The sequence below is a fragment of the Vanellus vanellus genome, assembly GCF_965231255.1.
Source record: "Vanellus vanellus genome assembly, chromosome: 1".
In the NCBI taxonomy this organism is placed as follows: Eukaryota; Metazoa; Chordata; class Aves; order Charadriiformes; family Charadriidae; genus Vanellus; species Vanellus vanellus.
Genome location: NC_138905.1, coordinates 83,194,600 through 83,266,527, shown reverse-complemented (window position 1 = coordinate 83,266,527; position 71,928 = coordinate 83,194,600). Strand labels below are relative to the sequence as shown.

The 71,928-nt window shown below is 45.1% G+C and overlaps 2 protein-coding genes across 2 annotated transcripts in view; both read right to left on the bottom strand.

Annotated features, from left to right (window-relative positions):
- LOC309670925 (uncharacterized protein) overlaps positions 1-14,587 on the bottom strand; it is a gene marked incomplete at its 5' end in the record, with an annotated part of 17,977 nt that extends 3,390 nt beyond the window's left edge. Inside the window, 11 exons of the mRNA XM_082482064.1 lie at positions 76-165; positions 2,034-2,108; positions 3,087-3,216; positions 4,595-4,747; positions 5,676-5,836; positions 6,770-7,032; positions 7,351-7,415; positions 7,774-7,855; positions 9,700-13,267; positions 13,774-13,829; positions 14,521-14,587. Coding sequence (XP_082338190.1) covers positions 76-165; positions 2,034-2,108; positions 3,087-3,216; positions 4,595-4,747; positions 5,676-5,836; positions 6,770-7,032; positions 7,351-7,415; positions 7,774-7,855; positions 9,700-13,267; positions 13,774-13,829; positions 14,521-14,587 — 4,710 coding nt within the window. The remainder of the gene's footprint in view (positions 1-75; positions 166-2,033; positions 2,109-3,086; positions 3,217-4,594; positions 4,748-5,675; positions 5,837-6,769; positions 7,033-7,350; positions 7,416-7,773; positions 7,856-9,699; positions 13,268-13,773; positions 13,830-14,520) is intronic.
- A 47,747-nt stretch (positions 14,588-62,334) lies between these two features.
- Positions 62,335-67,166, bottom strand: LOC309670842 (uncharacterized protein; the record flags this gene model as incomplete). Its single annotated transcript, XM_082481953.1, has 3 exons — positions 62,335-62,391; positions 66,192-66,932; positions 67,022-67,166. The coding sequence occupies 3 exons, from the start codon at positions 67,164-67,166 to the stop codon at positions 62,381-62,383; spliced, it is 897 nt and encodes a 298-aa protein (XP_082338079.1). The 3' UTR covers positions 62,335-62,380.
- Positions 67,167-71,928: the final 4,762 nt, after the last annotated feature.

Sequence of the window (71,928 nt, the reverse complement as noted above, 5' to 3'; positions counted from 1 at the left end):
AGCACAAGTGACTTTGTGAGGAAAAAGAGAAAATAGATTAGGCTATAGGAAGGCCCAGGGAACGGACGAGCTCACCTTGCACTCAAATTCAATCTTCTGGCTGAGGTAGATCAGCTCTTCAGTGCTCTTCATGCGCTGGACATTTTCATTGCAATCCTTGATGAGCTACAGAGGAAAACAGATGATCAATGAGGCAGGAGTAGAACTGCCTGGTGGGATCAGTACTAGTCCAAGGAGCCCCTCAAGAGTCAGTGTAAGTGACAGTTCCTTAGGCATCCTCCTGCAAAAAAAGTATTTTTCCAGGCAGGCATACTAAACTTCTCCATACCTTCTTTCTTAAGGAAGGTACTATTTAAATGAAGTCTCTGTGTATTGTTTTACCTTTGGGATACTGGGGGGAGGGGAGGATACTAGAGACATCTCTCTCCTTTCAGGTTGAATTGTTGGTCATTTGGAAGTAGCTCTTATTAGATGCTCCACTGTAAACACAGGAGGCTGATTAGATAGACATCAGCCCCAATTTTTCCACAAACCAGAGCTTGTTGCTAGCAACTGCGAGGACAGGACACAATGAAACAGAATTTCTTCAGCCTGTAAGCAGCCTACATAGCTGCCTGAGGTAATACAGGGCAGCTGGATAAGATGTCACAGAGATAATGCTGGCTTGAGCACAGCTGGAGACTAAGGATTTCAGTGTATGACATCTTGCCCACTCACCTCAGACTGCAGTGTTTTGGGAGCTGTGCAGCAGGCAGGTGCAACCCTAAAAGTTTTAAGCAGGTATGCATCATGTTGAACTGGTCTTTAGGTAGAGAATAGGGGAGGGATTGTAAGAAAGAGAGTGACAATCCCAAGAAGTTCAAATCATCACTACACAGAGCAGGAGCTAGCTAGGACAAGTCTAGCTTATGCCACTGTACAAATTCCAGATAACAGGTTGTCCCAGAAGACAAATCTTGCATCTGTAATAAATAGGATAGAGGAAGGGATGTGATAATGTCTTGCCAATATTTTTAGGAATATTTTCTTGTGGGGGCTAGGGTAGTAGTTGATCAATAATTAGAGACAAAGGTAAGGAACACAAAGGGGGAATGGTGGTTAGGAGACTGGAAAAAGTGAGTCCTGAAAAAAGTAGTTTGACATCATTGGTGCAGGTTCAGTCACATCCCAGCTGGCTCCTGCTTCAGTGCTTTCTGCTCACAGCTACCACTGCACATGCAGGAGAGTCATGTGAACACATGAATTTGTTACTGGTGAGGATCAATGACAAAAGCCCTCAACAATGGTGAGAATCAATAAAAAGGACAGGGCCACTTAGGTGCCCTGGCAGCTGTGTGATGCAGCATGGCTGTGGAGAATCACAGAATATCCTGAGTTGGAGAGGACCCACAAGGATCATTGAGTCCAACTCCTGACTCCACACAGGGAAACCTAAAAGTTAAACCAGATATCTAAGAGCGTTGTCCAAACACTTCTTGAACACCATCGGGCTTGGGGCCATGACTACTTTCCTGGGGAGCTTGTTCCAGTGCTTGACCACACTCCCAGTGAATAACTTTTTCCTAATATCCAATCTGAGCTTCCCCTGATGCAGCTTTAAACCATTCCCTCGCATCTTATCACTGGGCACCAGAAAGAAGAGCACCAGAAGAAGCTCTCTGCTTCTCTTCATGAGGAAGTTGTAAACAACAATGAGGTCCCCCATCAGTCTCCTTTAAGATAAACAAACCTATTATCCTTAGCTGCCCCTCATAAATCACACCCTGTAGTCCTTTCACCATCTTTGTTGCCATCTTTTGGACATATTCTCATATTTTTACATTCTCCTTATACTGTGGAGCCCAAAACTGCATGCAGTACTCAAGCTGAGTATAGTGGGACAATTGCTTCTTTCAACCAGTTAGCTATGCACTCCAGCATACAGTCATCCCCTTTGGCTGCCAGGGCACATTATTGACTCATATTGAGTGTACCATCAACCAAAACCCCCTGATCCCTTTCTGCAGGGCTGCAGAACACACTGACAGCCTTACCTTTTCAAGTGCATCGTAGGCCTGTGTTGCCTGCACTTCCTCCTCAGACCCCGGCCGAGTTCTCTTTAGGATATTCTGTATGAGAGAAGATGTTTTTCATAATGCAGACAGGGAAAGCTGGACATATGTCTCTGGGAGGGGTAGGAGACACTAAGATGCCAGCTTCACTCTGGGAGGGGTAGGAGACACTAAGATGCCAGCTTCACTCTGGGAGGGGTAGGAGACACTAAGATGCCAGCTTCAAAGAAGACTAGAGCAGTAGTAGGTGATGAGATGTGGAGATAACAAGGCCAGAAATTTGAGATGCAGTATGTCACTGATAGGCTGCCTTGAACAGGCCATCCCTGAAAACCTCATTGCATCAACTACCATGTACAAGTTACATTGTGCTTGGATTAATGGTTGCCTCCTACATCAACAGCCTTGCATATATAATTGTTCTTTGCCTAATACTCTTTCTCCAGTTCAAAAAAAGCTCAAATAATCAAAAAGAATAATTTCATAGAAAGAGGTCAAATTTCATTCATTAGGGTCTTGCTGGTTCCCTGTCTGGAAGGTTCCTATTGGTCAATGTTGCAGGCAAAGAGTAAAGACAGATTGTCTTCCAGCGGGCAGTCAAGGAACCCTTGCTTTGTTTTCCTAGCAAGAAGCCAAAAAAGTTCAAAAAAATGTAAATCAACATGTTCTGATATGACTACATAATTTTTTTCTTAGAATACAACTGAAGTAAGTGTTGCAACAGTCCTAACCACTACGCAAACTGCACTGCCTCACAGAGGCTATCATATCCAGTTTATGATGCTGGTCTAATACACAGAAGGCATTTTGAACGATAACAAACAGGTTTGTTTTTGCAAAGGTATATTCACAATATATGCAACAGAGTGGCTTTAGAGCATTTTGCCAAACTTGTCACAGATGCAACACGAAGGGCTGTATGCAGTCCTTCCACCCACTGCTTGGAGCTATTTATTGGTCATATTCATATGACTTTCGGACTGAAAGGGTCAGCTTGAGAGAAACTGTATGAAAGCAGAGAATCAACACAGTTACCTGTAGGAGGAGTTTGAGTCGAGTGATACGCTGGAAAGGGAGTATGAGGAAGGATTTAAGTGAAAGGCGCTGGCATACTGGATCACTTTCCAGTCTCTCCAGGACTTGCTGGAACCCTGCATTTCCATTTCTGTGGGAATGGCAAAGAAAGAAGACATCCAGGCATCAGAGCAAATATACAGTCTTCCTAATATCAGATTTTTTGTGAGTGTTGGAGTACTCCCAACAGTCAGGTTTTGTCCCTGGGGCAAGAGATGTCAAGAAACCGTGCCACTGCTGAGGAAGAGCAAGTATGGGTTTCTAACAGCTATAAAAGGACAGAAGTACAACTGTTATTGTATCTTTCGTCTTTGTGCCTCAGCCCTCCGGAATAAAAGCCAGAAGCAAGATCTACGTTTCGATTCCCCCCATCAGTAAGACACCTTTCACAGAGACAGTCATGATTTGTATTCTTTCCTTACTCAGCAGCTCCAGGGGCTGCGTCCAGGGTCTGGAAACAGCTGCCTCCTCTCTCTTGCTACTCTTGAGGGGACCTGCGTTCCCCTGCTAACATCTCTCACCCTCTTAGACATAGCCACTGCCATCCAGCTTTCCATGTTGGGCAGTAGCAGATAAAAGGCTAATGGTATGAGAGTAGCATCAGCCACTAGAGTAGCCAATACCATATCCTTGAAGAGATAGGGAAGAAAGTTGTAGGCCCAGTAGATGGTGCCCTAGACAATATTCTGGAGGTCCTTTCTGTGTGAAACTGAGACTTCCCCGAAGGGAATCAATTGCAAGACTAGATCTCTCCCAGTCTGCAGCACCCAGAGACGGTGCCTTCATAGCCTGTTGGGAACAGAGTCTTCTCCTGGAACCACTGTAGCTTCACTAGAATTGGGTTATTATGAAGGGAAGCAGTGCAGAAATGGCAAGGAAACCTTGCTTAGGACTGGGTCCATGCCTAAGCAATGCTTGGTTGTGCCACTGGGTACAGAAAAGGAGGACAAGATGTTCCACTCTACCTCCCAGAGCGAGAGACTGACGGTGTTCTCTGGCCCCATGATTTTCAATCCATTTTAAGGGCTCCTGGATAGCCAGTTAAGGCTTACTGACAGCAGCCATATTTTTCTTGATTGCACAATCACAGAATGATTGAGGTTGAGTTTCACTTGAAATTATCACTTTCCAGTTCTTAGTCTGAAAACCACAGACTAAAAACTGCTATTCAGGACAGTCTTTTTTTCTCTCTTCAGTAGAGAGTAGACAGAGAAAATAGGTTGCAATAGAAGTGACTATTAATTATCCTTTCCCTTTCCAATGCTATGGAAGACGAGCCTGCAGTAGCTCTGTCCTACTGTCCCAAATGCCAACGAATTGAAGAAGGTTCCTGCCTGTTCTTCTGGGGGTGTAGTGTGAGCACTGGCCAAAAGCCTATAGCTGCTGCATTCCCCACCATTTCAAAGAAGGAACAGTCGAGGTGCAGCAAGGAAGTAAGGGGGAAGGGTGCAATAAATGAAAAAACTTACAGTAACCGCTGGAAGGTTTGCTCCTGATATGTCTGGTTTGTTACATATGGTAGATACACCCTGCGGAACTCAGGGGCATGTTTCAGAGCCACATCACACACGTGGAAGGTGAATATGTCCTCCTCAAATTTCTCCTCCAAGTCAAAGAGAAAACTGCAGCACATGGTTGTGGTGCCATAAAAGGAGAGGGAAATACCAGTGTCATTTAGTAAAGCAGAAATGTCTTCAGTCCTCTAAAATCCTGACAGCCCACATATAAGCACAGGACAGCTCTCTACTTCTAAGGAGAGCATAATGCCTGTACAATGACAATTTAGGGCTAGATATCAGGTAAGAAGAAAAAGAGGCAAAAGACCTCTCTTCTTGAGAGGGCATACTTCTGAAGGCGTGGTCAGGAAACAACTGAGAATTAAGACATCACCAGAATAATCCCACTAGTAGAAATGGAAGAGATAGCAGCAAACTTTACTACCTTAGTGATATATGTAGCCAAGCCTTGCAGGAGAAAAGCAGAACAGAATCCTACAACATACAGGATTCTTTACATATGGGGTTACGTCTACATTTTATGACTTATGCTCAATTGATTCACATTAGGTTCTGTCAAGTGATGGCTGTAACTTACTTCCCCTCCCTCCCCCTCTTTTTTCTTTTTTTTTTTCCCCTTTGGTTTTTTGGTTGTTTTTTGTTTGTTTGTTTGTTTGTTTTATTCAGGGCTCGTGCAGCTGCTTCTTGTCTTCTATTTGGCAGGAGCTGCGTTTGGTTTGGGCTGAGGTCTAGTCAAGTTTAGTTGTAGCTGAAGCCAACAGGGCATGGCTACAGTAGCATTTTGAACATTTTGATCTTCTGCAATGAGCTCTGGGACTTAACACCAAGATTTATATTCCCTTGTCACCTAAAAAGATGAATGTTCCTTTCAGGGCAGCGTTGGTATGCAATCACAAAGTGCTATGTGTATGTGTGTATCTACCTTGAAGGTCAGCGAACACGTGGAACAGGAGTGAGAGATGTTACTGATGGAAATGACTGGCTGTGTCTATGCTTCATGGAGGGTGTTAGACATGGAAGGGCTATATCTCACCTGGCGCTGACATCGCGTACATCATGAAGGCGGGAGAAAAGCCACTGACGCTCTTGATTGGTGAGCATTGCCTGGAGCTCTGCTGATCGCTGGAAGTGATCCACTGCCACATTTAAACTGCGCAGGTATGATGCCTCAGATATTATCAACTCAAACTTGGCCTTGAGAGATGAAAGAAGGGAGCACAGCATCAGTAGACTAGGCAAGTTTGTGAGGAGTCTTACAGAGAACAGACAGGAGCAAAGCAAGAAAGCCTCCTAGCACATAATGTAAGTAGCACATAAATACAAAAGAGAAGCCTTAGGAATGAAGGACAAGCATGCCATTATATATAGCCTGTCTTTCTAAAGACAGACAGGCTTGTGGTATGACTTAAAAGAAAAATAGCTACCTGCTCTCATTTTACTTTTTATTCCCCCCCAACTCCACTTTCACTAGGTTCCTTGTTTTACATGCTGTCACAAATTTCCCAGCATGTGCATCACCCATGTTTTTCTCCTTCATCGTGTTTCCCGTGCTGTTGTTTTCACCTGTTTCTCTGGGTCTTCCCACACGCTTTTCAGTTCCTCTTATTTTCCTTTCCCAGTTTCTCTATGTGCCATTTTGCTGAACCCATACTTCTTCCTGTTTCCTCTCAGCCCTGCAACTTACACAGGTCTATTTGGTAAACTCGCACTCTATCACAGGAACTACAATTCACTGTGGTTTTATTAGCATCTCTCATAAGCTTGTGTGTGAGAATACTGGAAGTCTTCTACTTTAATATTCTCTTTTGCATTGAACATGCTCAAAATTCCTTGTTTTATCTCGTTCTAATTTCCCATGTCTGTTTTCATGAAGTTACTGATATAGTCTAGAGTCTGTCCTTCAGTGCTTCTTTTCTTTACAATTCTGAACTTCAGCACTGTACTACTTCACAAGCACTGGTACCACACCCCCATACTGCTATACATGGGTAGAGGTGACCACTGTATTCAAGCACCTGCATTCCCACATCAGACATTTTTGCTCTCCACTTTAACAAGTGCCCCCCTTCTGGGGACACTTTTCTTGACTACAGACCACCCATCTACGTTGTTACATCTCTCCATTACCTCCTGCAGCTTCTGCTCGTCACGGGACATATTGAGTAGTATTCTGCTGCCCCGTATCATGGGGATGTCCTGCCAGAGGGACGCATTAGATGAGACTGACAGACGTTGAAAATATGAGTCCTGGGGAGACAGCACTTTCCTCCGTAGCCTTGGGGAGCTTGGGAAACTTGACTCTATATCCTCTGCGAAAGAATCCACTCTCTTCTGGCTTTGAATGGCCTTGTTGAGAACCACATCACTGTACTCCTGATACAGCAATCTTGCTGTGAAGAGAGGCATATACATTTATGCTTTCTACAGCAGCTATTTGTCATCTGCTTCAGTCTGGAGAAAACTCTGTTACTGTCTCAGATTAGGATAACTGAATACATTAGACCACATGCACCCGCTATAAGCAAAGCTCACCATCTGCCTGAGTGTACTGCAGGACTCTGCTTTCACTGTCTCCACCTGAACACCATTCTCTAATGCCCCCTCCTTGCTGCCATGTGGCAGGAGACCCTCTCCTTTGTACTCACTGCAAGGGTGAGAGGTGATGGAGGAGAGAGGTCTGCCCCGCACTTCAGACAGAAGGTACTTACAGGAGTTGATCAGTTTGGAGTGCCGACGTTTGAAGTTCTCCATTGCATCTGCAGGTTTCTTCTCTCTGTCAAGGAATAAAGATTTGGAAACAAAGAGCAAATGAAGAACACAGTGCCAGAGATGGCTTATCCAAATGTTAGTAACAGATCTGGCATCTCTTTCCAAAAAGTTCAAGCTCCACATGCTTTACTTAACGAAGAATAAAGTTTGGCTCGATGGAAACACTGTCCTAAAGGGACAGAAATACTTCTGCTGCAATGTGGTCCTCTCACAGAGCATAGACTGAAACACAGGCCTAAGTCATTTTATTACAGTTTTCTACTCCTTATCATCATCTTTGATATCTCTAGGAACAATGAAGAACATCAGGTGTCTGTTCAACAGGATGGGGGCAAATTCTAAGGGGCCTTTGAGAGACTTACCGCAACGTAACTGTTTGTGAACTAACTAGTGGTTCCTTGTGTGCCTTGTGAGCTTCTTCCTCTGAAGGGACAGAAGGGATTTCTACATGTAAGACAATTAAAAAGTAAACACAAGTTAGACTTCAGAGTTGAAATACAATCCTAATGATACACAAATACCACTTACCTATACCCCACCTAAGTGGTGTGGTGGTCTCAGGTCGGAACACAGGTGCCCTCCTGATCTTTATTTCTGGGTCAGAAACTTTCTGGTTTTAATAATCCTTGACACGACTTCCATTTTACAACTATTACTTAGTTACATTTGCTTTTCATACCAAGAATAAGGCTGACACTTTCAGAGATGACAGTAACTCTAAAGCTTCCATCTTCAGTTGCCCAAACAAATACACTGCCAGTAGGCTCTATTTGGTGATGTCTTTCCCCTTTCTGCAACTCGGGCCATGCATCAGAGTATCAATGGACCTGAAGTCACTAGTCATGTCTGAAAGTCTTGTGTAGATGCCAAGCCCCAAAAACTCTCAGCGACTTCTGGGGCAGAAATGCTGGACATCTAACAAAGTCACTCCTACGAAGAGTCTTAGAAGAGCTGCAGCCTGAGAATAAATGCTGTAATCCAATTCTCACATTTATGTGCTATGTGAGCATTCACAAAATTCTGTTTGACTCAGCTTCTGTTTATGTAAAACGGAGGAAGCACGTATTTTTCTTTTGTTTTATGAGGGGTTTAATTAAATAGGGTGTTTATATAAAACCGGTGTGTGTATATATGTATACGGTGCATATATAAAATTCATTGGAAACAGGAGGAGTAAGCAAGCCCAAAGACCGAGCTGCAAGTATGGGTCAGGGTAAAGACAATGCCATTGGCCTTGAATGTTTTAAAATTTGGAACCAAGAATTTACAGAATTTACATGAACAAATCTTGACTTAAGTGCTGCCAAATAATTTACAGCCTTCAGAACTCCCCCCCTTTTCCTCTGTGCCAAAAATCTATCATGTTGTGGAGCTTGGAAAATAAACTAAGTAAGAGCTGAGAAGCAGCAAGTACGTTTAAAGTTCATGCAAGATATAATAAAGAACAGACATGCATCTTGACAATAAGTACTGTCTGAATGCCCTGCTTTACAGAAGATGCATGTTTTCCATTCATGACATCAGTGATTCGGCTTCTATGCAAGTTGGGACCTTAGACTTGACAAATTTGCTTTCTTATCTGTAATCTCAAATCCTACATTCTTAGGAAGATCATCTCTTTCAGAAGGTCAAATTGGAACCTAAAGGTGTCAGCTGCAAAATAAAGAGAGTTAACAAATAAACAAGGAACTAAACCATGCCGTAACAGATATGGGCTACTAAGGATGTGTGCATGCATTTCCCTTACTGCTTGGAAATGGATTGCTACAAGTGCAGCAAAATGCAACGGCCATGTGATGGCAGCAGAGATGACGAGCAGGAGCTCTGAACTGAGCCCCACCAAGAAACTCATTCCTGCGGGTAGGCCAAAATAGCCCATGTTACTGAATAAGGGCAACAGATCATTAAACACGGAGAAAGGACAAGAAGAGAAACTGAATGCGAAGTTGAGAAGTGAGGGATCTGTGAAGTGAGCTAAGCTCTCTGTTGCAGGTGTTAGTGTGAAATGAGAGGACTGAGCCCCAGAGCGCAGCACTAGTCAGAGAACAAGCAGGATGCACTGGTTACAGGACAGCAGAAAGGAGCTAGGGGAGAGCTGGGAGGGGGGAGCTTGGGGCAGCACAGGAATGGGACTACAGGGCTGGAGTGAGGAGTATTACCAGAAAGCCACAAGAGCAATGCCAAGCTCTCAGCAATCATGCCTCTCTTATCAGACTGCGATTTAATTTAGTCCTACAGTTTTGGTATCTGCAGTATATTTGTTGGGGGAAGTGGAGGAGAGAACTCACCCTGCAAGATGTCTGGTGGTACTGATGACCTCTTCAGGCCCTGCCGGTGCCAGTCCTTGCTTTTTACTCGGCGTTTAATTGTGTTTTCTTGATTGACTGCTGGCTCCTGTGCAATGACCGTTTTTTTGTCTGGCCAACTTGATGATTTTTCCAAGGGTGAATGTCTGGGTATTTCCTCCTTTGGCTGAGCTACCCAGTGGTGTTCTCCTCTTTCTCCTTTCAGCTTTTGCTTGACCCTCCTTTCATCTTCTGTTTTTTCTGTGATAGCCAACGGAGCTTGGATGTTCTTCGTGTCCACACCAAAGATGCCTGTTTGTTGCTCCCATTGCAGCTCTCCTGAGATCTCCTCTTCTTGGCAGGTCGTTCTGGTGGTTGGTGGTGATGGATGGCTGAGCCGGAGAAAGTGGATTGGATTGGTGAATGCTAGCATTGGAAGTTGCTGTGCAGAGTCTCTGCTCTTGGAGTCTGTGGATGTTATCAGGCCTTCCAGCGAGGGCCAAGAAGGGTGATCAGGTGAGGATTTTCCACACTGTATATCCATGTGCTGATCCGTTGTTTCAGGGCTGGTGTCACAGCCGCTGGCCAATGCCTCATCTCCAACAGCAGAAAAGCTTTTGGCCAACAAACTGACCCCTGAGTCATCAGAAGTCTCTGTATTGTGGGTACCTGAGTCACCGAGATCGCACTCTCTAGTTACTGGAACAAGGGCACCTTTCTCTGCTACATCTTCTCCATCAGAAGCAGAGGCCACAGTGTTAGAATCGGAGACGGCAGTCCGGAGAGGATGGCTTATAGTAGGGTGAATGCCTAGTAACTTATTATTGTCCATACTACAGTTGAGATGTGGCCTGGAGTGGGGCACAGGAGCCAGAGGCTGGTAACTTTCAAGGGCTGGAGGTTGGGCAAGGTGATTTGCACTTAGTGCAGAGGCCTGAGCCTGACTGGGGCTTTGGACATGGGAAAGGGGATGAGGAAGCTGTTTGGCATCAGGCTCAGACACCAGAGGTAGGCTTGAGTGGGACACAGGGGACAGGGGTTGTTCTTGCTGTGAACCAGCAAGGACCATATCTTCTTCAGAAGGCCAAATTAGGGTGCTCAGGACACTGGAGATCCTGGATCCAGGATCTTTTTGGTTTAAACTGCAGTCAGACTGATCAAGTAAAGGCATTTGTTGTGCTTCATGATCTACATTTGCTCCCATTGCTTTTCCTTGAATAATGGCACTTTTTTCTGGGGGTTTTTGCTGAATTGTCTCTGGCTGGTTCAGGGGAGTAGAAGTTCTGCCTGGTGTTTGGGGTGCTTCCAGAGGCCGTGCAATGATAGCCATAGTCCTCCTGTCCTCAGGAAGGCTCCCCTCTAGAGGAAGACAGCTCGTGTGTATTACAGAGAAAGAAGATGGGCCACTAAATTCTTCATGGAAGCCTTCCTCAGAAGTTAGGAGTTCACAGGAAGTGTTGCCCCTCCCTGCATCAGTACTTACAATAGCAGTTTCCCCTGATGTTGCATCCTGCACTTGCACAGAAGCAGCTTGGTTGGCTGGCTTCTCTACAGAGTCTAGCAGTTTGTTCAGGCTGGCACCAGGACAGTCTTTAGGGGTCATAAAAGCTGTTACATTAGCACCCTCTTGCTGTGGGCCAGATGCTGAAGCCACAGAGGTGAGCTCTGAGGGTAAAGCTGGAATGAAGTCCTGAAGCCCAGCTTTTACCAAATTTTCTGTAATGAGATGAGGATCTATAGGCTCAGGTGGCTCCAAGTTTTTGGTACCAGAGGAAGGGTGTGCTGGAAGAGTCTCTGCACTAGAAGGTGCTGCCACTTCTCCATGGAATGGAGCATCTCTTTTATAAAACCTCTGGACAGCCTTTCCATACCTGTCATTACGCTCATCCTCCTTGCCCAGTCTTGTCCTGTCATCCCAGTCAGCTTCTCCCACATCCTGACCACTGATGGAAAAGCGGCCAGAGTCTTCTAGGTCTTCTGCCTGGTCAGAGATACAGCACGTCTGTGGAGGTGCCACTGATGCTTCACCCACTGGATTCAGATTATTTGAGGACAGAGGGCTGACAGCAGGTGGCTGACATCCAGAACTTGCTTCTGTGACATGAGCTTTCAGCAGTACATCCTCACCAGGATGCTGACCCACAGAGACAGGCTCCCCAGGAGGAAATGCTGAACCTGTTTGCTCAGTCAAAAACACATTCTCCAAACCACACAAATCCACATTATGCCTGAGAACAGAAGATATCTCTAACGTGAAAGCTGATGATAGTGCCTCCAGTTTGAGCTCTTCTCTCTGCAGTTGTTGTTCCTGCTCACTTTGTTCCTTGTTTTTCTGATCTTTGCACTCCAAAGATTTTCCGCCTTCTGGCAGATTCTGATCTTTGCACTCTTTCTTCTTCTCTTCCTGCTGAAGTTCAGACACTGTCTCCTCCTGTGCTGGTTCCTTATGCTGTGAAGTATTCAATTCCTCAATTTTTTTAGCAGTACCCTTTACTTGGAAGGCACGCGCTGCTGGAGATGCAGGTCTGTCCTCTGTTTTTCTGTGATCATCTTCAAGATGAAGGCATTTGGAAGTGGATGAGTTTTCTTTAGGAACTATTACTGTTCCCTGGTCTTTGACCATGCTGCTATTCTTTGTTTCACCAGCTGAGATCTTTCCTTCTACTTGTAGCGAACTTATTTGGCTGTCATCTGTTAAAGTGGAAAGCAGTTGAGGGGAAGAGGAAGACTCTGTATTCTCTTCCAAACCCTGGAGTGCTCTTATGCTTTCCTTAACATCTTCAGAAGAGTAATGTTTACCCATGTCCTCTACTGCTTCCTCTGAGGTAGGCTGCTCATTAGTTGCCGATGCCACTATGTTGCTGCTTTGCTCCTGCTCTGCATCAGCATCAACCTCCTGCAAAGAATCTGTGGAGATCTTATCCAGAAGCGGTTCAGCCTTATAATGCCCCTCTGAAACAGTTTTACACACCAAGAAGCACTTAGGTGTCTCCCTCTGAGAGGAAATGGCATCCACCAAAGCAGATTTCAGATGCTGGGCCTGAGGGTCTGAGCCATGAAAAGCCTGTTCTGCCTGGCACTGAGGAAACTCAGTGCTGAGGCCCACAGCCTGCAGGATGCTGTTGCCAGGGGCTGGCACATCCTGGAGAGTACTGGGAGAGGAAGAGTCCTGGTTGCCTTCCAGGTCAGCCAGCTCTACTTGCTTAAGTTTCAGACAACAATCCAGTCCACCCTCCTCTAAAAGCACTTCTTCCAATTCTAAGAGTCCCTTTTGAGGCTCTGCATCACCTTGCTTTTGTTTCAGTCCTACTGGCACTTTTTGTAGAGGGTTAGAGGGTCTGCCCAACATCTCTGCTGCTTCCCCTGGAGCAGAATGGCAGTCCTTGGGAGTGTTAAGCTCTGCTCCCTTTGCAGAGTCAGATGGGCTGGTGCTCATTTCAGCTGATGTGCGAGGAGCATGATGCTCTCTTTCGATTGCTGCAGAATCCCAGGCTTCCCCAGTGGTGCTGCTGGCTTCTGGAGGAGTGGTACCTCCCTCACTGGTTTCTTCAGACTCCATCAGTGATACATTCTGTTAAAGAAAAATGCATTTTTCTGTTACTAGTACAGAATGATACAGTGGATCTAACTGGCTTAAGAGACTTTTAAAAGCAGGCACTAATGCAGCTGAGAAAAAAAAACAAAAATTCATACTAGTGGGTGATAAGAGTTGGGAAATAAATACTAAGACTGAGGCTAGGCAAACACCTGATGTAAGCCTGCAGTACGGGAGTAATGCCAAAATAAAACTACTAGTGTCTTTTTAGTTTTACATACAAATCCAGAAAGTGCCTTTGGTCAAAGAGCAGAGATGCTGATCTCTCTGTAACAGCTGCAGTGCAACTTATGAAAAGTGTTGGCCATGGCTAGCTATCTCAGACCCCAAAGGGGATATCAGAAGGCATTCAGGGAACAAGAAAATCACCAAAATCTCCATTATTTTTTGTGGGGCATGGTGGACAAATACTCATGACCTTTTCTAGTGCCTAGCTGAGTCTTAGAGACCTCTTTGATTTCAACAGGGAAAAAGGCCTGTACTTCGGAGCTGATGGCTCTCTTTACAGATCTCTGTGTATGTATGTGCAACACAGGGCCTAATTGCAAATGATCAAAAGAATTGATTAGCAAGAAGTAGGAATGTAAGAATTTGATTAACACATAACTAGGACACGACACAAGACGAGATATTTGAAGGCTCTAAACCACATGGGTTAAGACAACCACCTCTAGTGTGTGTGGACATACCTACAGACTAAAGAGAAAATAGATGATCATTTAGATTACCTTTTTAGTTAAAAAAAAAAAAAAAAATCATGTCAGGATCGTTGGACAGTTTCCCAAAGGATTTAGTGGAATTTCCCATCCTTTACTGAAGCTGAAGTTCAGACATGACAAAGCACTAGGGAATGTACATTTGGGAAACGTCTGTGAAAAGGATGGTAGAATCTGATTCACTGCTTTTATCTTTCTGGCTTCTACCCATCCCATGACCCACAATCCCTACCTGAAAAGACATGAGAAAGAAACAAACCTTATGGCTCTCCTCCCTATTCTTCTGCTTTTGGGACACTTTCTCTAGCATTCCAGCATTCTCTATTCTTTATCCCCTGCTTATCAGAAATGGCTTATAAATTGCTGCTTCGGGCTGCTTCACATACACTGGGTACCCTTGCATTCATACCAGAGTTTGTCATTTAGCCCTGAAGGATCTGCTGCAATGTGCAGACACAGTCAGACTTCTCCCTGAACAAAACTTCAGTGTTCTACTCCTTCATCCTATCTTACCGCTGTCAAAGTTTCCGGACATGAATTCATAGTCCTGCATCTTTTGGTCAGAGAAACCATTCCACATTTCTTCAGGTAAAAGCCTGCAATCTATCTAGCAGCACAAAAGCCCCAAGGCTTTTGAACTCTGGAGAGTTCACAGATCTTGTGCGGAAAGAAATTATTTTTCTTGCTCTAAACAGACAACTAAATCTATAAACTTTTTCTTTCCCTGGCATTCCTAACTTCCCTACAATTTTAAGAATACCATTTTTTCCAGAGTGTCAACTGCTGTTGGGGGTGTGTGCATGTGTGACAATTTCAACTGGAGAGGCTCACAAGCAGAGAAAGGAAAGCCTCTCCATGGAAGGAGAAATCTCTGAGTGGCAGTTTCCTTGTGCTAGAGTAGCTCTATAATCACAAGTAATTTTTTCTGAGCCCACACAGACAGGAAAAAGTAATAAGGGCATGACTACATCTGGACTAATTGTCTCAGTTAACTCCGTGGCCAGGGCATGCCTGACCTTAAAGCTGGTTTAGCGTATATTTTCCCTTATATCAAGAGAAACAGAGCACTTGCTCTGAAAGCAATGAACCTGTGCTCTGCAGTTAGAACTGAAGTGTGATATACACCTTAATCAAGGGTATTTTCATCATCTTATAGCTTTAAAAAAAAAGGGGGAGGGAAATGTTAACTTTGTTCCTGAATTATTTTTTTTCTCATTGAATCTTTAATTATTTTTTTTTCATATTGAAAAGATACTCTTTCTTACAAAACCAGGATTACTCAGCAATTTGGATTTTTTCCTGCAAGTAGTTGTAAATAGTTATAATTTCAACAAACAGTATGTTTCAAAGAGATATGTGCATTCAGAAAGTTCCCACAGGGCCTCTGCCGCATCTTACTTCTGCCAGTTAATAGCCAACTACTTTGGTGCTGCTAAACCATCTTTTGAAATGGTTGCACATGGGAAGGTACAGGACTGTCAGGAAGAAGTTGCAGCACAGAAACAAGAGTTTGGCAGAGCACAAAAAGTAGCAGAGCCATAAACTTATAAGCAGCCACCTTGTCCAAGACAGGATCAACTTTACCTGCGTTGTCCCCAACAGGTATTCCTACCCCTCCTTTAACAAAGGTTCCATGATCACATCAGATCACTCTTGTGCTGCACTGCTCTTACCTCTTCCTGCTACCCAACTTGAGTTTCCCCTGCTACATGACTTAAGTACTGCTTATCGCACCTAATACAGACAGTTTTCAAAAACAGGCTCCCCAGGAACAGAGGGACTGTTTAGGGAGATGAGTGGTCTTGGACACAACCTGATGGCAAAGGCAGGCTTACTACTAATAAAGACAGGGTGGCCTCTAAAGGTCTGAATAGCAAGATCCTAAAACTCAAACCCATGCTCTGCGAGGGGAAGAAGACCTCTTGCTCACTGTGCTGTTACAGATGTACACAACACTGAATTTCCTCTTATTAAGCTCAAAGACCTAGTTTCCACTTCCCTGGCTCTGTTGCAGGGAGTTTGGACAGGTGAAAGGACAAGTTTAAAGCTGTATTTGGAGTAGTTCCATGATGATATTGGGAGACAAGGTAGAGGGAGGTGCACAGCAGATCAACACTGGAAGCTGCCAAGTGAGATTTGTCTCATCATATTACTGCCAGGTGTTTGCACACCTCAAGGAAAGCAAGCAAGAAGCTTTGAGAATTGACGCAGAAGGGACAAACTTCTGCAGAGATAGTGGAGGAGGATTTACACATCTAGTCAGAGAAACAGTTAAGCTCCTGCTTGAAGGCTGGTTCACTGTAGTGAGACACAGATGTCTCTGCAATAAGGATTTAATGGAGATGGGAGGGAAAATAATAAAACAAGACAGACTACACCTGTAGCCTTCACATGTGGAGGAGCTACATACAAAAGCCCAGTAGTTACTGGAAGAGAGTGCCTGTGGAGCACTGCTGTGTTATGCTCCCAGTACAGTTCAGCTTGGCCCTCCACCAGAAGAGAGCCCAGGAGACCCCCAGGAGCTGAGCGAGCCAATGCAAACTTTCAATTAGTATTTGTAGTCAGGACAATAACATGACAGATGAGCATACAAGAGCCTATCTGGCAATGGCCAGCTTCTAGCAGGCTACACAAACTCTCCCAGAAACCTCACCATTACTGCTGTTGGGGATTACTGGTCTTTCACATCTCTCTGGATCAGATGTAGAGCATGCCATCTCTCCCTCTGCTCTAACAGCACTTCTCAAGTGAGGTGGTCTGATGGCCCCTGTTTAGATAAAGCTAGCCATACTCTTCTCCCAAGAGGGCCTGGAAATCCAGGACTTCAGCTTACAGACAGAGCAGTGTGAAGCAGCTACTGCCTAACTCATAGGTAATTCTGGGTGCAAAAACTCACTGCAAGCTGGAACCGTGACAGGGTGCAGCTGGCCACATGTCAGCATGAAAACAAAGGGGTAATGCTTGGTTGTACTGCAGTAGGGAGCAGAAAATTTGAGAGAGGAAGGGTGAGGAGGGTGGCCAGCTAAGCAAAACGGGACAGCAGTGAAAGCACTAGTGGACAAAGCAATTCCTGTGATGATGCACTCATCCATCCACAGCTTTCCCAGATTACAAAAGGAAGTACGACATTCACATTGCCTTCCAGTGTGGGTTAATGTATGTGGATGGAGATGACAAACACTTCTGGTTTTAAACAGAAAGTACCTCACCTTCCCTTCCCCCCTCCTCCACCAAACAAGAAAGAAGAAATAACAAGTGCTATCAAGCACAGACAAGCCCTTCACCTAGCCAGGAAACAAGGCAACACAGAATTAAGAGGAGCCCTGAGCTCCTCCTCCTCCAAAACCAGGGAGAAACCTAGCTTTTTGGTGTGTCTCCTTCACCCTCCCCACACAGTGCAGGCCGCAGCCCCCACAGCGAGGCTGGCCACGCTCCCCATCCCGCTCCCCCTGCCTTGAGTGCCAGGGTGGCTCACACACCCAGGCTGCTGCAAACACACTCCCGGCAGAGAAAGCCCTGCCCTGCAATGATGGGCTGGGCCCAGCCACCCTGCCAGAACTGCACCAGCAGCCACAAACACTTCACAGCCCACTAGGCTGCTGGTTGGTGCACATGGGGCTCCTTTCCTCAGCTCTCTTCCTTTTCTCTGATGGAGCAGCGAGATGTTCTGGCTGTGAAAGGAGAAAGTCGTTCTTAACAACCTTTGAGCAGTGTGGACAAGGACACCAATTTTCTTATTAAAACAAAGGCTTTCCCAAGCAATCCGTTGCTTGGGCATATCCTTGGTGTAGAAATGCCAAAGCCAGCTTCAAGTGCTGCAGCTCAGGCAGGAATGAGTTCCGTGTAGGCTGTAACATGCACCCAAGCGGCAACAAGGCTGCCCCAAGCCCATTCCTGCTATTTCAGCTCAACTTAATCATCTCCGTCACACAGTTCAGATGCACTTTAAAAGGAGTTGGGCCGGTATAGGCTAGCTCAGAGCCTGCCTTTCTCCATACAAAATCCAGAGCTAACCACGCAGGAGAATTGCCACCAGAGTTACCGCCTCTCCCGGGAGGCCATGCTTTCTTTCAGTTCAGTGAGACACTTTGGAAAGGGGTTATTGCAACTGCTCTAACACAAAGCCTGCCCTACCGCAAGTCTCAATTTTTATTTTGATACAGCTACTCATGCCATGCTTAGGCCTGCTTTTTCAGCTGGATCCCTCCATGATAGAGATGCCCAGTGCATGTATTCCTCTGCAAAGAAACGGTTTCTGATCTTCATGCACCACCCTGGGTTGCTCTATCACTGTACAGCCTATTGAGAGCCGTGAAGGAGTGAGATCAAAACTCTTGAGCTCAGGAGGAGATTGCACAGGGCACTAGAGATAAGAATGAAGGAGGGAAATAACATTACGTGGAGACAGCTTTGAGGGTATCAAGCACAGATGGAGCTTGCTGAAGGAAAGAATAGATAGAATAAGAGAAGCAATCTAAAAAGTTATATGCCAAAATAACACAGAGTCTACTGCTGTGCTGAACAGTCTACGTGCTGTTAGTATTCTGGGAACTAGGAGTCGCCTCAAGTGTTTTGGGCCAGGGGAAAATAAACCCAAACCTATTGATAGTACCTGATCTCTTGGAAGTTGCATCTGAAGCTCAGGAAAAGTGAATGAGACCTGCCAGTCACACTGGTACAGACAGTTTACCTGAATAACACTCCCAGTAGCACCTCGCTAGCTTTCACTTCTGGTAGGCACACTCAAGATATACCAAACCTATAAATTATCTAATGAATCACTAACTGAGAAAAAAAAATAAGGATACCTTTCCTACATTTGTTTCCATTTAAGTGTGTTATAATACTTAATGCTAACTTTAAAAAAAAAAAAAAAAGCCAAAGAAATACCTTGGGTAGAACATAATTTTATCTTGGAAGTTGCTACTGAACATTTACCAAACAGCAAGTGTAGACCATGGCTTGGATTGCACATTGTACTTCCCAGAGATGCTATAAAAATCATTCAGTCTTAAGATAAAATGGGGCCACCTGTATATCAAGAAAACTGGTTCACTTTAAGCAGAGCTTAAGTTTTATATTCATAAAAGCACTGGATAAGCCTTGATATTCTGCAGTCTTCTAGTACAGGAATGAAGAAGAATGGTGTGTAGTTCTCACTGCTGTAGCTTAGTAGAAACACTATTGACACTACTGGGTGGACAGAGGAAGAATTCCTGCAGTGAAAGCAACATACAGAGTCACTGCAAGTTGCTCTATGCATGTCTCTCTACAACCTTTGGGGATGGAGAGACAACTAACAGAAACATCCGTGGCACAAAAGGAGGTGAAGACTTCTGAGACGTAAGCTATGATGTGCCACCTTCACCAGTAGCAGCATGATAAACGCTCCTAGGCAGTACGTTTGCTATAAACCAGGAGTTCTACGTTTCTCTTTAGACAGAATGATTCAGGACCTAAATGGGAGAGATTCCCCAGTTAGCAGCAGAAATTTCATAGTCTCTTACTATGCTACAGAAGCACGAGCCAGAATCCCACGCTGCTGTTTTTGAGTCTCAGATTAAAGAATGCTAATGTTTGCACCAAACCATTTTGACAGATGCAAATGCCATTAAAACATCAAAGGGCTTGGAAACACACTTGAAAGCTTGGCCTTGCCGAGACTGCACAGTGGAACCATTGCTGAGCACAGTTCTTGTCACGTTACCTGTACCAGTCCTGAGTACAGTTAAGCTACGGACAGATAAGGATGAACAATATTCAGCAAAATGAACTGGGACAAACTGTCCTCCCCTGCAGAAAGGTCCTCTGAAGTTATCCTCTCTGATGCTCTTGGCAAACACGTTATATAACCTTTTTCACAGCCAGATCAAGTTCTACTTTGAAAATGGTAAGACTTCTTGCCACTACAGATAGCTGTCAAGAGCCCTACAGAACAGAAGATACAAAGTTGAAACATTTTAGCAATACAGGACAACTGATAAGCTATACAGCAAAATACACACAGCCATGAACACACTGGTAAAATGCCACTTTTGTATCAATAGGTAAAGCATATCCTATGCAACTAATGCAATTCCTAAAATACCAACAAAACTGCACTTTTATGTCATACCATGCTCACAACTTCTACCAGCACAACTTCATCAGCCATAACAGGTATACCCTACAGCAGAAACCTGTACCTTGTATCTGGTACCATCAACTGGAAAATAAGAATAAAAAATTGTTGGTATCCAAATAGCACCAATAACAGAAAAATAAGAAATCTTAAACTTATTTGTCCTCATTTTGTGCTTTTAGAATGCATGTTTTCAGCCTTAGCTCCCCACAGCATTTTCATTACATTATGACTCCAGTAATGAGATTTATACAAAAAAAAAAAGTGAAAGAAACATTAAAAGACTTGTATCATAATCAGAAATACTTGGCAATACGGTAACAGTTGCGTAGCTTTGTACTGAAAACTGCAGCTAAAGGAAAAAAAAAAAATCCATCCAAAAGGGATGTGTGGGGGTAAAAACAGGTTTTGGTAGAAACTCCCAGCTTTTCAGGGAACGAACCGTTCTTTCTTGGAAATTTAATTGGTGTACTTAGATTGAAGAAGCTAACAAGCACAATGACACATGTTTGCTATTGGGAGCAAAAAGTATTAGATATAAGTAAAATGTTATAAGAAATGTAAATGTGGGAAAGCACCAGCGAGGACCCCTTCCCTCTCCCCGTGGAAAAATAGCTTCACACACCCAAAGCCACAGGAATTGTGTGGGTGCTGAATAGGAAGGTACTAATGCAAACACATGGAAAACTTGTTGTTACTCACAGTGTAATGCCTGCATGGCCAACTGGCACAGGTTTATTGTGCACATCACAGTATTTTCTGTTTTCCATATAGTCCCACTTCCTAGAACCATGTGGTTACAAGAGAATTTTGGCTTACAATTAAGAAAAATGCATGTCTGGCCTTTAAGGGGTGTGGAACAGGCCTGAAAAATAAAGTAGGGCTCAAAAATTAGATTTTGCTGTCTGGGTTTATCTTAATTTTTTAAGCCAAAATGTTAAGCCTTAACTTGTGACTAACAAGCAAGGGCAACTCCCCCTTGAACCTGTTTTTTCAGCAATTGGGACTGATAACACTGAACTTGTTTGCAGAGTATTTAGACCTGATCCAGTGAGATACATGAGACACCAGTAACTAAAAGACTGGCAGAGAAATATCCTGTGGTATAACTGGGTTAACAAAGATGAATAATCAAACTCATCAGGCCCAAGTTAGGTATTCCGAGAAGTTCATCTGTTTATGGTCCAGTCCTAAAAACACAAAGAGCTCCTTCAATTCCTTCTGCTGCTGCTGCTGACTGTACAGACCGCCCAACACCACCCACAATCAGGTCCTAACGAATTTTGATTAAGACTTGACACGGCGCCCTGAAATCCAGAACAGATTAAGGTAATACACATCCAGATTGCTGCCATCTTCTCCAATGTGCCAGTGCGCACGTGACTGTATGTGAGCTAGCTCGGGGAGTTACCTAGACAAAAAAACAATCCAGAAGCAGAATGATGTGAGCAGCCATAAAGGTGTGACACAGCAGAAGAAAATAAATAAATAAAAGTAAAAATTACAGCTCCCTGCAGTAGCTGTGCGTGCAGATGTACAAGCTGTAGCAGCAACTCCAAGGAGCAGAGAGCAACAAGAGGCTGGGCAACGTGCCGGCAAGCGGGAAAGCAGAAACCTGGACTTAGACCTAAATTATGGCAAAACCACACCCAGGCTCTACAAGCAAGTCCCTGGTGCTCCAGCGTAGGTGTCTTGCCGCATGTGACTGCCAAGTGCTTCAAACGCCGAAACAGGTGCACCCTCACCAGCCCACGCAAAACAGAAGCAGCAGCAGAGCAGGGAAATTTTAGATTTTCAGTACTGGCCCTCTGCTAGTAACATGTTTGTTATTCCAGGTTAGAAGCAGGCACTATGGGAAGCAGGATATTCTAATCAGATTTACAACTATTTCCAAAGGAGACACTAGAGTTTAACATTTCCTTGACGCTTTATTGCCACAGACTCTACCGTTCCCATGAACCCAAACGCAGCTTTCTCTCCTCAGGAAAGGATCTGGTATAAAAGGATACTGCATGGCAGTCATATCAATTCGAAGGAGCCAGCCTCCTATCAGCAACTCTGAAAACAAGTAACAACAAGGAGATGGTAGGAAAAGCCCTGGAAACCTCCTCAAACTCTCTGCAAAGTCTAGTGTGGAAATACTCCAAATGGAAGTGGAGGGGAAGGAATTTTTGTGACCTTGTCTTTCAGAACAAGCGGTGAAAAGTTGTATAAATCAGGGTTTTAAATGGAATAACTGATACACATCAATCTTATGAAATGCTTTTTATAACTATCTTCACCAATTACCACTACCTTATTTCAAAGTTTATAGTAGTAATTACAACTTGTAGATGTTGCAGTTAAGATTTAGCATTAGTTCCTAATACTTAATTAGCACAGCATATTATAAAAATTAAAAAAAAAAGTAGAGCCCTACAGGTGCAACCTTAAAAAAATAATTAAGAAATAGCACAGCCTGGTCAACAATACTGATATTCCCTACTTATTTCCCCTTAGTTGTCAATGGGCAAGAATTATGCCCACGTACTTTCACATGCAGTACAGCTCCAAGTCTGTCTTACTTTAAAGCATGGGTTTTATACCAGCTCAGAAATATCACTAGCATTTCGATGATGTACTAATTACAATATTTTTCTCCTTTTAATAATTACATGAGTTTCGATGAATAAGGAACAATTACAGATATTTTAATCCTTCCTCCCTCCCTTTTCATTTTTCTGCATACAAATGAGGGGGCAGAGTCTGCTTCCCACCACCACCCTTCATGATTTCCTAAAATAGTACTCTCTAATGGCTCCACGGCTCTTCACATATTAGCTGAGCAATTAAAATCCTGAGATTGCCCTTTGGCAGCCTTTGAAGAAATCAACTCCGAGTCTTGACTGGCCTATGGCTTCCTTTTTCTCAAACCTCTGGCATGTAAAACTACCTCTCTCTTTCCCCTCCCAGGTCCCACCCTATCAGATGGCAATGCAGAGGAGTAAAATAAGGTCTGTGTGCCTTAAATTCATCCCAAGCTTATGACTTCGGTGTGTTAGTGAGAAATTAGAACATGAGGCAATTTAACTCCTAACAGTCACCGTGACTAATAGTGTAATATGGACCCAATACAATTTCCTTTACCTCTTTTATGACACGATCACAAAATAATGCCAGCTCCAGCTGAAGAATGCAAAGTACACTCACATCCACCAGCCTACGCAGGAGTGCATGCTATATTCTAATTGAAGTTGTGCATACTTTAGCATGAATGAGAAACTTCCCCTGGGAAGCTACAGGCACCAGTTAAATGAAAGCTAAGACCCGGCTATCTCTCTTTCCCATTACCTGCAATGTGCTTTGATCAGTGGGGCATGCATAAACACATAAACATCCCATTTCTCCCAAGTTCAATGAGATACAGCAGAGCTCCTCCAGTTCAGCCTCATAGGTGGCTCTCGATTGTACCTTCCAACACTGCCCATCAAACTCACCTAAACAAGTTTATTGGACTTAGGACACAGCAAGATGTTTCGCTGTGCTTAAAAGAAAAAAAAAATCACTACAGGCAACAGCAAAGAGTACAATCTGGTATGATCACTGTAGCTCAGGAGAGCTAAGAACAACAGAAGCGCTTGAAGGGGGAAGGATTGGGAGGGTACTAGGAAAGGGGGTGAGGGTGTCAGAGGACCATGCTCAAAAGGGAGGGAAGAGTCAGAGCCTTCCTTAGAGTCTCCTTCCCAAAGACCCTCCTATACAGAAGATGGGTCTTCAGTCTTACTTCTGCCAGACTAAAGCACTTGAGGAACCCAGCTTTCAGCACAAATGTTTTCTGACTGTTACTGAATCCAGCACCTCGCCTCTGCCATGTGTGACAGGGCTGGTCGGCACATTAGCCAACAGGTGGAGGGGCACAAAGTGAGAGACTTTTTCAAGTGCCTGGTTCAACAGGACAGAAGAGCTGCAAGTGAAGCACAGAGCTGAGGACAAGACAAGTGAGGTCCTACCCTCACAGCAGGCTGAGCCAGAGGCTGAGGCAGTGGTCCTTGCCTAGGAGGAGCAGCAAAGCAGGAAGGTTTAACAACCCGAGTCCAGCTACTGTTTTATGAGCAACAGCTCTGCCTTTGCTCGGTGACAGATCCTGCAGCGCTGACAGCTGTATCTGGCTACGACTCACTGCCATGAGGCTGAAGTGAAGAACAGCAACACACGTCTTGATGTGACAAATCTACTCTGTCAGCCTTGGCAGCACTTTACACAGAAGGTATGACAGATCATGGTAGATTGGCTCCCAAGAAGAAATCACATTAAAGAAGGTGCAATTACAGCTATTCCCACAGCAGGAGATATCAGCATTACTGCTTTTGTCGCACACATGAGAAACACCCTGCACTCCAAACTTTTGGCTATTCCTGCTCTACTAGCATTTACCCTAACAGAGGTGATAAAGGTGCACCCATAGGACTGATGTTTCAAGTCTTGCCTCTACTAACAGCTACAGCTTACGAAGAGTTAAACACAGTTGTGGCCACCTAGAAATGTCCAGTTAGTGGGTCCACAAAGGACAACTATGATGATCAGTGACATAACAGAGGCTCAAACGGGAACATGCAAATCAGGATAGTAGGAGCTCTCCCTCTTTCAATTCCCCACTACGGTCATTCATTAAAGGAAGGATCTACAAAAAGCTTAGATTATAAGCAGGTTTTGTTTCCCCACCCCAAGGCAACCAAGAACTGTGCCTTTATCCCCAGACCTCATCCAGCAGAACCATCAGTTTCTAATTCTGTCGGTTTCCATCAGTTTCTGCCTGACTGTGGGTCTTCTGTGCAACTGAGGTAATACTAACCCCTCCTACCTCACAAGACACATTCTGAGGATTAGTCAGGGAGTGGTGACTCAATGGACTGAATATGCAAAGCCCTGTTATAAACTCTGTATCTGATCGCAACCATAAGCAAAGTCTTATTTAAGCAATCCTTTCACCAACAAAAATATATTGACTGCCCATTCTGTTCCTTCAGTGCCTTTTGTCTCCAAGCTCTTCAAGATACAAAACATGTTACTAAGATATTTTCCTGTTGCGCTGCAGAGGCGCTTAGTACAAACAATAGATATGTTTTTTTTTTCCTCACAAAGTCGTGTCCATAATTACTTGTTTCAGGTCATTTTGGATATGTATTACTCTGGTATCATACTCGTTGCACTGTAGGGATCTCACTGCCCCGTCAATGAAAGCCCCTGCCCCATAACCTCAGATATCTCAGATATTCACAGTTGACTGTTTCTCACTGTGTCCAAATTCAGGTGAGACCCTTTTTGCAATTCCATCAATTTTATTAGCTTAGGATATACAGCATCGGATATTTCTTGCTACCTCTAAGCACAACACTATCTCTCTAACAAACCATTCTTTAAAACCAAGTTGGTGTTTTCGCCCGTGTTTACCTCAACACATCTGCATTTGGCTCCCGCATCTATTAGTGCACGATGTTTTTTTTTCTTTAAATGCACTTTGTTCACTCTTTTCCACTGACAAAACCAAACTTTGTACAATGCAGTCTTTCAAATTAACTTATCAAAGGAAACACACTAGTAAAACATAATACATTTCAGGGCAGATTTGCTTTCATATTGCCTTGCTAAACTTGAGATTTCTATTCATGACAGTTTCCATTGAACACACAATCCAGCAGATCTCATCTTTTCTTGTTCTGTTCTTTTTTTAAAGTCGTTTTGCTATGAGTATGAGAGTTAATCTGTTTTTCCCCTTTTACACTCGGATTCCTGTTTTCATGCCTTTGATAACACTATTATTACACACTTAGCAGCTGAATAGATAAAAATGATGCTGTGTACAGAACGAAGGAAAAACGGCTGTGGTATGTCTGATAACACCCACTCGGCAACTCAGCTGCCGTGATTTTTCTACACACTCAGCCACAATTTTATACGGCTTTTTATGGCCCTGACCCTCCCTTGGGACTGGTCAGAGCACACACAACAATGACATAACTGGCATGCCTGGCCTTGCTCTTCCAGGATAATGCACATTTCATTGCTCCAGCATACGTCCAAATTGCTCATCTTCTTTTCTCTGCACCTCTCTGAAATGAAACAGCTCATTTTACTCATTGTGCAGGGAGAAGAAGATAAGGTGGACTGCACGAGCAATATCAGAGGAAGACTACCTTCCTAAATGGCACAGGACTCAGACTGAAATGAGCAGCGTTGACCTTGTGCCTACAGAAAGGCATTATAGCTTAGTGCACATGGTGAGGTTTGAAAGGGAAGCAAACATTCCCTCTTCCCAGTGGTGCCCAGGGATGAGGAAGACACTGACAGTGCAGTAAGGTATTTCCCATCATTCAACACAGCACCAGATGGTTTTAAGAAGTTATTAGGTGGCTTTGAGGGGTAAACCCATCTCTCAATCCCTCACACATTTAGGAACACACACCATGACCCATAATTTGCTATAAAAATAGGGGTACTCCCACTTCTCCTCCCACTCTCCCCACAGCATCCCCTCTGTGCTCCAAGGTTTGTCACAGCATAGAGTCTTGACAAGGTAGTATGCTGTATTGTAGCCTTCTCAGTGCTACCCCACTATCCATCCTGAGCCTCTTCTTGCCTATACCTGAAACATGCCTTTCCAGGAGAAAACACATTTTCTGGGGAGGGGTAGAGAAGGGAGAGAGAAGCATGTCATTCTAAAAACACGCATAAGATCCATCAGCTATATTGTACTCAGACTCAAGCCTGAAATATCTCCGTGCACAAAGTGAAAAAGAGAGATGCAGAGAAGCAACAAACAATGGCAAGAGTTATTTGAGCCATTTGCAACACCAACAATCAGGACTGAATCCTCACCATTCTAAATACTGCACAGTGAGACACCACCCCTGTCCTGCAGGGCCAGTGGTATACTCAAAATATCTCTTCTATAAACCCAGCAACAGAGGGGAAATAGATACACACCGCACCTTCTCAACTTGATTGCTATGCAACCTGACAGTCCTCACCTGTAAAAACAGATAGCGATCTCCGAGTACTTCAGAAAGGAGATTGACTCAAATGTTGCAGCTAGATTACATTTCATAGGTCTAGAGTTACCCTTGGACACCTGAATTATGGAATACCTACAGTAAAATTTCTCTGTCTAAACAGAAGCTCAGGCTTAATCCATGCCAAGAAGATTTTGTTTAGAGACCAGACCCACTGAAGACATAACTAGGGCATGAGAGCTTTTCTAGGCACCAGTATGGCTATGGCATCCTTCCTTCTCCTATGAAATGAAGTATACCAGCAAAGCTATACTCTTACTGGTGTACTCTTACAGCGCCCCCTCACAGGACAGGAATCTAATAAAAATGCAAGGGCCCTGTTAAGACTTTAAGACTTATCCTAGTCAAAGAGCATTCGCAGGCACTTTTGATAGTTACAACTGTAAATTTTTGTGAATATAAAACGTACATACCATAAAGCTTATGTATACTTATTTTTTGTAGCTGCCCAACAAAACTCTAGGCAAAGCATCTTCTTGCCGCCACTCCTCCTCCCACTAGTGATGTATATGCCAGGTTAACACTGATTTGGGCATGTATTTCTATTCTTGAGTGAATATGCAAGTGCAGCCATTGCAGCCACCTTGTGGCAGCTGTGAACAACGACCACGTCCAACAGGTTACAGGTCTGCTTGTAACCCAGACTCAGGCCTTGGGCCACATGTCCCCTGATTATCTCAGGGCTTCTGTGATCTGAATGAATCGTGCCCCGACATGACCAGGATCCTAATCCCCTCCCTTCTAGAGGTGTGCACTTTGGATCCTCAAACTCTGCTGTTTGATTTGTCGATGAAGCAGCAGCCGTTCCTCACCTCTCCTCCTCCAGTCACAGCCTGTGCAAGACTGGGTCTGCTCACCAGTGTATGACTCTGCTCTGCCCACGGGTGTGACATGCAGGGGACCACCAAGCTTGTGGATCCCACTGGGCACCACCTCAGCCTGACCCAGGTATGGATTTGGGAAGTTTTGTGTATGATCAGTGGCAGGAACTCCGGTGCCAAATGCACTCACAGCATCAGCAAGGCCAGGGACAGTGGACCTCACACACTGAGCACCTGCATGCAGCTAGATGTTCAATTTGAGACTACAAAGAGATAGTTTGTCTGAATGTCACAGACTTCTGCGTGACTTACAGCAAATAGGATACATTCACAGGAAGCTAATTTATGGCCCGCTCTGCTTTAATGCAGTATTCTCTGAGCAGCAGGTTCACACATGTCCTCCCTCTTCAGTTCACTTCCCGTATACTATCCAATTACAGTTTCTATAGCCACTCCTCAACCTCTTCTAGCATCAGAACACCCTCTATTTTGAATACATTTACATATGCATGTCTATTTCCATACACACATTTGTACACGTCATGGTAATCACCTTCCCCCCTTCTAAATTTTTCCCACTAATCAAAACCAGTCGCCTTCCCCCTGACCTTGCACTGAACTTGTACTAAAGTCATGGGAATTTCTTCTTTGACTTCATCTAGCTGTAATCCAGCCCCCAGACCATAAGCTCAAAACTAGTCTCCACCACAGGCTCAGTTCCACATCCCCTGCAGTCTTCAGCACTGCACTTGAAGGAAAAGCATTTAAAACCATAGATGGAAAGAAAGCTGGAATCACTTGTTAATGGAGAAGACAAGATTAATGAAGGTCTCCCAAAAGGGTACCCCAGCTCACTCAGGCACTGAAAACCACTGAGAACCTCACACCAAGAACACACAAATACATTAGCTTGCAATTTTTCTGCACTGATGAACCTTTCATAGGTATCAGTACGTCACAGCCAAAGCACAAACCTTTGTACAATAAATGTTCTTTCCCACACAAAGTCTAACTCCAATGCACACTTCTTGACCAAAGACATAAATGCAGCTGACCTAAGCCCAGTCTTGGCTAAACCAAATTCTCTCAAGTCATGCAACAGAGTTAACCTGGGCTACTGAGCAAATCAGGGCAGCTATTCTCACACATCTGCTGCAAAGGAAAGGCAAAAAAATACATTAGCTTCCGTTAAGATTTAAGGTAACATATGCTTGTGACAATTCCTGTATCTCAAGCCTTAGTTTCACAAACTCTTCAGCTTGCCAAAAGGAATCACGTCCTCTGCCCTCCTTATTGCCACTGCCACACTGCCCTTTCTCTTCTGGTGGTATAGGTACATGTGTGGTCTCACAACGAACCAGACCAAGGAATTGATGTGGATGACAACAGGTAGGCATGACAGCTTCTTTCAACAGCAGTGCCAGCTGAGAGGATTTGTGCAACCATAGCCTGTTTATCTGAGTGCACAAATGTAGGAACTAAATGTATAATTCCCTCTTGCATCTAATCCAGCACAGGCATGGGGCTGCTGTTGAAGGAGGTAGTCCCTCTCCATGTTTCTCATGCCCAGTGGCACTCTATCCTTCTGCATCAGACCTAGCACCATCTGGCCACAGAGCAGGCTGATCCAACTTCCAGATCCAAGCCGTATTTTTTGTTTAGGGAAGGGGGTTGATTTTCAGTTGGAGCAGTGATTGAACTGATTTGAGGCCACTCGGTCACCAGAACCAATCCAAGGGAAGCAACAGGAGCTTGCAGTCAGGACTGGATGAGAATGGATTGTTCCTTCAGCAGCAGCCTGTAGTTACGCTGGATTAACCATCACATGAAGCTGTACTCCAAGCAACACAAGTTATTCAATGACATTTCTCTGAAAGCCCTACCTGTGCGCAGACACCACAGCCAGGTGCACTGCTTTAAATACCAGTCACCCTATGACAACAGGTCCACAATTGCCTCTTCCCAAATGCAAGAGGTTAGCACGAGTAAAAGCTGTAAGCTTGCGGTACAATAGGCCATCTTTTTGCTGGAATGTGCCATCCTGGCAGCAACAAACTCTGTAATCTGGCATGAAAATCTGTCGCAAGACTTTGTGGTTAGGAACCAGGCTGGACAGATTGAGATAAGAAATTTGCGAGGGTAATCAGCTATTGGAATAATTTACCTGGGGAACCAATGCAGTCTATCACTTGATATCTTGAAATCAAGACTGGGTACTTTTCCAATAGAATTTTGGACTCGATGCAGTGATAACCAGCTGGGAGTATAAATACCTGCTAGGGGTCAAAATAAGGCACCTGCCCTCAAATTGCTGATACTATGAACATCAACTGTGTGATCACCTCATAGAAGAGGGAAACAATTTCTCTCTGTACAGCCCAAGTACCAGAACAATAGAGCACAACTACACTTGCACTGAATTCACTTGCAAGTACTGCATTAAAAGATACAACAGTTCAGTGAGGGGCTGCAAAGCTGAAAGGAATTACAAACCTTACCAGGCATGACTACTGAAATAAACTATTTATGTATAATCTAGCTAAACAGTAACTAAGCAGCCAACATCAAACTGGAAAGATACCAGATGACAGAGAGCATAGTAACTCTTAGAATCAAATATTCTTGGGAGAAAAAAGTTATTCCAATTATGAATTTGAAATCCTTTGCAGGCTGTTTCTTAAATTTTGCTGGGAATAACCATGGAGATTGAACATAATTTACATGAATACAAACTAATTACATAAAATAGCCCACTTTAAATCAGACTCCAAAGTAGACTATGTTAAAAAAAAACCCAACCATGCAGCAAAATTTGGCTCTTTAGCTCTAGAAAGTACTTTAAACAAATGAACCATAAGAAAGGATAAAACTCAATAGAATAAGAGCAAGAACATCTACCTAAAGTTAATAGGATAAAATAAAAAAAAGTCCCAAGGAACAGACTCTTACTGGCAAAATCTATCAGGAGGCACAAGAGGTTCCCAGAGACAGCACTCGTGTCGCGCTATTTCAGACAGCAGGAACGGGGTGCTTCAGCAAGACCACCAACCTCAAGCCTAGCTGCCTGTTGCCACTAGCAGTTAGATCATAAAACCCCACTCAGATTTATCAAGATCACCAGGCACAGACAGTACAGTATGAATGCTACCCTCAGTCTCAATTTGGCAAAATGAAGTTCTTTGTGGAAGGCAGCTGAACTATTACATATATTAAGAATAACTGAGAACTAAGAAGAATTCAGATCTGGTACAAATTCAAGTCTGATTTACAGATGCCTCCTCCTCACCCAATTCAGTCACAGTTCTGAAATCTGGGTCACCCACACATTATTCCTCCAAACCAAGCCACCTCCTTCCCGTGCAACCCTTTAAAAGGACTCTGCCCTTATCCAAGCCATCTCCAACAAGCCGTTTAGGTTATAAGAAACTCCAAAACACTAGAGAATCAGGTCACAAAACTCCAACGACACGTTAGAGACGTGGCTTGGTCAGACAGGAACGGGCACGCAGCTCAAGGAGAAGCCAACAGCATCCATATCCAGCAGCTCCTTGGCAAAGTCTGCAACAAGTCAACACAGACAAGTTGTGCTCAGATCTCCTTCCCTGCCCCTGTATTTCCTACCAGGTTTGATCCAGGTCTTATCCAACCTCTGGGAATAAATGAAGCATCAAATGCAACGATAACATGGGTGCTGGGGGGAGGATGAAGCTGTGGGAACTCTAAAGCCCCCCGGCAGGTTGTTTGGGGTGCTGAGGTTACCATCAGAGCCGCTGCAGTGGCTCCAAAGCAGCTGCGGGAAGGAGACGGGAAGCGAGCAGCGGGCAGGTATCTTGCCTTTCATTCCTTGGCCTTCCCTCCGTGACAGGCCATAAAAGTCACGAGGCGCCCGCCAGCAGAGCAAGGAGGAAAACAACAAGGTGTCCAGAGTTCAAGCACAGCCCCGAGACTCCCGGGCCCGGCCACGGGCGGCCCGGCTGGAGCTGAAAAGCCAGTGAACGCCGTGAGATCTCGCTCCTGCGTGGGAGGCACCATTTCTGCGGGAAGAGGCTCCAGCTGCTGGCAGCTGAGCCTGGGACAGGGCCTGTGCTCCGGGCCCTACCTGCTGCCGGCAGCAGGAGGAGGAGCGGGGCGGGGGAGGACGGGCGCGGAGCCTCGCCGTCCCGCACAGGCCGCCGCGAAGGCTGAGGCTCCCCCCCCCCCGGGGCCTTCCGCGGGGCCGGCGGAGAGGCGCTACCTTCGCCGCCCCCTCTGGAGGCAGCGGCCCGCCGGGGTTCACGCCGCGCCCCCCCGGACGGGAGCGCCTCCCCGGGGCTCCGGGCCCCGACGGCGGCCCTCCCCGCTCACCCACACCTGTGCGCCGCGGGCCGGGCCCCGCGGAGGAGCGCAGCAGGCCCGCCGTCCCGCCTCGGGAGGGGCGAGCGCTCCCTTCCCCAGAGATCCCTCGTCCCCGGCCCCCTCGGGTCCTAAAATGGTGGGGCCCGCCCTCCCCCTCTTCTTCCCTCGACGCCGCCTCGCTCTCCGAGCCTGCCCGCCGCCCCGGCCCTGAGAGCAGCCGCCCCTCCGGCCCGTCCCGGGCTCCGCGGGGATCCGGCGCCAGGCCCGCGCCTCACCCCGCCTCTCCCGAGAACACGGCAACGCCGCTCCCGCCGGGCCGGGCCGCACCGCGCCGTACCGCGCCGCGCCGCCCCCGCCGACCGCCCTTACCTGCCGCCAGGCTCACATCGCCGGGCCGGGGCCAGCGCTGCCCCCCCCGGCGTCGCCGCGGCCCCCCGCCCTGGGCAGCCGGCCGCCGTCTCCCCGCCGCCCGCGGGGCCGCAGGTATGTCATGAGTGCCGAGGCTCCCAGGTGAGCCGGGCACACCTACAGGAAGGCAGGCGGGCCGCCCTGATTGGCGTGCGGGGCGCAGCCCGGCCGGCAGCGGCCGCGCTCCGACGGCGCGGGGCAGGGCAGGGCAGGGCGCAGCCGCCCCAACGCCAGCGCGGGACGCGGACCTGGGGCCCCGGTCCCGGTCCCGGTCCCCGGCCGGGCGCAGCCCGCCGCATCCCGTCCCCTCCTCCCCCCGCCCCGGTCCGTCCGAGCGTAAGGTATTTTGCCTTTTTTCGTTTGGTTTTTGGTTTTGTTTTTGGGTTTTTTTTTGTAATTGCGACGGGGGCAATAACCGCGTCTGCTTTGGTTTTGGCGGGGAAAAGGCGCTTAGCGCTTGGTTGCGTTGCCTCCAGAGCAAAAGCAAAGCGGGTACACCTGACTCCAGGTCTGATCCCAGGTCCCTGGACAGGCTCAAGAAACAGAGGGGCTTCTTATTTATTTATTTATTTATTCTTTTATTTTTCTTCATTACCTGGGTCTCTTGTTTTCCTGCTCCTTAAGGTCACTCCTTAACTTTGCAGTTGTGAACTCTCCTGCTTTGTATTTCCTTCCCCCAACAGGCTGCCGGGGTTTTAAGGGAAAGCGCCGGGTGTCGGGAGAGTTGTCCTCACAACACGTGGCGGAGCTTTCGCTTTGCAGCAGCAGACCTCAGAGATCCCAGGATTACATCCGAGATTGTTAAATAAATGTCAATGAATCAAACACCTGCATACAGAAGAAATTGAGTGGGATTGTGGGTAGAAAAACTCTGTAGGGTGTATTAAAACTCTGAATCCATAGCTACCATTTTCAGGCATCCTGTCTCTCCTAGGTACACAGGTAAATATCCCAAGGAGCCCTACCTGCATCCAAGCTTTCTCTGGTTGCTGTGCTCAGCTGAGTACTGAAAGGGGACAGCGTATGCAGTCCCAATAAAGGAAATTTTGTCCTTGACTGTAGCGATAGGGGCACACAGTCTGTAGGGAGATTTCCCCCATGTAGGAGAGTGGAACAGAGCTTGGCAGAGAGAAGTCATAAATAAAGCGAAAGAATTAAAAGGGAGGACATCTAGATACAAGACAATGTGTGTTTGGGGATAGCAGAGCAAAGGGAAACCCTGACACAGCCGATTATTGTGATCATAAAAGAATGGGCAAATTCAGAAATTTTGGGGTTTTCATTCAATGGCAAGATAAACAGAGCAGGTTGCTTGGTTCTCCACTGCCCCAGCATTATTATTTGTGGCATAGATGCCTGTACTTGCTTAAAGAAGCACAGGATTTATGTGAGAATGCACTTTATCGCAGCATAGATCTTTGCTCACAAAGAATGAGAGGTGAGCAAAGAATTATGCTAGACAAGTGACTGAGGAAGGAATTACCTATAGTATATTTTCCGTCTCTTCAAAATGATGGCTAGTGCCATCTCTTTGCTGAGTCTTTTTTTTTCTAATAATTTCATGAGCCTTACAGGTGTGTATCCTCTAGTGCTCTGAAGAGTTTAGCAAAAGGGAAGGGGGAGCTTGTCCCAACCACAGGAGAAATCCTGTGCCTGACACCCAAGCCATCCTCACAACCGTCTCTTCCTTGTATGATCCGTGCAGGGTCTCCTAGGCAGGAAAACTCCCCCCCCCCCTCCCCCAAACAGTACGCTGAAAGCTCTACCGAGCCTGTGACAAAATCATACTCATGCTTGCTGCTGCTTTCTGATTCAATTAATGCTTTCATTCATTTGTGGATTAATTATTTCATCATAGTGGATCAGCTTCTGCAGTTGAGATTCCTATTCCGCATCACTGCATTTACAGTAAATGGAGAGGAAAGAGATGCTTCAAATTCCCACAGGCCAAGAGACTGGGGAAATCGACTCTGGATCATGTCTCTCTTGGGTTGGTGCTCAAACCTCCAGGACATTACATAAATAGGCAATGTCTCTTCCTAACTGCATTTTATAAGTTCCTAGCAGCTGGCAGTGGGCTGGAGTTGGACATCCTGACTGGAAAACGGCATCTCTGTCATCCAGAAAAGGACAACTTATGGTCTAAGAAGGGCTTAACCTTTACCCCTCTCCTTGACACCTCCAGCAGCTGCAGAGGCAGTTTTCTATTTGCTTTTGTGAATCATATCCTGAGGTACCTTGCTTTGCCTGCCCATTGCACAGAGAGTTTGAGTGCCTAACTTTTCTTCATGCATTACACAGGGTGAAGAAGTGCCTGAAGTCATAATGTGCAGCTCTCAATATCACAATATATATATCCTTCTGTGGGCAAAGCTTTCCTTCCCTAACTCAGTGGGAACTGGACTCCTAATTTCTCTGCAAAATTACTGCAGTGCCGTTAAGGTACTTCTTCTGCCAGTGGCATGGAGAAAAGGTCGATGAAGAATAGTTGTGCTATAGAATCACTGAGGCTGGCCAGCACTTCTGGAAATCATCTAGCCCACCCCCCAGCACAGAGCAGGGTCAGCTGGAGCAGACTGCCCAGGACCATGTCCAGTCAGGTTTTTAATATCTCCACAGATGGAGACTCCGCAATCTGGGCTACCTGGGCCAGTTTAAGCAAGGGTTTTCTTATGTTTAGAACATCTGCGCATCTGGAGCGCTGTGCAGTGTGAGCAGAAGAGGTCCTGTCCCGTGCCAGCGGTACTTGCCCTTCTCCTTTAGGAAGGTGAGCTACAGTGAGTCAATGTTTTTTGACCAGTAGATCCCAGAGCACTGGAGTCCTCTCCCAGCAGGGTGGAAGTTGAGAGCCAGCATTAGTGGGAAGCGAGACAGAGAGCAGTACAGAGGTGTCCCAGGTGGATTGGGCTGCAGTGCCAAGAGCAGGGTCCTCCTGTACCCTGATGTGCACTTGCTTCATGCCGCACCCTGTGCTATTTGATCACACTGCTACCTCAGTGGGCTGAGAGGCAGTTTGGACAGTAGCCTCCCACTCGCACTTTCTTTTCTTACATAGGCATTCTCCTTAAGAACCTCCCGTCCAGCTGGAGTTCTCTGTTGTCCTCACCACTCCATAGCAGACATTATTCTGAGTTTAACTTCTACAATATGAAAAGCACACAGTTGTAAATGTAAAAAGCCAGGTAGACAGCAGGACAGAATCTGTCAGTTTTAGTAACTCTTAGGCTGCTGACATGTCAGAAGTACCGGGGGGGGGGGGGGGGGGGTCTAAGTGTATTCTTAAGTTTAACTAAATCATTTGGTGAGCCCTCACTACTTGGAAAACCAAATAGCTTCCCTGGGTGTGTTTAGCAAGCTATACCTTCCTCCAAGCAGATGCAAACCTGTGTATGCGGCAAGAAAAAAACCCATAACAATGGAAAGAAACAGAACACTGAGCTTGGAAGTTGAACCAAAGTAAGTTTATATAAGCAGCAAGTAAAACACCCATCCCCAGTGAGTCAGGTCCTAGCTGTTTCCTTAATTTCCTCCAATGCTTGGTGTGAACATCCAGCAGTAACGGTCCTTCTGAAATTCAGTCATCTCTTTTCCTGTCCCTTGTTTATAGCTTGCTATCAGCAGTTAGCAGAGTCCCAGCATCATTGTAGATGAAAAGCTGGACATGAGCTGGCAATGTGCGCTTGAAGCCCAGAATGACAACCATTTCCTGGGCTGCATCAGAAGCAGCGTGGCCGGCAGGTCGAGGGAGATGATTCTGCTGCTCTACTCTGCTTTCTCTGGTGAGACCCCGCCTGGAGTACTGCGTCCAGCTCTGGAGCCCTCAGCACAGGAAAGACATGGACCTGTTGGAGCGTGTCCAGAGGAGGGCCATGAAGATGATCAGAGGGCTGGAGCACCTCTCCTATGAGGGCAGGCTGAGAGAGTTGGGGTCGTTCAGCCTGGAGAAGAGAAGGCTCTGGGGACACCTTATTGGGGCCTTTCAGTACTTAAAGGGGGCTTATAAAACAGATGGGGATAGACTTTTTAGCAGGGCCTGTAGCAATAGGACAAGGGGTAATGACTTTAAACTGGAAGAGGGCAGATTTAGACTAGATATAAGAAAGAATTTTTTTATGATGAAGGTGGTGAAACACTGGAGCAGGTTGCCCAGAGAGGCTGTAGATGCCCCATCCCTGGTTTCAAGGTCAGGTTGGACAGGGCTCTGACCAACCTGATCTAGTTGAAGATGTCCCTGCTTATTGCAGTGGGGGGTGGACTTGATGACCTTTAAAGGTTCCTTCCAACCCAAACCATTCTATGATTCTGTGATCCAGCACTTAATTTCCACAGGCCCCTCTCCAGCACACCAGAAGAAGTGCAGACTCTCCTAGACCTCAGCTTAGATTTGGTACCACAGGTCCCATGCTCTTGTTGGATTTGTAGGTGCTAGCACCTTGTTGAGCTACAGCAGATACTGGAGTAAAAGAGGAAAAAAGTTCAGATTTGCACAATTCACTCATATTTTTTGTTTTTATCTCGAATGCAGCCTTATTATTGACAGGGGGTTGGGCCTGTGTTCATCTGAGAATCTGCTTCAGTGACAGTCATGGATGCAGTTATAATGGTCAACTCCTACTCTTGTCTGGCAGAGCTGTCACATCCCAGGAGTTCAAGAGACTATGGACTTCACATAGACAAGTACTGGTTTCTGGGATCTTTCCTGAAATTTGCTCCAGCATTATGTCCAAGAATAAGTGGCCATGCCAGAAAGGATTAGGAAAATACAGAACTGGGAAAGTCCTTGAAGTGATATGGCTAGAGATGCTTTCCTATGCAAAACTAGTTGTAAAACCACATTGCTGATGGGATCTCAGTTAATAACAAAAGCCCCGAGACAATAACCCATATTGTCAAAGAGCATGTAAATCCTGAGAACAGCAGCCACAGATTGAAATGGGCTTCCCCAATGTCATTCTCAGGTGCTTTCTCTCCTGGGAATCCCAACTAGCCTGCAGCCAACAAGTGACCTAGACACAACACTGTTTGCTCTTACAGAATAAAACCAGGAGCAAAATAATCCACTTAAATTATATATGTTTATAATCCTTATTCAACCTCATAATTTTTTTTTTATACAAGAAGCAGTAAGGACTCTGTCCAAATGGATACCTACATATGTGCCATGGAGTGATAGTTTTATGTCATGATGTACTGGTTACTATGAAGTTCTACATTGGCAGGATGGATTAAGAATGAATGCTCCATTTAATGTGTTGTACAAATTTCTTCCAAAATAATAGCAGTGATCTTTCCTGATGTGCAAACTGAGCCATTGTCCTAAATGGGTTGCTTGCTAAACCCCACTTTCTTACAGGTGCTGCCGGGAAAGTTTAAACAAATGGACAAGACTTCAGACTGGCTGTCAGAGACAAAGGCTGCTGTTAGAGGCACGAGGGTAAGGGCTTGTCTGGAGAGTCCCTGCCTGTCAGCTGCATAAATTGGCAAAAGCATATTTTTATTTGCATTTGTTAGCCTGACATTGACTTGGTTATAAGCTACTGCCTGTTTTAAAAGGCAAGGTGGTTCATTCTTTGTGGACTTGGACTTGGTGGAGGTTGATGGGCTCTCCCAGTCACAATCAGTTATAGCTATTTCACTGCAATCTGGACTGGTGTCAACGAGAATGACTGCTCGTGCCAGGGCTTCAGAAAGGTGTCAGCGTCCTACTTGCAGATGCTGGTTTCCTTGACCTTTCCTGATTTTGGTTGAGTATGAGCTAGGAATGGCCAGTCTCCAATAGCAAAAGCAGGAAGAATAGCCTCAGATGTTATTTTTTTTGCTAAGGGTGCAAATATTGTCAATGGAGCAGAAGGCAAGACAAACTACTATGAACGGCTCATAGCATTAGGTACAAACCAAAGAAAGAAGAAGAAAAAAAAATCCCCACAACATATCTCCCACACAGGATCTCAGGTGATTAGCTACAGCAAAATGCAACCCAAAACTTCTCATCTATTTCCTTATATAATGTTTTAAAAGACAGAAGGGAATAGCTTAAAGCTTAGTTCAATTCAATTAAATATCCTTTTATTCAAGATTGATAAAATATGGACTTCTTGCACAAGCAAGAAGCTCCTTTGAATAAACACTGGGGGAAAAAAAGGAGATATAACTAGATGGGATATATTCTCTGAAGCAGTTACCCAACATTTAACAATACATACTGTGGTCAAAGCGACCCGTTTCCAGTTCACCAATAGTAATTGGCAACCCAGTGACTGCATTTTCAGTGGAATAGTAGTAAGCTTTTACATTTTTAGGAAGATTTTCCTCAGCCAAAATTGCAAAAATTACATTTGATATACCTAATGTAATATGACATCACACTCCTTCCTTTTGAACATACAGCTTTTCAAGCCCTATTCATACCTGATTAAAATATGAAGATCAATATGGAAGTGTCTCTGCAGCTAAAAACCATGAGCTTAAGATATACTTTTTTCCAAAATGTAAAGCTTGAACTAGTGCAGGGAAAAGATGGTTTATGACCAAGGACAGTAAATGCAGGCATTCCTTGGTACTTCACACTGAATGTCTGTATAGGTGTCTTTCACTGAGTAAGACTATTGCAGTAATTTCTGGCCTTTTGTCCACACACATCAGGAGGTCCATGGACTATCTGAAGAGGATCCACAAAAAGTAACTAAGAAATACAAGGCAATATCTGTAAACAAGGATCCTAAAAACAAAACCAGGTTGAAAAATGGTGCTACGTATTATTAAGATGCTTCCAAAAGGACAAAAACACACTATGTAGAAAAAAACTTTTATACTGGGGAATGAGCAGTCAGAAAAGGAGAAAGATAGGAAAGCTTTTAATGGGCTTTGCCTCTCCTTCCTCATCAAAAGTGTTAATTCCTGATAATCCAGAATATGCAACATTGGTCTTACTATCCAGAAATACCACAAACAAATTTTGAAAAATCTTAATGAAAGCTGGTTATGCAAACGTTTCCAAACAGCTGCTCTTTTACACCAATTGACATAGGCAATTTCTAGCTCAGTTACAACTTTGAGGAAAAGTTTGGACTTACGCTTTCACCTCCCCGAGGATGCTACATGCAAAGGATAGTCCAGTTATTGCTTGTTCCTGGCACGTGCCTCTCGCAGACTGAAATCCTCTGTTGGAGCTCCTAGGGAGGCTTTAGGAGGCAGCTCTCGGTTTCCTGCAGCACTTCCAATTTCTGTGTTTGTGATTCTGAACGCTGCAAGAGTAATACAAAAAGTTATTTTTTCCCCAAATTCTTTGGTGATCTCAGATACACGTAGCCTTCAAAGATCTGCGAGAACGGCTGACAACATTGTGGGCTGCAGCACAGGAGAGCAGCAGCTTCCTGAGGATATTGCAAAGCCTGGTCCAGGCAGTGAGGCTGCCGTGATGCCTCTACAGCTGTCTGACTGGGATCCAGCTCTTAAGAGCCCCATCTTGAGTATTGCTTTCCCTGAACAGGAGACTAATTTGCTAACAGCTTTGTTCTTACGTGGTTGTTTGTTTTTTTTTTTTTCTTCTGGGGCTTCATCCAGAGCTCAGGCTAGGTGGCTGTAATTCATAGCCTTGATACTTAAAAGTATCGTTTCCTCTCTTTACTCCTGCAGTACTCTGCAGTACTCTGTGAACTTGGGATGGAGGAAGTCAGTGGAGATCAGCATCAGCAAACAGGCAAACGGGAATTTGCCGCTGTTGTGGCAAGTCATACTTGCATGGTGGCAGCAGAGGGGCAGGGAGGGCAGCTGCTCAGAAGATACCTGCTTGAATTAGATGCAGCTAAATCCTTGCGCAAACCTGAATTGGAGTCCTCATGCTGTGTCTTGGTGCAGTAAATTGTTTTCCAGCCCACTCCATACATGCATCTCACTCTTTCATGTACACATGCAGATAACTGCTGGATTAGAGACTCTAACAGCTTTGCCCTTTACCTGGACCTCACACACTGATGTTTCCACTCCTTCCTCAAGAGTGAGAAAAGGCCTAAATGGAGAAGATCAGTGACAATGGATATTTTCTCCTTTTCTCTTCTCCCAGCATCCTTTGAGAAGCCCAGGAGAAGGCTACTGGGACTCTTGAATACTTCCACTCCATTTGCCAAAGCAAGAACTTAAGCAGTCTTCCTCTGTACTTTTCTCATATATATGGGTGTTCATGGCAATAAGTTAGGAGTGTGTGTATGACACTCAAAGCCCTCTGTAGAAAGGGTGCTGACAACAAATAAATCAACTTGCTACCAGAACAACCAGGAAACTTCATTCCTCCTTTCTGCTCTCTTCAGATTCAGGTAGGCCAGTTATCCTGTGGTCATTTCTTCAGGCTTTCTGCTCAACTGTGAGCTCTGGAAATAAATTACTGTAAGGGAAAGGTGGAATACAGACAAAGTAACACCACTGAAAGCCATCTTAATCTAGTCCAGAGCTGCTCAAACAGTGAACTATAGTTAGGATCTCAGCAAAATTGAGCATGGAGACCAAAAATGAAAGGAGAAGCATGCTGCCTTCGAGGGGCTTGCCAAATGGTCCTCTGGTTCAACCTGAAAGGGGGGATCTTGCTGAGCTGGATACAGAAAGCTCTGCACCGGCACATGTGCAGGTTTTTACCCATGCAGGCAGCTGCAGCACCTTAGCGCGTGCAGCACAGGTGGGAGGATGACATTCAGAAGCCTTCCCCTCTACTCGGAACCGCAGCGCTGCCTCTGCCCCAACCCCATCCTGCCCGTCCCTGCTCACTTGGAAACCACTGTGCTAGGAAGCTACTTCTTCCTAGCTGAGATCCTCACACGATAATGTCCATCTAAGTGTTGCTGCTTGTGGTATAGATCAGTAGTAATGACTCAGCCCAGCCCTTCACTTTCCTTCCTCTTGTTGGCTAGACACAAAATCCAGCCCACAAAGAAATTACTCTGTCCCGTGCACCAATAAAGGTGATTCCCTGTTAATTAACAAATTGCACACAAAAGTCCCTGTCTTGTATTAAGAGACTCTTGAATGGCTGTGAAATCAAGCACTTAAAAGTTCAGAAATTCAGAATTCTCCCTGCGATCTGGATGTAGGGTTTGGGGGGTTTGTTTTGGCTTTTTTTGGTGGATATAATTATGCATAATAGTGTAACTTCTAATGAGATAAACACAGTAATTTTTCATCTGCTTAGTTTTTGCAGAGGATGTCAAACAAAGCTGAAATGTGCCTTCCTCCACGTTCAGTGTCTTTTCATGAGAGGTGTCTTTGAGGTGGAGATCTCCACACCCCTATACGTAGTAACGTAGTGCCCCCTGTTGGAAAGCTGTTCCTGACGCTGTCTCCTGGTTGTGTCCAGGTGAGATAATATTAACACAAATGCCATACTGTCTGTCATACATGCTCCCGTACATCAGTGAAGTCTGTACAGCGCCACACCAGCATGTTTAAAAATTAACTTAACTTTTCCTCTCTCAGATATTTTTTGTTCAGCTCGGGCAAGCAGTTGCACTGGATTACTATTAAGGCTTTCTGTGAGAGTTTTCAAGAAAGATCTACTGTTTTATTATAGTTTCAGCTTTTAAAAAATAAAATCTTTGTGATTTTAGCCACAGAAGGAAAAAGAGAGACCCTCATTCACCTCAAGGTACACAAGACAAGCTGGGTCCTGTCAACAGGGGGATGTGTAGGGCTGCAGACCGGCTGCTGACTCCGTGCCTGTGGATGATGGAGATCAGCTTTAGCCTAAAGAAACAGTTCCTAGTCTTTGCTCACACAAACAGGGGTTGTTGGCTACAGGAAGCAAATCCTACTGTCTGGGATACCCTCTCCTGTAGCGCAACAGTTATTTCTCCCATTCCTGATAGCAACAGGAGAAACCAACCCCTCTCCTCTGGGCTTTGCCTGATCCCTCTTCCCTGGCTACCCTGCAGAATTAGAGCCAAGGTTGGCCCTTTATCTCCCACCCCGTCCTACCATCCTCAACATCCAATCCTAACCATACATCAATGAGCCATCACCCTACTCCAAAAATTGCAACGAGATTAATGCTATGGTTCTCCAAAACACCTGCACTGTGTTGGCCCAGGATAACGTAGCTTGTCAGGGTCTACCAGGAGGGCACAGCTGTAGTCACAGACCTCTTCTGTGGGATCAAACCCTTACTCTAACCCAACTCTCACCTAGTTTCTGGTCCTTAATATCTGTGACCTTGTTAGGCCTTGGAAATATATGTTCTCTTCTGGCCTGTGGTAGCAGAAGACCAAAACCCAGCTAGGCTTTCCTGAAGGCCCTAAACTGAATGTGAATTCTATAATAGCCCACGAATTTAATAATAGAAAAGAGAGCACACTTTCTTGAAATCACTGCCACAGCATTGGCCTGATGTACTACGGCACCCACATCTGCCAGGGACAGCTCTTAAGAAGCCAGTTCAGGCCACACATCATCTGCAGGATCAGCTCCTAACACAGTCCACAGATCTCATCCAACTCAAACTCCTAATGCAATCAGTCCCTTAAAATTAATAAGATGTTCTGCTCCACAGTATTACCAGTCCTAAAACCCCCAGATCCAGTGTTTTGACACTTAGTCTTAAGGACAGTGGGAAGAAATATCTTTTAGTCCTGCTAAATAAATACATTATTCTGGACCACCATAATTCCAGCATTAAAACCAGTGCTGTGAGACGCCTTGCTATATATAGTACACCACCTCCTTTATGTCCTTTCTTCTAACCCTATTTCTATACCAGCATTTTATATGAGACAATTCCCCGTGGCCCTCACCACCACACCTCAGTTATGGAAAATGAAACTTTTCTCATATGATGGGTTGTAAAGATTAATATTTGGTGAGTGGCCAAAGCAGACCTCTTGGATGTGAGCTTGCAGAGAAACACGAACATCCACACAGTGGTGGGGAAGTATTGTTTGTCTGGAGCTATGATACTATTGTTGGAAGGGCAGACTGAAGCAGGATTGTTTCATATGAGCAAAGGCACAGTTTTCATGAAGTAAGCTTTTGTCCTTAACTCACAAAAAGGGCCTTTTCTGTGATTCACACAGTGTGACATTTTCAGTTTTCTTTGCATTTAATTAAAAATGGGACAAACATAATACTACAAGTAAAACATGAAAGCAGAATGACCCTATAAATACCTGTTTTTTCTACCTTAGAAAAAACCCTCGGTACATTACATTGGTGGCTTAGATTGTAAACTGGCTGAGGTAGGGACCACATCCTTGTCCTGTGCTCACAGTGCATTTGTCACAGTGTCTCTTCTGTCTCTTCTGAATTTATCACATCCGCTGGGATGGGTGAATTGCAGTCCCCAAAGCATCTGAGAGAATAAAGAAACAAAGACCAAAAAGTTGCTTAAAGGTTAGTTTGTCACAATTGTAAGTCAGTAGACATGACATCTACGTATTTGACTTCTTGCAAGGGACAGAAGGTGAGAGAAACAAACCTGTATGGTCTTGTGTAGTCTAGGACCTGAAGTACAGGCTAAAGCTAACAATGACTAATGCAGTGCAAATCATGATTCATAATAAGTCCAGAATATGCCATACTATTCTTTCTCAGAACAGAACAAGGATAGGTACCTTCTTCCTGTTTTGGGCAGGTGCTCCAGATGCCCAAGTTAACTACCAACCCAGCACCCAGACAGCTCTCTTATGACCCCAAAGACCCTATTTGCTGTCCTGCTGACTCCATTCACCCTGCTTCTTTGTTTACCTCTTCTCTTTCTCTCCAAGTGCTTCAAGGTTCTCTCTTCCCTGGATGTCCTCCTCCCTCATTAGTAATTCTCACAAAAACAACATAACCTCCCAAGGCCCATCATCTTAGTAGGGTACTCACATCCAAACACTGTTACCCCACTGCACTGGAGCAGTATCAGATTGTTCTCTGTAGTGTTTGGGGTTGTGCCTCATATTCATAGAATCATAGAATCATAGAATGGTTTGGGTTGGAAGGGAACTTCAAGATCATCTAGTTCCAACACCCCTGCCATGGGCAGGGACACCTCCCACTAGACCAGGTTGCTCAAAGCACCATCCAACCTGGCCTTGAACGCTTCCAGGGATGGGGCCTCCACAACTTCTCTGAGCAATCTGTTCCAGTGTCTCACCACCCTCTTAGTGAAGAATTTCTTCCTAATATCTAATCTAAATCTACCCTCTTCCAGTTTAAAGCCATTACCCCTTGTCCTATCACTACACACCCTTGTAAAAAGTCCCTCTCCGTCTTTCTTGTAGGTTTTCTTACGTTGAGGGTTCCAGAGCTGGATGCAATATTCCAGGTGGGGTCTCACCAGAGTGGAGTAGAGCAGCAGAATCACCTCCCTTGACTTGCTGGCCACACTTCTTTTGGTGCAGCCCAGGGTACAGTTGGCCTTCTGGGCTGCAAATGCTCATTGCCAGCTCACGTTGAGCTTCCCATCCACCAACACCCCCAAATCCTTCTCTTCAAGGATGCTCTCAATCCATCCTCCGCCCAGCCTGTATTTGTGCTTGGGATTGCCCCGACACACATGTGGAACCTTACATTTGTCCTTGTTGGACTTCATGATGTTTGCATGGGCCCACCTCTCAAGCCTGTCAAGGTCCCTCTGGATGGCATCCCTTCCCCCCAGTGTGTCAACTGCAACCTTGGTGTTGTTGGGAAACGTGCTGAGGGTGCACTCAATCCCACTGTCCATGTTGCCAACAAAGATGTTAAAAAGCACCGGTCCTACTACTGACCCCTGAGGAACGCCATTCATCACTGGTCTCCACTTGGACATCGACCCATTGACCACAACTCTTTGAGTGTCACCATCCAGCCAATTTCTTATCCATTGAGTGGTCCATCTGTCAAAGCCATGTCTCTCCAATTTTGAGACAAGGATGTCATGCGGGACTTCCCTGCAAGATTCCCAACAGCAGCTTGAATATCTTTGCCTTTATCCCATCTCTGGTGCCGGAGTGAATGCCTGCCCTGCAGGACTCATGGAGAACATGCTCCACTCAGGTGTCAATTTCTTGCTGAGGTGGGTTCACTGATGCTGACTAAGGGGTGAATCCTGGCTCCAGCTCTTCCCACAAGAAGCACAGAGATAAGGCTTCTCTCCAGTGTGAACCAGCTGATGTTGAATCAGGTCAGAATTCCCATCAAAACTCTTTCCACAGTCCCAGCACCTGAGGGGTTTCTCTCCCATCTGGGCTCTCTGTTGATGAATGCAAAGGTCAAAATGTGTTCATTTTCATATGAATTTTTAGATGGCAGGTCTCCTTATTTTCAGCTGGGGCAATGTCATCATCAGCTGGAACAGAGGGGGGAAAAATTCATCAGATATGATTATTCTCCCAAACACCACATAAAGAACAGCATTTAGGAGAATGAAAGCCATGAACCGATTCTTCAGGTGAAAGGTTCTCAGGTCAAGAGCTTGCAGTCTGGAATTCACGGGTTCTCATCTTCTATCTTCCACCAGTTCTCTTATCGCCTTCATCATTATATCTCTGTCTTATATAGTACCTTTTACCACCAGGTCATGCCACAGTTATACAAGTGGAAAAAACTGAGATGAGGAAGAAGGTGGTGGGTGAAGAGACTTGCACAAAGTAGCACATCATGCCAGAAGCAAAGATAAGACCTGGACACATACTTCCAGAGTCCTTGACCAGATGCTGGCTTTTTTCTAGGCTGGTATGTTCATCCTAAAACAATTTTTCGTCCTCAGTCTATTTGGCAAAGGCGCGATGTCCTCAGTAGATAGTATCTGTATGTGACTTTGAACACTCAAAGTTCTCTTTCAGTGCTAATGAAATGAGCTGCCTCAAATGCCTCTATGTAGTTTATCCAGTTTGTGGATATGCTATCCCTGAAGTTCAGAGGTACCAGAGTTGACTCAGAAGGCCTTGATAGGAATTATGAGTAGGAATATGTCTAGACTCTTTCAGAGTCAGCTTGGATCTGGAAGCACATGGTGAAAAGCCCAAGCTAATGTGCCCTGATGGAACCAGAAGTTTTGGGAATGACTGCTCGCCACAGAGTCAGGTCAGACCCAGGAAGGCTTATAAACTGTGGCTCTGCTGACTCTGTACTGATCCTGGGGGTGGAGCCTTGCAGTGCAACCCACACCACACTACCCAGATTTCCCGTCTCCCGAAGGACCTTTTATCCTGTGTACCCAACAGATGTGGGCTACTTGTGTTTTCATGTAGCACTGTGCCTGAGCTCACAAGCTATGTGGATATCAGAGCACCAGTAAGACAAGTGTCTCACCAAATCACCCATATTACTATGAGCCAGAGCCACTAAGCTCTACCAAGCCCGTCTAGTCATTCCAGTGTCACTGCAGTATATTTCCCAGCAGAGGAAATGGTTTGGCAGTGTCAGGGTAGATAACATTTCTCTGCATGAGATGGACTGAGAAATACCTCCTAGTATTGTCCAGGGACTGCCAGCATGCTGCCCAGTCAGCACATAGCCCTAACCAGCTGTGCCATTGCCATTAGCTGGTTGGCTGGACAAGCTTATTGGAGTTATTGGTGGTAGGACCATTTGGTGTTAAAGGCTGGACTGAACTCAGCATCTGATTAGATTATTAACGTTAGACACCCATGCGGTATCCCAAGAAAATCTCTCTAATTCTGTATCCTTCAGGTAGTGGAGTTAAGATGTGCTGATGGTTTTAATATACCCTGATGGATTGGAAAGGTCTGCACGCGTCAGTATACTCTATATATGTGTTCTGCTCTATGGTAGGTCCCAAAAGAACCATACAATCTGTTTTTTTACAGTGTCCGAGGTATCTTGTGGCCTCATAACCTCAGATGGTGGAGAGATGACTGTGTAATCTTGCTGTGGGATTGGCTCAGCCTGCAAGCATTTCAACAGGAATAAAAGTGCACCAAAGAACACAGAAGTGGCCAGCGCTTCTCTGCAGGACACAACCCTGCAGGTTGCTATGTGGGAGCAGGAGATAACAGTGGAGAAAGGCTGGTAGCAGGAAGGAGGTGTGATGGGGTAATGTGTATGAAAGAAATAGTGCTAAAATATTTTGCCAGCACTTTCCAGCTCAAGAACTGCAAGGCAATTTCTTTGAGAGGAAGGATTGAAGATTGCTATCCATTTTTGTATGTAACAATATTTTGAATTTAAATGCTTGTATTTGTAGTAGTAAAATTAGTATTTTTAAAACTATAGTTTTTTTTACCTAAATGCTGAACTTGTTTATTTATCACCCATACATTTAACAACCCATATGATGTGTATGGATTTTTGTATTTATTTCATTTTTTAAAAGGTTAGATGGACCTTTACTTTCCAAAGGCTGAGAAACAGCACTGTGGTCCATCCTCCTCTGAGAGAGCACGATGACGTTTGCGTAATGTCTTACAGCTTCCGGTGAAGTGGGTTTCACAACCTCCCTGGGTAATCTATTCCAGCGCTGCTTTACTCAGAGAAAGTTTTTGCAATATCTAGCCTTTTTTTTTTTTTCCTTTCTTCTTTTCTTTCCTGAAAATTAAACCGATTAGATCTTATCTTTGTCCTTCCAGCAATGTAATCGCTGCCTTTCTTAATAACAACCTCTCCTGCACTGCAACCATATTATCATGTCCTGCCCTACTCCCAGCCTTCTCCTCTAGACTCAACAAACCCAGTTCCCCCGCTTCTCCACAGAGACTGTTTTCCAAACCTCTTATCGCTGCAGATGTGCTCCCGTCCCCCTGCTCTCTGCCTGGACCAGCTAGGCTGCTTCCTGTCCCCCTGCGGTGGTTCCTCACTTCTCTCCAGCCACGTGCTGCCGCCCCGCAGCCCCCAGCCCCGGCACCCCCTTCCCCAGCCCCGGGGGCTCGCCTGCGGTGGGGCTTGGCTGGGATGCTTGCCGGGGCCGAGCGAGGGTGCTGTGTGGGGGCGGAGGCCCTGTTGGGCCAGGTGCTGGGAGCACGGGTGCCAGGCCCCCGGGCTCTGCCAAGCGCAGGAACCGGCATGTGCAGTTCACTCCTCTTACCTCCCAGCCCTGTCAGGAAACCAGCATCCTTGCTTTCTGGGGTTTGTCCTGAATTCCCAGGTTCAGGAAAATCACCAACTCTCTTCTCGGGTGCTCTCGGGTCACAGAATCACCGAATGGATTGTGTTGGAAGGGGCCTTCAGAGACCATCGAGTTCCAACCCCCCTGCCATGGGTATGGACACCTCCCACTAGACCAGGTTGCTCAAAGCCCCATCCAGCCTGGCCTTGAACACTTCCAGGGATGGGGCATCCACAAACTCTCTGGGAAACCTGTTCCAGTGCCTCACCACCCTCATTGTAAAAATTTTATTCCTTATATCCAATCTAAATCTACCCTCTTTCAGTTTGAAACTGTTGCCCTTTGTACTGTCACTACAGGCTCTGGCTAAAACTCTCACTCCGTCTTTCTTATAAGTCCCTTCTACATATTGAAAGGACCCAATAAGGTCTCCCCAGAGCCTTCTCTTCTCCATGCTGAACAACCCCAAGTCTCTCAGCCTTTCTTCATAGGAGAAGTTAATTATTTTCTGATGATCTGCTTTGGAAATTCTCTTAGGAGGCAGATCTCCCCACATTCTGAGGGATGCAAGCATTTCAGGAACTCCTAGAGAGGAAGGGCTACCGAAAAACAGCTTTATGTCCTTTCTGTCATTTTAGAAGTGCCAGCTTTCAGGCTCAGTTGGAGTTATGTAGCCTCCCAATTCAGCTCTTGACAGTCCTTGTATCAGCTACTTTAGTGGCCAGTGGTGAAAATCCTGGTCATGTGCGGTGTTACAGAACCAAATCCTTATAGTCTAAAGACCCCAAACAGTATATAGTTATCTCATTATTACCAGTATTCCACAGAATCCCAGAATCACGGAATGGTCAGGGTTGGAAGGGACCTCTGGAGATCATCTAGTCCAACCCCCCTGCCAGAGCAGGGTCACCTACAGCAGTTGCACAGGGCAGCGTCCAGGCGGGTTTTGAATGTCTCCAGTGTGGGAGACTCCACCACCTCTCTGGGCTGCCTGTGCCCATTAATACTTTATCATGAAAGTGGCACATTCTGCTGTTGGTTATTTCAGCCTGAAGAAAATAAACTTATTAGTGCTCCCTCTTCTCAGCAGTCTTTTCCCCCAAAATCATCCTTATGTGCCTCCCACATTCCCAACAGATTCAGTGTCCCTAAACCAAACGTTTTGACCTGCTGCCTGGAGAAGATATTACATAAACTGCAAAACAACATGGATAAGGCCCAGTCTCTCCCTGCTGATCCTCCCCACGGGGGTGCAAGTAAGAGCTCTCTGCTGTACCCAGCCACTGATCTCTGGCTATTGGAGAATGCTTATCTTTGATTCCTCTATGCACATGTTAAATTTCACTGAAATGAGCCAGTTGTTTCCTAAGTGACAAATGGGGGACTGACAGTGCAATAAAAAAGCTCTTGTTCCTCAAGAAACTACAGAAAAAGTAACTCCATAAGCCTGTCAAAAGTATAGCATGAAATTGATCCCTAAATCTGCAAATACGTATTTTCATAAAGATCAAATAGGGCTTTTGAATTGTCTTTTGACTTTAAAACTTCTGTCTCGTTACGAATATATCTAAATGGATAACAAATTTAGACTGAGCAGACTGACCCTGTATTCATAGGGCAGAGAGTGTAGGAAAACACTTTTAATTCTCTTTTCCCACTTCATCCAAAACCACTTGGTTCTTGAGAGGAGGGGTGGGACAAAAGAGCTCTGCCCACTTGCTGCAGCAACTCTCTTTGAACGCTTTTCTTAAGAAAGCTGGAAAAGGGCAGGCAAGCAACCAAAGGCACCAGGCAGAGCTTTTGCTCCCTGTCCATCACGGGCCTGATTCTGTGGGGTAGTTCCTGCAAAAAACTGGGGTGCATTTGAGGCAGGCGGTCTGGGTTGCAGACTGGGGCTGGTGTTTGGCCATGTATCAATAGCCGCAATATGGGTGTCTCCATCTGAGTTATAGTCCGGGCTCCCTTCATAGTCCCTGGAGAGAAATGGACACTGTTAGGTGCTGATTCACCTGACCTATTTTAGATGTCTACCTTAGGAATAGGTGAATCATGCCCTAGAAATGCTTCCTGAATATTTGAATAAGGGGCTTTTCTTGTTTTGTTCGATGACTTATTCTCAGTTTGTGATATGCAAGATTTCTTGGTGTTAAGAAATATTTTTTAATTCTTTTCATTTTTAATACAGAATAAATCTTTGCTCGAGATGAGGATGCACTGATAAGACATCTTGCTCTGAGAGATGGGGTTTCAAAAAATCAGCAGTTTCACTTCTGTGATTTTGTAGTTTGTCTTCGGGAAGGTATGTTTGGAATAGAAATGATAAAGTATTAAGACCAAAGAAGACAGAAGCCCAGAGGGAAAAAAGATGAGAAAGTCAGAATCTGAAACAACATAGTCAGGAAACACAGATGATGTGGTTTCTGTAAAAAGCTTGTTTGTTCAGTTACAGGGGAAGGGAATTTGTGTATGCATAGCTGCAGCTTAATTAACTGTGTATATATCACTGTATATATACAAAAAGGCAGATTAATTTATTGGATACGATATATCATATTATTATATTGGATATTATATGATATAGGGATATACTATTATAGATTTTATATGTGTGTGTGTGCACGAGTGTGTGCGTACTGTTGCAGACTCCAAATCTATGTGCATAAGGTGGCAGAGGAACTTGATAGAGAAGGATCTGTGTATGGAAAGTGGAATAAATAATTTTTTTATTACATCCAATGATTCAGCTAGATCTGCGTTTTTTTAAAGTTGCATTTCTAACCCTTCAGTATAGATAAGAAACACTTGAAGATGGGACCTAGCTTCAGAAATGGTCCTCTAATGTAAAGATATCTGTCTGTAAAAGTTAAGGACGATTTCTTTCAGTTGTCTAAATTTTCCCTCTGGACCCATTCTGCACGAGGGCAGCATGTGCAACAGGAGCTTGGCAGCTCCTCTATTTTGAAACACGTATGTAGGGATTCTGTGCTACTGCTCCTGTCCCTCTGAAGGTGTCAGGAATTTGGTGTTGCTTTCTCTGTGTTGCTTTTTCTTGCTTCTTGCTTATTCAATCAGCGTAGGATCATGCAAGGGGAAATATGAGAAGTGGTTTAATGTGGTGAGACATCAGCCTGAGCTCCAATTCATGTTCCTATGTAAACATGGTTGTCTCCCAGCCATAGGCCAGGTTTAGAGGTTCTTCATCACAGACATTTTAGTCTGTCTATTGTATTTGCTTTTCCTCCCATTAAGCCCCTGTCAAGAGCTACTGATGAGCTGCATTCATTGTTCTTTTTTATATGTGTTTGTAAGAAAGCTGTATTTTAAAGTATATGTCATATAAAATATGGTTGTATAAAATCTGTTTATAAACTTTACTTATGAAAAGGATTATAGACTGAGGTATAAAAGACATTTCGTTGGGCAGAAGACAGAACTTCATTTACAATGGATAAATTGTTGTTACTCAAACCAAGCAGCATGCAAGCTATTCATGGAATGGCATTCATCTTTAATAAATATTTTACATAATACATACAAGTTATTCGTGGAATGGCATTCATTTTTAATAAATGTTTTATGTAATGCTGACCACTTGGGACTCTCAGGAATTTAAGATTTGGTACCAGCATGGTCTCTTCTTTTCCTCGCTCTTGATCTCAGTGGTGTGAAAGTAGTTGTAGGGGCTTTTCCAGTTCCAGCCTCTCTGAATGTTTCCAGTGTATTGGCAGACTGCTTTATAGTACATGCAAGCTTATTAATAGATCTTTGCTTTTCTTTGTGAACTTTCATAGACTCCTTAGTGCTAATTTTCACACACACACACACACACACACACACACACACAGGTCAAAGACTCATAAACTGAAAATTTGCAGTGTATTTGCGAAGACTTCTATTTTGGGGGGTATGCAATGCTATTTTAAAACATAATATAACTGGGGCTGCTTTCCTTGTTGCAGTTCCTGCTGACAAATCATCCTGGTCTCAAACATTAATCTTTGGGAAAAGTGAGTGTCAGAAGCCTGGTTATGAAGCCATGGGGCCATTTATCGGCTGCAGTGACACTTAGGTTTTGCTGGAGGTAGGTATGGGGCACAGCAAGTCTTAGCCACGAAGAGCAGAAGATGTTTTGCATTCTGAGTCTACTGGTATTAAATGTGCTTTTTACAATTATTTACAGTGAAATTCATTGTAAGAATGAATCAGACATTGGCATTTAATCTGAACTAAAGTTGTGAAACTTCAAAAGACTATGCAGGAGATAGGTTGCTGTGGTGATGTGTATCATCCAGAGCTATGTAGCTCTTCTATGCAAAGTATGTCCTTGTGGTTATGCCTTTTCTAGTATTTCTTCTTGCTTATGTAGAAAACCTATATGAGTAATAATTTGAAAAATTTAAAGGCTTTTAAAATTTCTTAAATAAAATTATTTTTTATAAATAAATGCCTCAATGTAAATATACATATTTGATTACGATACCTATTACTATAAATATAAATGTATACATTTGTAATTAGAAACCAATGTAATAGTCCATTCTCAAGTGTTTTATCTCTTCAAGAGGAAGGAGTATGCTGAACTGAGTTTTGTGGTAGCTGATTTTACAGTAGTATTATGTGCAACATTTTTGGTTTATACTGCAGAGCAGGGGCAGGAACACTTTCTTCTATTTTTAATTTTGTGTCTTAGTGATATGGATAATTCACAGTGGTTTCTCTTATATTTTTCTCAGTTGACCGTACCTAATGCAGTCAAGTCATGAAATATGTGTATTATGGTGGGATGAGGCTTTTGCAGCATGAAACAGATCATCAGTATTTAAACTCTGACCTCTAGGTTTGATGAAAATCTTTTTAGAAAACTGTAATATACAAAGGTGAGCTTTCACTCCTTCTACTATCAACTTTATAATTGCAATATTTTTGAAGTATTTGTTCTTAAGGGTTTCTGGCTTTCAGAAGAAGTTGATATGCTGTTTGTTTGCAAAGGAAAATGTGAGATTTACAGCTGAAATGGACATTTATGTGGAAGGGCATTTTTTCCCTGTTGTATCTGTTTATTATTTGGTTTAGGTAGCATTGCTTTCTCTAAATCTTGTACATGAATATTAACTACTCAATAATCCTAGTAGACAAAGCACTGGCAGAGGAATTTAGACTCAGTTCATCAGCTCAGAATAAAGTATTATAAAGATTCCACATTGGGTCCATTTTAAATTAAATTACTTATTATCCTATAGAGCTTCCTGGTCAGTTTTCTTCTCTTTCTATTTAATTTTTTTGGGGTTGTTTTTTTGTTTGTTTTTTTTTTTTTTTTTTATCCCTTTTTGTTTGTCAACTCTGGATGCAATTCTGAGATCAAAAAAGCCAGTATTTGCACAGCTTTTTGATTTCCTGGGACGAACTCTAAATATGTAAGCGGTGGCTTTGTCCACAGTTTCAGAGATTGGACTTTGCTGCTGCAGTCATGATCATAATAAAGGAAGGAAAACAGACCCAAATGCACCATGCAAAGTAAGACGGTTTATGGTTGGACTTGATCATCTTAAAGGTCTTTTCCAACCTAAATGATTCTATGATTCTATTACTGGTTGGGGTTTTTTTTGAGGGGAGGGGGCGGGTTTTTTCCCCCCTTTGTTTTAAAATATCATATGCTCCCCACTACAGCTCTGCTTTTCCATTACCTGTTGGAATTGGAGTGGTAATCTAAACCTGGCAGAATGTTAAATTTCCCCTGCCGGGCGCCAGACGATGCTCCAGCTTTTGACCTGTGCAATACTGGAAAAGGCCACACGAGGGGTTATACAGCAATGCCTTTGAGACGCTTCATCAGAAAGCTGTGAAGTACTGATGGCTGACACTGGGTCTGAAAGAGGCTGGGCAAAAGTCCGTATGCAACTCTAGCTAACCCATTAGACTATAATTTTGTTATATGAGGACTTAATTAGGCCTCCTGTAATAATTCCAGAACACTCACGAAAGACTAGAGAAGAACCCCACGTAGTCATTAGAAGCCACAAAATACCTGTATGAGTCAAAACCCCTACCCAAAGAAGGGAAAACACTTCATTTACAACTCATTTCTCAATGACTTCACATGGATGTGAAATCACTCATTTGACCTTGATGATCTCTCACAAAAGTCACCGATCTCGGCACCGATCTCTTAGACTAAGAAAGTAGGTGCTGCAGCTGATGGGAGGGTCTCTGCTAGAAGATGACAGGCTGTTGTGAAAGACGGTGAGCAGAACACTGTGCACACACCATCACAGTAAGGAACAACACTAGCTGCCATGTATATCTGGCACCAGCCAACCTTTTTTTCTTTTGTTGTTGCTGGAAGAACAGATACAGCCTTTAGGCTAGTAAGGTATGTTTTAGGTGTGACTCCTAATCATGATACTGTTAAAATTGACTTTATTTTAAAATTTTTTAAATTTTAAAATTTGATTTTAAATTGATAGGATAAATCAAGAGTTAAAACAAAATGGGGTTTTATTAGACTCAGTGCATTACCTGGGAAAACATGCAGGATTCAGCCAGCCTGCTTTCTCCTGCAGATAAACTTGAACCTATGGATCCTCCTCTGTGGCTTTAACAGCATCTGAATGTTTCTAGCCCTCCATGGAGGTGAATGAACATACTCAATTTCTTTCCCTGGACTGAAAGTAATTCTGAGCTGGTTTACCCATGTCAGTTAGCCAGCCTGGTTTCTTGGGGACCCTTTTTCCCTCCTTTCTTTTCAGTATGTGTCACAGGTGCCGTGGCTCCATGTACAAATTCTTGTGCAGTTTAAGAGGTTCTCTTTTCCAGTTTCATCCCTTTCCTCACATCCCCTTGCCACCACAGCTGAGTGCCCTCTTCATTACAGGCACTCAAGAGCAGGTGTAATTAACTGCCTTGTTGTAAATAGTTCCCTGTTGAACAAAGTGGGGGAAAGAATGGATGCTAATGTGCTGTTGCTGGGAGGTAGGAAGGATTGGTTGGGGTTAAGTAAGGACAGAAAGCTTGCTGCCAGAGTAATCGTGCCATAGAGTTCCACCTTCAGAAACACCAGCATATGAAACAAGAAGATGCCTCACATTTTCCCTTTTAATCCCATTTTATGCCTGCTAAACCCATAATCATAGAATCATAGAATGGTTAGAGTTGGAAGTAGTTAGAGTAGTTCCAACCCCCCTGCTATGGGCAGGGGCACCTCCCACTAGACCATGTTGCTCAAAGCCCCATCCAACCTGGCTTTGAACATTTCCAGGGATGGGGCAACCACAATTTCTCTGGGCAACGTGTTCCAGTGTCTCACCACCCTCACAGTAAAGAATTTCTTCCTAAAATCTAATCTAAATCTACCCTCTTTCAGTTTAAAACTATTAGCTGTTGCTACACGACCTGATAAAGAGTCCCTCTCCACCTTTCCTGGAGGCCCCTTGTAGGTACTGAAAGGCCCCAATAAGATCTCCCTGGAGCCTTCTCTTCCCCAGGCTGAAGAGCCCCAACTCTCAGCCTGTCTTTGTAGGAGAGGTGCTCTGGCCCTCTGATCATCTTCATGGCCCTCCTCTGGACTTGCAACAGGTGATCACCTTGGATGCCTTTTGCATTGGTGCCTGCAAGCAATCTAGCCCTCAAACAATTGCCATGCCGTTTTTCTGCTTTGTTTTTGCTCTGGTTTCCCCCATCTCTCCGTGACCATTCTTTTAGTATGACATTTCCCTCCTGGTTCTGCCCAACAAATCCTTGCAGCAGCAGTCAATCCAGGCAAACGGCATTCCTGCACTCTTAGCTACTCTTGTGCTTGCTGTAAGTCCACTCCCCCAAGAGACAGGCTGCATTTCTAAAGTGATAACACACCAGTATTCTTGATAATGTTCTCATTATCTTACTGAAAAAGCAGAGGAAATAATGGATTTTTGCATAACCTTTTTTCTGCAGTCTTAAAGTAAATATTGTAGGAGGTCAGGTGTTTTGCTGAACCATTATTGCTGTGGCATTTCTTTGGCTGACAACTCTACACATTATTTTGAGTGGAATCTAGGCAGAAGTCACTACTGTTGCGTGAAATGGTGGTGAAACGCTGGAACAGATTGCCCAGAGAGGTGGGAGATGCCCTGTCCCTGGAAACATTCAAGGTCAGATTGGACAAGGCTCTGAGCAACCTGATCTAGTTGAAGTTGTCCCTGCTTATTACAGGGGCATTAGACTAGATGGCCTTTAAAGGTCCCTTCCAACTCAAACCATTCTATGATTCTATAAATCCTTTCTGTACTTGTGCCTTTGGGTGGAGCAAAGTCTTTATCTAACAATATCCCCCATCATTCCTTGCTAACAGCAGCAATTGCTTAGGCACCCTGTAGGAGGAGCATGTCATATACCCCAGTAAGTTATTTTAATTGACTAAGCAGATTTTTTGCTTCTGAATAAATCTCTAGATTGTTAATTATAATTATACTTTCCATCTTTAAATTGTGCTTCAGAATTACTAACTGTCATTTCATCAGTACTTAGCATGTGTCTCAAGCATGTTATTAGACCACTATATAATGTGTAACTGGCTGGCTGGCTAACTGGAATTTAAGCTTTTTTTGTGGCTTTTGATGTAGTATCATTAAATAGTACAGAATTAGCATCTTTGTCCACAGAGTCCAGCTCTGGATGTATGCTTCCATTCAGGCAGCTCTTCTTCCCTCCACATTTTTCAGTGAAACATCTTCCCTCCTTTTTTCTCTCAGTCTCTGCCTCTAAGACCACAGCGGTCTTTGTCATCTTCAGAAGCTTTCTAGGAAAGACATGAATTGAAACACATGGTCCGTTGCATAGCCTCTGTCTGATGTGTTTTCATTTGAGTCACTCCTTCATGTGAGGTGCATGTGCTGCAAACCAAGACAGATGCTTTAATCCAATCCGCATGACAAACTCTCAAATGGAAGTTAACAGTCATGTTTAAAAAACAGGCAAATTATTGCTAAAGGAAGAAGGAAAGTAATTTCAGTTTCTGCTTTGGGCTGAGGTCTTACCTTTATTTTGGCTCTTATTATGTTTAGTTTTAATTAAACTTGTAGATGGGTCATGTTATTGAAAAAACAGATCAAATTAAGTTTCCTACATTTGTAAGAAATTTACCCTAAACGGTGTTTTTCCCTGGGAAACTACCACAACAACAATCCCTCCCATCACTGTCTCTTCCTCTTTTCTATGCCTCTGGGATGTCCTGTCCTGCCACAGCTCTGGTTGCTTTCCCCCGCTGTCTCCTTAGCCAAGCCTGTGCGAGAGGAGGAACTTGCTCTTCCTGCTTGAGATGGTCTTCCTTGCTGGGGAGGCCTGGATTCTGCTGTCTCGTTCTGCTGCCTGCTCTGCAGCCTGGACAGGAGGCTACAGGGGACAGATGTCCAGGCACGGGACTTTCCACAGGCTGGCAAAACTACAAGCAGGTAAGGAACCCTGGCTGCTACTGCTGCAGCAGACTTGTTTAAGCTCCTTGCATTCAGCTTCCCTTGATTCACCCAGAAAGGTGCAGCTAAACCAGGCACAAAGCTATTTTCATTCAGTGGCACAGACTTGTGAAGTTCCCTAGGCCTTGTTTCTTGCATAAGGAGTAAGGCAGGTGGCTGTAGAGCAGTTTAAATAATTGCTGCTAGGCATTTAAAGCAGTCATTCATGACTGCAGTTTCCCATTTGGTTCCAGTGATGACTAAACTTGTCTAAGCCTCTCCTTCCCTTCCCTCAGACATTTTCCCCCTGTCATACTGGCACAGCTGTTTGTGTGTCTGTACAGTGGATTGGATCAGGAACTGATCCGGCTAAAAATAACTGAGGGTAGAGTAGGGAACTATTACTCTTCAGCCACTGGAACTTTCCAGCCTGTGTCATGATGCAGTTGCACACACAGCTGCACTGGCGCAGCAAGCAGAGCATGGGAGTAAATCACCATGAGGACACACAGAGGAGGGGATGAGGGACACGTGCTGCTTTTGAAATAAAAGCAGGTGGAAACACAGCTTCGGTGGGATGACCAGGGTAGTACAAACCTAGCAGCTCCACTCCTCAAAGGTCTGTTAGCAAGATATGAGCACTGATTCCAGCTGTGTAACGTACATTTGGAAAAGATTCATAGGCTGGTCCTCCTCTGGAAATATTCCTTGTGTGCGAAAATAGGTACATTTCTGTTTAATGCCCTTGTTCTACTTTCTCTTAATTCATTGCTGCTCCCCCAGGGCTGCTGTTTCATGAAGTGGACTGCATGGCAGGAATACTAACGTAAGGAACCGCTGAGCCCTTCAGATGTTTGTTACCACCTGCCCCAGACTGCAATTTTCCCTCATTTGTGCCATCTATAATTATTCATTTTCTCTTGCATTCCAAGATATATCTGGGTTTCTTCTGGCTTCTCTCTTCAGTTTATGATTCATGCCTCCTGGGATGACTATTTTTAAATACCAGTCATTTCCTTTTTCTCACCCTCCTACTTGTGACTTGGCACTTCACTGCTTCCCTACCCAGGAATGCTCCTGCTGGGAGTTGGCTGGTTTGAGCACTGATGACAATGAAGGTGAAGCATCAAGAGCTTCAGAGCCTGAGGAATTTCAGGATCTTCTCAGGTTACATTTCTTCAGAAAGGAATTCACACTTTCTTTAAGGCATCAGTGGCTCTGTACACATTGAGGTGGAAGCTGCAGTTGAAACCCAGTTACATTAACATTAGCAGCTACATCATATATAAGCCAAATGAAAGCAAGTGCTTGAGGCTTAGGGCAGGATGTGGCTGCCCTAAGGCAAACTCTGAATGCTTTCACACCAACCTCTGTGCTCAGAATAGGCCTGAGACATAACATCACTGTCGACCATGCCAGGTAAGTCCTTAGATTTCAAGGGTTCAGAAGAAGTACCATCATATTTTTGCCAACTTCTTTCACCTTTCTAAGAATGTGAGGACTTGTGTTCAGTGATTTTAATTCTTTTTTTTAATTTTTCTCTCTCTAGACACAAGGAAAAATGTTTTGTTCCACCCCCGTCTCCTTCATTCCCATTGCCGCTTCCTTTCTTGTAATTATTGTTAAAAGATGTCTTTTTTTTTTTTTTTTTTTTTTAAGAAAGCAGCTTGTGGTTCCTTTTGACCCTAGGTTCACAAAAAAGTTTGATCATATGTCCAATGAATTGGGAAGATGTTTGCAATCTCTCTAATGCATACTATATGTAAACTCTGTTTTTCCTGTTTTGCTTGGTATTTCTGCCTGCCTGAAGGCATAGAGAGAATTCAAAGGTCAGTTAAAGAAATCAGGCAAGAAAAAAAAGCAGTTGCCCAGCAAAGAGGCATCTCCTTAAGCACAACAGCCAGGTGCAGAGCTGTGGGAAGCAACTTCTTAGCCCCTATCCTAGTAAAGATCTTCTGCTAAGGCTGGGAAAAGGCAGATCAAATAACATAGGTCTGTGGAAAGCTCCACCTTATGTAAAGGCAGATGCACCTTACATGTCCTTTGGGGTCATCTGCGGTAAGCAAGCAGAGACTGTCCTTTTGTGAGGGAAAACATTGACAGAATAGGGACTGACACAGAGAAGCCTCCTCTGTGGTTCTGTGATTAAAACACCCACCTGAACCATAGCTAGGTAGCGTTCAGCAGTATTTTGGTGAAGATCAGCTTGACGTAGAGACATACCAGGCAATGGCCCAAAGCAACATATGACCAGCAGCAGGAGAATTGCAAAAGCTCTGGAAAGCAAAAAAAAAAGAAGTGCAGATATGAGCGAGCAATTACTTGGGGGGTTTAGAGAATGGTGACCCTTCTTCCATACAGTTGTTACCACCTCCAAATCACCTTGTCTTCCCAGCAGCCTCAGGAAATCCAGTTCCCCAGTCTTTCTTCCTAGCTGTTCACCCCATTTCAACCTCTTCTGCTTACCCTTTCCCTCACATGTTGGCCTGGTTCAACCATTCACCTTTGACATGGCAAAATGTGTTGTGATGTCTTTACTTTAGCTGTGTTGCCCTTCTTAATAATGCCGTGCCATTATCATTACCCTTAGCCGTGCCCCGGGCAGGGAGATAAGCTTGTTCAGGCCAGTTGTGCTTGCAGTATGACCAGAGAAGCCTTTCCAAGTAAGCTTTTTCAGGGGTCAGAACAACTGCATTTCCAAGCAGAAAAATCTTCCTTGGTCCGGCTTCCTGAGGCCTCTTGCAAGTTCTGTGAGTAGCTTTGCTTTTCGGATGAAGGTTACTTTGGTCAGTTCCTCAAGGCTGTGCAGCCAAGGTTTGCTGTGGTGTGGTAGAGTTATTTTGAACTGCCTGTCCATATGGGTGTTCAGACAAGTCTCTTCTAAGTAATGCTAATCTTTGCACCCAATGAAGCTGTGCTTTGCACGGAGAGTGCCAAAGGGAAGGAACCAAAGGAGTTTGCACATCTTTGCACTCTCTGCATCCGTGAGGATGTTTGGACCTCTTATGGCTTGCTTTAATCAATGGGTGCTTTCAATTACCCTTGAAGGGTTACTGTGTTCTGACCATGCTGTCCCACCCATCCCAATGCGTCCCCCAGGCACAGAGTCAGCTATGTGCAGCTACAGATACCTCCATAGAAAGCCTCGGGAAGAAAGAGGAAAATTCTGCTTCCCCTAAGAAGTCTGGTTCCTGTGCTCTCTGGTTCCCAGGCTCTCACATCTGTTCACATGAATGAGTGTCCAAAACAGGCCAGGCCTGTGAGAAGAAAACCAAACAGTAGTCAAAGCCCACCAAGACTGCAAAAGCAGTGTTATCAGGTGGATTCATGCATTTTCTACTAAGAAAGCCAGCAAGCCCTTGAATGAGAAAAGGAGGAGACAGTTGACAGATGGATCAGCTGACTTATGAGGTGTATTAGGTTTGGCATGGAAAGGCTAAAGGCCCTTCAGAGCTTGGGACACAAGAGTAAAAGCAGTAAAGCAGACTACCCCAGCAATGCCTCTTTTGGCCTCTGTTTGCTCCATCTCCTTGAAATATCCTGTATTTTCCTTTTTTCAGAGATGGGGGCTCCTGTTGTCTCTCTGGCTGTTCTGTTGGGGTAAAGGGGAAACAGAGCCACAAAGAACACAGTTTGCTGTGCAACCAATGGCAGTTTTGTTTGTTTGATATATCTCAAAAATTGTTTTAGAGATTACACATAAAATAATTTTTTAAATTTATTAAACACACAAAAACACCTGTTAGCCAAGATCAAAAGAAACCCGTTTTCCCAGTCATAAACAATGAAGCAAAGAGGAATGTAAAAAACGTATTTCAGTCATCACTATCACGTATACTTTGTCAACGGGGGACTGGAAAACTGGATCCCATACAACCCAGGTGACACAACTGGGAAGATAATCTCAGAGCAGCTGCGGCTCTGTTAGAATCAGGTTCATCTACCAGCAGGATGGTGTGTCACTGCAGAATAATGGTCTGCCACTTTCTCTTGTAAAGGAATGGTGAGCACTTTGTCCCATCCTCTGGCTTTTCAGATTCATGCAGAAATGTTAGATGAAAATGAAGACCACTTCTAAGAATACCCCTCACCTCCAGATTCTTATTTGTATTGCACAGCAGCTGTGCTAAGTAACAGTCATCCCTCTGTGAAGGATGACACGTGTATTTCCAAATCTGGTCCTGCCAGGGGCCAAGAAACTGTGATGCTCAGGAGGTCACTGGGGAAAAAGAAAGAAAAAAAGATGGAATAACAAAGAACACTAGGGTGAAAAAAATTTATTTCAGAGATGTCAATTTGTCTATCTTAGGTATTTCTAAAGTGCCATAGTATTACTGTAGTATCTAAGCACCATCAGCACAACAGGAATTTACAGTATTCTACAGAGTTCCCTCAGCTGGCAGGAGAATCTGGGCACCAGCCGGTGACCACAAGCCTGGGATGGAGTGTGCTAGGGATGGTCTGCTGAAATTATAGTAGCTAATTACCTTTTGCTTTTTCCAGTAATCTCCCACTATGATCCTGATGGAGGAGAAAGCTGTCAGAGAAGCCAGTAAGCTAGTTGCTGTGAAAGTAAACCTTCTAGTTCTTGACTTTTTGCACATGCCCATACCTCTGTCTTCTGAATTTGGCTCATGAGTTTGTGCTGCCCACAAAGCAATTAAATCACTGGAATAAGAGGAACATACCCTGTAATTTCTGCAACAGCAAAGGAAGGGTGGTGCCCAGATTCTCCTCTCCAGCTAGATGATCACAAACAGTAAAGGGCAGACAGGCTAGGCAAAGTGAATTATTTCAGCCAAGTGACACTGAACAGTGAAAACTTAACATTGGCTGTGGAAAGGAACTCCAGAAATGTGCTTACACTGGTGAGCAATCCAATCCTAGCCACTGAGACTACTGCACTGGCAATGTGCTGTGAACCCTAAGGCCACTTTGATGTGACATACAGTTTTAAATAAGTTCATAAAGATCTTAGAAATAAATGCATGGCAATCCTTTTCATTTACAGAGCACTGTTAAGTATACACAGCACTTCACAAAATATGTAGAAAGGAAAATAAATGCTCTGAGGACTGCTGTGAAGGCATATTCAGGGGCAGCTGGCTTCTCAAACCAGAATCTTGATGTGAGGGTTTCCCCTTGAGTTGAGCTCAGCTATGTGCAGACCTGGGTTTTATTTCACTGATCTGCTACAGTGACTCAGTTCAGATTGCCAAAAGAAAAGTTGCATTCACAAGACGCCTTTCCCTGGCAAACAGGGCTTCCCAGCCAAACAGACAGTTTTAGGGCTGCAGATTTCCTTTAGGAAACTTAAACTGGAATGAGACAGACCCACACAAATTGATCAGTTCTACAGCTGGACTGCAGAATAACCTTTGAATTCAGTTAAATCATTTTTAGGTAGGCTCAATGCCTACCAACTGAGAGCTGTAATATCCCTTCTGAAAGTCTGCTAGCAAACGAAAATCTTGACGCTTCTGGAACCAATTAGATGACCATTAGTTACATTTCCAAACCACTTTCCAGAAGTGGAACAGAAATCAAGAAGTCATTGGTTTGAAGCTGTTCATAAAGAAAAAAAAAAAACACAACAACAAAAAAACCCCACAAAGCTAAACACAAAAATGTGCATTTGCAAACAAAGGCTTTGGTTCCTGTGTAAACAAAGCCCACTCCATTTCTGAAAGCTCCTTCTACTTCCCTGAGCAGCTGCACATAAAGGTGCCTTGTTCCTCTTAGGAGCTACAAACAATTTCATTCTCCCCCTACAGCTCCTTTTTATTAAAGTATATGAAAATAACATTTTATCAGCAGTTGAGTGTCAAGAAGTGGCTCGAGGCTTGCAGAAGGGATCCCTCCAATCCCTTGGAGAGTAGCAAGTTCTGTAGAGCAAGCCATTCACAAGCATCCCTGGCCAGCAGCTGCTCAAATCCATGGATCTTCTTAGCATCTTTATTTCCTTCATCTCTTCCCCACCACAGCTCCAGTCTTTTCACTGACTTCGGTCTGCATTCCTTTTTCCAGAGACCTACTGAAGCCATGGAGCCAGCTGCAGGATTAGTAAGGTACATTGCAAAACCAGAAATCTTTTCTAAGCTCAAACAGTACTGGATATGCACACCAGTCAGCATCGTCACTAAAATGACCAGCAGCAAAACAGTCAAAAATATAAACAATGTAAAGTGTTGCACTGCAATTGCTTGTAGTTAAAACCATGAGGGGGTATATCCTACAACTGCCACTGATATGTACCTGTGTAAAACAAGGGGGAGAGCACTAGGCTGAGTGACATTTAGAAATCATTCCTCACAACCATTGGGGCCACACACTTTTATATAGATATATAAATAAAACAACTCAATTCCAGATCTTACACACACACACACAAAGTAATCAGTGTAAAACTGAATGTCCTCATGTGAAAACTCAGATGTTTTGGTACAAAACCTATTTCTCCCAGCTTCTTATTGAGAAATGCTAGTATACACAGTATGTTTAGCATTTTGAGAAGTACTGATACGGTGTAGTGTCAAGCAGCTGGCCATTTTGACCACTTCCATGGTGTGTGCACACAGGATCGCTCACTGTGAGTGTGAAGATACATGTAGTACAAAAGCTAGTTCATACATATGTGATTACATACATACAGATGTTATTTATGCACACACACACTGGTCAAAATGGGACTTGAGAAATACTGATATAGAATCAGGTCAGTCTTAGTACACCATTGTTCTGTCGTATTTTGCAACACAGCTTACACCAGCCCACTTGAACCGTATCTGTGAATCCCAATTCTGCAGAAAGAGGAGGCTACCCATACAAACTCACAGGCGACCTCCATACACCTGTCAAGTTGCGTACCACAGTCTTAGCAGCAGCAGTATAATTCTGATTAATTTTTTTTAGGCCTCCAGGTATGATAGTTTTCTACATCAGTTACCCACCAGTTCTGAGATTCCTGAACAGGCCGTGTCCCTATCCTGCAGCTCCCTCGTTCCTACCACCCAAGCAGCATTTGCAGAAAACCTTGCAGGTAAGCCTTCCTTCTCTGGTTCAGGTATGCCTACACGGTCCTTTTACAAGCAGACTCAAGTGGTCTTTGCCTGTGCTTCAAGTGGGATCGCGCACAGTATACGCATAACGCAGTCTCCAGCTTCTCAGCAGGGCTTCACTTAGCTTTTACCTTCCTGACTGCTGTATGAGACTGGCTTAGACCACATGCATGGTGAGCTTCCACAGACCTCTGCAATAGGCCACAACATTTCAGCTGTGAGCAGAACAAAGCCCCTTAAAGACCCCATCTCCCATCTTATTTCCCTTGACAAGACCACACATACATATGTTGCATGACCAAGCAGCTTCTCATCATGTGACCTGATGTTGTGAGTTCTCCCCTCAGACCCCCAGGCAGACACCCCTCATGGGGAGGTGGGAGAAAACATCTGCACCTTGGCCACATGGCAGATGGCATCCGATTCTAGTACCAGGCAAAGAGGATTACAGGGGCTTGGGATGCAGAACTACCCACTGCAATCACTGCTCACTTTCTGTCCATGCCCAAGGTGCACTGAAAGGAGGAGGTGGCTGAAAAGGGCAACATGGGCCGAAAGCATTACTCTGCCCAGATGCCTATAATCCAGTGGTCCTGGTGGAGTCACCCCCTTGTCCACCCACTTGTTCCTTAGGCACATTTTGGACAGGCCTCGACCAGGAGCTGTATCCTAGGTCACCCCCAGACCACACCTAGTGACGCTGCCTACCACATGTGCACTCGCTGGTGTGAGACTAAGTAGGAGTTGCGACTGAAGCTCTTCCCACAGTGAGAGCACTTGAAAGGTTTCTCCCCAGTGTGGGTACGACGGTGACGGATGAGAGTAGAGTTGTCACTGAAGCAGGTCCCACACTCGGCACACTTGTAGGGCTTCTCCCCAGTGTGGGTGCGACGGTGCTGGACAAGGTGTGAGCGCTGGCTGAAACTCTTTCCACAGTCAGGGCACAAGTATGGCTTCTCACCTGTGTGGACACGCCGGTGGATGACCAGCTTGGAGCTCTCACTGAAACACTTGTTGCAGTCTGCACACTTGTAGGGCTTTTCACCTGTGTGAAGCCGCTGGTGGGCAATGAGGTTGGAGCTGTCGCTGAAGCGCTTGCCACACTGAGGGCACTTGTAGGGTTTCTCACCTGTGTGAAAGTTGGCGTGGCGGAGCAGGCCTGAGTTCTGGTAGAAGTTCCTCCCACACTTGGCACAGACATAAGGCCTCTCCCCAGTGTGGTTGCGCTGGTGCTGCACCAGGTGGGTGCTCTGGCTGAAGCTCTTCCCGCAGTCCTTGCACTGGTACGGCCGCTCACCTGTGTGGACGCGCTGGTGCTGGATGAGGTGGGAGCGGCGGCTGAAGCTCTTGCCGCAGTCAGCACACATGTACGGCTTCTCCCCAGTGTGGATCCTCTGGTGGCGGATCAGGTCAGAGCTGCGGTTGAAGCTCTGCCCGCACTCGATGCAGATGTAGGGCTTCTCTCCCATGAATGCTCGCTGGTGCACCACTGTCTCCTTCCGCTTCCGAAAGCCGCAGCGAGAAGTCTTCTCCGGCCCTGTCTCTGGGGAGAGAAGGTCTGGCCTCGGACAGGACACTTCCCTGTCACAGCCCGGAGGAGAAGCTTCCCTTATGAAACAGTCTGAAATGGCCCCGCAGGGTTTGGCTCCCTCCGGCCCATCTCGCTGGAGATCCCTCTCATTTTCACTCATGCTCCCATCACCTGCCGGGACAGAAGGAAGAGCCCAGACACAAGCAACATGTTTAGTCATGGCCGGCGCCCCCCCCTTCTCCTCCACCCAGCTTGGTCACCGCAGCTGCCCCACACGGCCCCCGGCCAGGTGCTGCGTCCTCCCGCCCAGCCCAGTCCGTCCCGGCTCCGCCGTCTCCAGGGCAGAGGCGAATGCGGCGGGACCAGCTCCATCCCCGCCTCGCTGTCACCCGCCTGCGCGGACATCCCTGTCATCCCCGACCGACCCAGGGACTGGCGAGGGGGCGCGACCCCGCGCCCCGCCCGCCGGCAGCAGCTTCCCCCTGCCGCCCGCCCCCCAGCCTGAGGGGGCTGGGCCGGGGCACGGCAGGCCGAGGCGGGAGCTGCCGGGAGCGGTGGGAGGAGGCAGAGCCGGGAGGCCGGCAGGCAGCGGCGGGGTCTGGCGGCAGCACCCGCCCCGCGTTGCCGACCCCCGCCGCCCTTACCCCGCGGGCAGCACCGGCGGCGACGCTGCGGGAAAACCAACCCCCGCCCCGGGTGCGCCCCCGCAGTCCGGTCCCCGGTCCCTCAGCTGTCCCCGCCCGGGGCCGGCGACCCGCCGTGCCCGCCTCACCTCCGCCCGGCGTCGCGGCCCGGCCCGGCCCGGCCCGGCCCGGCCCGGGGGGCGGAGGGGGCGCCGGGCGCAGCCCCGGCTGGGCGCGGCGCGGCCACCGGCCGCGGGGAGGGGAAGTTCCCCCGCGCGGGGCCGACCCCGCCGGCACTTCCTGCGGCTCCCGGGAGGCGGCCGGCCGGCCTCTATGGTTGTAACCCTTCCGGCCCCGGTGCGCCCTGCCCTCCGCTCCTCACCGCGGCGGAGTGGAGGTCCCCCCTCCCCGGGCGGGCGAGGGGCTGCAGGAGGCCCCGGCAGGCGCGGCCTGGCCCGGCGGCGGGGCTAGGCTCGGCCGCCGGTGGAGCACTTCCCCGCCCGCAGCGTCTGCCGCCCGTCGCTCCCCAGCCGGGGCGCACCCCGCGGCCTCTCCCGTTCACCCGGCGGCGGCGGCCGCCGCCCGGCTCAGGCCTGGCCCGCCGCTGGCCTCTCCCTGCTGCTCGTCCCTGCCTGCCCGCGGGGTGTGGGCTCAGCCCCGTGTCCTGGCCCCCATTCAGGGTCTTGGGAGGAGAGGAGAGGCTGGAGCGGGTCTCTGGCCGGGCGCCATGCCGACAGGAGTCATATAGCGGAGGCCTGGGCATGGCCGGGTCCTGCCATAGGGGTGCAGCCCTGCTGGCTGGAAGCGCAGCATCTGCACTTAGTCGGGGACCACGGGGCAATAGGAAGCAAAAAGGACCGAGGTTTGGCGGGCTGCCTCAGTTGCCCGTCCTGCTCCCCTGCCCACGGCCATGCCGTGGCTTCCAGTTCTCGCAGTGCTGGTCCTGCCGCCTCCTCTCCTGTGCAGCCTTCACAAGCTTCCTCCCACTGCCACATTCTTCTATTGCCTCTGTTGTTTTCTTCACCTAACGCCCCCCAGCATGTCTTTGTATCACAACTGTCTCTGTTGCCTCCGTCAGTTTCTTTATTCCAGCTCCAGAATAAAGAGAAGGCTCTGGGGAGACCTTATTGTGTCCTTTCAATATATGAAGGGGGCTTCTAAGAAAGATCTTTTTACCAAAGCATGTAGTGACAGGACAAGGGACAACAGTTTTAAACTGAAAGAGGGTAGATTTAGATTGGACATCAGGAATAAATTTTTTACCGTGAGGGTGGTGAGTCACTGGAACAGGTTGCCCAGAGAAGTTGCGAATGTCCTGTCACTGGAAGTGTTCAAGGCTAGGTTGGATGGGGCTTTGAGCAACCTGGTCTAGCAGAAGGTGTCCCTGCCCAGGGCAGGTAGGTTGGAACTAGATGATCTTTAAAGTGCCTTCCAATTCTAACCATTCCATGATTCCCAAATTCCAGCACCTGATGCATCCCCAAACTCATAAATGAGGAACACTGGCTGTTTTGATGAAAGGAAACTCAGAGCATATGGGAAAAAAAATTAAAAATTTTGGATTTACCAAAAGGTAAGAGAGAAGCCTAGATTTTAATGAGACTTTCGTGCAGTTGAGTCACATCATCTGGAAGCACTGGGTCAACCTAGAGAACAGGACAGGACACACCTAGCTCGGGATGCAAAGGTGCGCAGAACCTGAACAGACACTTGTCTCTGGATGCTTAAATACTGACATGAATATTCAGTAAAAAATTGACTATGGTTGTTAAATAATTGGAGTAAAATACTAGTGTTTTTCCACAGTTACTTAAAACAGAAGAAGCAAAAGACTTTTATTTTGCTTTGGTGCCCTTGAACAAACTTACCACAACTTTTCCTTCTGACCTGGTATGGTGGGAAAACAGTTCTGCTGTCCCCACCATGTATGCTGAATTGTTTTCTGATTTGTTCCCAGTCCCTTTTAAACAGCTCTGTCTAGTAATTGTACTGCAGACCTTATACCCAAATGTTGCTTTATTGAGATGTGTTGTTGGCTAGGAGAATTGGCCATTGCAAAAGAGAAATTAAGTTGTGTAAATAAGATAATGTGTTCCATGAGATGGAAAAACAAGAGGAAAGATCAGTGAACTACATACCCATGGAGTGCCCAGTAGAGTCAGCCAGAGGAGGAGAAAGCCTTTGTTGAAGTCTTTCACAGGGGCTGCAAGGGAGCTCAGCTTAAAATCTTGAAAAATAAATTTTAAGGAGCAAGTGGTAAACGGGAAGAATGTGGTAGCGAATGTGTCTAGCCTGTTCTCCGCAAGCTGGAGATCTGCGGTATACTCAGGATGCATACCTGGAAAATAGTCACAGGTAGGGAAGATGGAACCTGGAGTCAAATTGTCAGTAAGGCAGCTATAGGAGTACAACACAGAGGAAGGTTACGTTAATACTTACATGCGAATGCAAAAGCTGATCCTAGGAACAGGACAACATCAACCTCACAGAGGGCGGAGGCACAAAAGTAAGTGGGTATGAAAAAGAAAGAGGACCTATAGTTGTTTGGTCATGTGTTTCTTTCCGTTGCTCAGGAGAAGTACTTCATATCTTTGGAGTGGCATGGCTGAAGGAAATGGAAATGAAGCCAGTGGCTCACCTGGTCAGGAAGAGTTGGAAAGATGGCCAGGGACGCATAGCTAAAAGCTTTGAAACAATACTCACAGAGGTGTCATCAGACAGAATAACAGCAATAAAAGGCTAGAGGATGACAGCAGGATGGCTTGCCATGAATAATTTATAGTAGTTTAATTCATACCAAAATAATTTATAATAAGGATTTTAATCATAGTTTAAATCACCAAGTGAGCAAATATGAATTAAGTGGTGTTAATCATATTTTGTAGGCATACTTTTTAAGGGTTTTCTTCCCTAAAGGAAAGATTGATTCTCATTATTTGCTGAACATTCAGAAATATTAAACTGAGACTAATCTTTTCATAAAATAACCCTTTTTTGTTAGTGAGGAGAATACACTACTTATACACACAAGTAGTTCTGTAAGTTAACATTCATTTAATTATTTATTTAACCCACATAAATTTTCAATGTCATGATTTTGTAAACTGTTGAATTACGCTTCCTATTTATTAAATAATTCCTGTGTTTATTCCAGATATTTGTGGAATTGGAATAGTGGAAAAGAAAAACCTAGAATTTTCAATTTTTCTTGTAAGTGAAATATGATGAGTACATCTAAGAAATGCTTTATGTTTAAAGTTGAGATATTTATTAAAAAAGCTTAAGAAACTGAGATGATAATTGTAATAAACCTCACACCGAATGATTATTCAGATTGGAAGAGGAAACTAAGCTTTCTGGCTTTAATATTGTCTAACTTTGTGCTTGATTTTCTTTAAGACCTTGGGAAGGGGTATACTGTGCTTCAATTTATTTTTTAATGTCATATAAGCCAAATTATTTTTATAAGTTACTGTAAGTCTAGGCTTTAAAATGGATGGCCATCTTTTCATGTGTGATTTAAATAGGTTTAACTGGGGAAAAATTACACTCAGATTAAAAAAAAAATCTATTTAAAAAAAAACAACACAGAACCACAAAGAAAATATTTATTAATAACTTGGCTGGCTGCTTGTGCTTTCACACTGTTCCCTTCCCAGAGTCTCTCCCATTTCAAGTGCTCCGTGTCCTCCAATATGTTGACAAATAAAATGCAGCCTTCTAGTTTCCAAACCAAACTGTCTTGTTATTAAGATAAAGTCCTGCACAAATACTGGGTCACAGACACTGGCTTCTTGATAGCTCCCCAGGTTCTTCCTTCCTGAAATGCTGTGCAGATTCCTATGTCTTTCCTTTTAGCAATCCATACTATGTCATGTGTACCGGTCTATGGTGGTTTGCCGTGGTTTGCCATGTTTCCCAGGGTATGATCCATCACAGGTTTGTGGCCATCAACTACATTCAGCTGTGGCTCTCCAGGCCTCACAGACTGTGAAGAATAATGGTCTTCTAACTGGTTTTCCCTTTCCTGTTTGTGTTGATGGAGAATTTCCTTCTGCCCACTGCAGTTCTCCTGGTTGCATTGGAAGGTGTCCTGTTGGTTCCCTGTAGACTTATAATACTGTGTCTCTTTTGGGACTTTGAAGTGAGGTGAGGGTTGAGGCTTTTTCAGCACTTTCTATCTTGTCATGGCCCTATCTGTCCAGATGCATTACCTGGTTACTGCTACTGCTTTGCTGTTACCTCCAGTTTTGTCCTGAATTTATACCCACCTCTTGCCCTCTGTTGGTTTGCTGAAACTGCTGTGCTTGGTGGTTACTGGTGGAGCTATTTCATGGTTATATACAGATGTTGCTTATCTGTGCATAGTGTTTTGGGTCTGTTACTGCAGAAGGCACCTTGGCTGAGAAACCTCCATCCGTTTTGTAGCATTAGCCTTTAAAACTGTTTGGATTAGTGATTACTCCTCTTTAAACAAAACCATGTTTTGGACATGTAATTTGTACTTCACACAGAGGAGCAGGAACGCTTGCTCCTTACCATAA